The sequence below is a fragment of the Cucumis melo genome, chromosome 4 (assembly GCF_025177605.1).
Source record: "Cucumis melo cultivar AY chromosome 4, USDA_Cmelo_AY_1.0, whole genome shotgun sequence".
NCBI classification, from domain to species: Eukaryota; Viridiplantae; Streptophyta; class Magnoliopsida; order Cucurbitales; family Cucurbitaceae; genus Cucumis; species Cucumis melo.
Genome location: NC_066860.1, coordinates 14,345,745 through 14,417,833, shown reverse-complemented (window position 1 = coordinate 14,417,833; position 72,089 = coordinate 14,345,745). Strand labels below are relative to the sequence as shown.

The following is a 72,089-nucleotide window of genomic DNA, read 5'->3' as shown; positions in this document are numbered from 1 at the left end:
CGAAACGACTGTCGGATGCTGAATTTCAGGCTAGAAGGGAAAAGGGGTTGTTCTTTAAATGAGATGAGAAATATTATGTAGGGCATCGTTGTAAGGCGAAAGAACACAAGGAATTGAGAATGTTGGTAGTTTGAGAAGATGGAAGAGAGTTTGAGATAGTTGAGGAAGAAGGGGAAGGTGAAGCAGCTGAAGAAAACACCATTGAGGTAGGCATCGTGGAAAATTTAAACATTGAATTATCCATTAATTCAGTAGTGGGGTTGACAAACCCATGTACTATGAAGGTGAAGGGTAAAGTGAAAAATGAAGATGTGGTAGTATTGATAAACTGTGGGCCACCCACAATTTTATATCTGAGAAATTAGTTTCTGACCTAAATCTGCTGTTGAAATCTACGTTTAATTATGGAGTTATTTTGGGGTCAGGGGCAGCCATCAAAGGAAAGGGAATTTGTGGTAAGGTGGAAGTCTTGTTGGGAGACTGGAAGTTCGTGGACAGCTTCTTACCATTGGAGCTTGAGGGAGTTGATGTGATACTTGGAATGCATTGGCTACATTCCCTTGGGGTAACGGAGGTGGATTGGAAACATTTAATAATGACATTCCAACATGAGGGAAGAAAGGTGATAATTAGAGGGGATCCGAGCCTCACCAAGAAAGGGGTAAGTTTGAAGAGCATGATAAAATCATGGGCGGGTGAAGATCAAGGATTTTTGGTGGAATACGAGCAATTGAAAGGAATGTAGCAATGGAAGAGTTGTACAAGGAAGGGAGTGAGCTTACAGTTGACAATGTTATTTCCCCTATGTTGAGCAAGTTTAAAAATATATTTGAATGACCTGAGACCTTGGCTCCCAAAAGGGGAATTGAACACCATATACACTTAAAACAAGGGACTAATCCAGTCACCGTGAGACCTTACCGGTATGCACATCAACAAAAGGAGGAGATGGAAAGGTTAGTTGATGAGATTTTGGCTTCGGGAATAATTCGGCCCGGTATTGTTGGTAAGGAAGAAGACGGAAGTTGGAGGATTTGTGTTGATTATAGAGCACTTAACAATGTCATTATGCCAGACAAGTTTCCTATACTAGTCAGTGAAGAGCTATTTGATGAATTGAACGGTGCCAATATGTGTTCCAAGATCGACTTGAAGACAGGTTATCATCAAATCAGAATGAACCAAAAGGATGTGGAAAAGACAGCCTTTTGCACTCATGAAGGGCGTTACGAGTTCTTAGTCATGTCTTTTGGTTTGACTAATGCCTCCTCTACCTTCCAATCTTTGATGAATGCAGTTTTTAAACCATATATGAGAAGGTTCGTATTGGTTTTCTTTGATGACATCTTAGTTTACAGTAAGGGATTGGAGGAACATATGCAACATCTAGAATTGGTGCTGGAAATCTTGAGAGCAAATGAGTTGTATGCGAACCTAGCCAAATGTAGTTTTGCTCAGGAGAGGGTCGGTTACTTGGGACATATCATATCTGAAAAAGGAGTGGAGGTGAATCCCGAGAAGATTAGAGCCATTAAAGAATGGCCAACTTCTACCAACGTGCGATAGGTAAGGGGTTTCTTGGGTTTGACGGGGTATTACCGTCGGTTTGTGCAGAATTATGGAAGTACAACAGGCCCCCTTACCCAACTGTTGAAGAATAGAGCCTTCAAGTGGAATGAAGAAGCAAATGAATCGTTTGAGAAGTTGAAAACAGCCACGATGACTTTACCGGTGTTGGACATGCCTGATTTTAACTTATCATTTGAAATCGTAACAGATGCGTTTGGATTTGGAGGTCGGGTTGTTCTGACTCAAGCTAAGCGACCTATAGCATACTTTAGCCGAACTCTGAGCACAAGAGACAGGGCCAGACATCGAGGGTAGCTCGAAATCCTCTGACATGTCGTTTATCATCTCTAACAGTGTCTTTTGAGAGCTATCCAACTCTTGGACACGCTCCTCAATATGGGCAACAGAGCCCGTCGAACTGTCCCCACGCTCGTAGTTGACAGTCCTTCCGATGTTTATGTTTGTTTCCAGGATGTCGACCCTTGCCATCAACTCTTGTATCGAAAATCCTTCGACACGGCCAGCTACCACATCGATCGTATTAGTTTTCTCGGAAATTTCATCGAGACGAGACTCCAAGTATCTGCTCTTCTATCTCTACTAGTCGATCTCTTTGGGACTTGTCCGATGGATTAGCGGACGACATGTTTCGGTCTTGTCGTCGATTAGCCGATTTGGCTCTGATACCACTTGTCACAATCGTAACTTCTCAACACGATTGTGCGGCACTTGTTTAGCTCGATCAACAAGTCAGCCGTTCGAAATTCAGAATCCGTGGATAAACTCGCGGTATGATGTAGCCTCCCTCCTCGTTCTTGAGAAAATGTTTTTATAAAACGAGAGAGAGAAAGTAAATAGTTGAAAACATCATAAAGAAAGCATTGAAGACTGTCAATTGCAAAGAAAATAGTTTAACTTGCAAAGAGTGCGACAAGGCTTGGGCGGGGGTCGGACTAGTCATGTGCCCCCTATAGTACATATTGAGATTTTTGGCCTTGGCACGCTTGCATATGAAAAAGCCGAAATGTCACACTGTGGCTCGGCGACACGAAAACGAAAGAATTAACCTAAACTACTTTCAAGACATAAAGATAAAGCGATTTAGGAGAATTCGGGCATACGGCCATAGATAAATAATACCTTGGACAAGTATGCCCTTGACAAGGGGCAGCTCATAAGCACTAGCCCAATAAACCTCCTATTTCACGAGTAAGACCAGGTGAATAGCTAGAGACATAGGGTGCAAGATGGAATTCACTCCTACCCGCTTTAAAGTAATTAGTATATAGATTGTTCTCTTAAGGATTGAATTCAAGTCTTAAACAAGTGGCCCCACCCTCTCATTTTCCCAAGAGGGATTCGATTTATAGGTTGGATCTTAAACCAATTATTCAATTGTGGATCAAGGGGACTTAAGGATTAAGATGTAGTATCGAGGGCAAAATGGTACTTTGAGTCAGTCAAGGTTACGAACAACTTGTGAATGATTAATTTACTGATCATAGTTATATCAGATGGACACAAATATATCTATAGTAAGGGGAGTGCAACTACGAGACTTTAGTGGAATGACCCGTTAGTTAACGAATGTTGATTAGCTTGATCTAAAAGAGTTAAGTCAGTTAATCTTAGATCATTGGAGCCCATGATCTATAGGTCCATCAAGTTCCCTTGCTAGCTCATAAGGAATTAACTTATAACATTTTGTTGGAATAATTTGAATTGTTCTAATTTGGTAAAGAGAGATAAACCGACTCATATATGTAATATGGGCGTTTCTAAGTTTGAGATAGATCATTATGTTTAAATGTGATTTAAATATTAAAAATATGAATACGAATTTATATTCGAAAGCTCAGAATTGATGGAAATGGTCAAAGTTGTAAAAAGTCAAAATTTTGACTTTTGACTTTGTAGAGTCAAACTTTGACCAGCTTTGTATTCAAATATAATTTGAATTTTGAAAAAATAAATACGGATTCATGCTCGGGAGGTTGAAATTAGTCAAGACGAACAAAATGGTAAAAAGTCAAAATGATGACTTTTAACTTAAAAAAGTCAAAATGATGACTTTTAACTTGAAAAAGTCAAAGTTTGACTTTGATTTAAATGTCAAATTACCATATTGTCCTTAGACTAAGTTAGTAAAAAATTCCAACCTTTTTGTTAGATAATCTCACTAACACTTAGTGGGCAAGTGGCTACATGAGATGTAAACACCTAGTCCGCTAAGTTCCACTAATAGTTAGTGGAATTGGAAACCCGAGATTCTCTTTGAATTCTTTGCTACTGTCATATAATATAGGAAGTTGAATTTAAGTTATTGAAGAAAATGACAATGTTTTATGTTAACCATTTTTTATTTAAAAAAAAAAGAAAAAAGAAAAGAAATGAAAAAGAAAAAGAAGATGGAAATAACATTATATATTATTGTTATATATAATTGTTTTTTTTTCTAAAAGGGATTAAAGAAAAGAAAATGGGAAGGAAGGAGGGGAAATAAAAGTGTCATTTGGTTTTTTCTTTTTTTTTTCTCAATCTTCTTCTCCACCAACAAACCTTTCTTCTCCCATTTCTCATCTCTTTTGGGTTCTTTAACTTTAGAACTGTGTTAAAGGAGGATTTGAGAAGATTGGAAACAAAGATTTTGCAGTTTTGAGGTTGAAGAAGATAGGAAACAACAAGCTCAAGTCATTTCTCTTGACAAATTGAATTCACACAGACATCCTCTAGTTTTTTAGTTGGTTTGAACTTCTCAAGAAGAATTAAAAGGTGAGGTTTGTTTTTTTTTGTTTTGTTTTTTTTTTTTGGAAAGTTTATTCAATTTCTAACAAGTTTTATAAAGGAAGCATGAGCAAATTCTAACGTTAGATTAGTGTTTTTTGAAGAGGCATTCAGGTCATAAGTTTGGAGTAGGAATTCGTAAAGCCTCTGGTTTTTCAAGTTTTCTAAATTGTACAAAGTGAGTTAGAAATTCTATTAGATACGGTTGAAAATCTTATGAAATTTCCTACAAGCTTTATGAATAAATCATGAGCTAAAAATGACTGGAAGTAAGCTTAATTTCATAAGCAAGTCAGGAGTTAGCAAAAGACTTGATTTTGGACTACCTTTGTTTTAGGCCATTTCTGTAACAATATGTTGGAAATCTCTTTTTTTTTTTTTTTTGCCCCCTTTAGTAGAAGAACTCAAAAACAAAAAGTTTGATATAAAGTACATTAATTGTGGTGAAGTATTAAGAAAGTTATGAATGTTTGAAGTTAACTTGTTGAATCTAGAAAATTCAGAGAATTAGGTGAAATATTCTTTTATGTCTAAGTTTGGAATTGTTTAATGTCATATTTTGTGCGTCATCTTAAGTTAGTATAAAGTTCCAAGACAATATAAGGTTTTAACACTTGGTTTTGGTTTGTTTGACAGGCCAAGAGGAAATAAGCCCAGTCTACACACCAGAGAACTAACCTAAGGCTATGAGTGAAATAGATTTCAAAACTAATTTCTAAACTGTTATTTATGATTGTGTTTCTATGTTTGAATCTGATTTTATGAATAATACCTGATTTCTACGAATGGTTTCAAACATAGATTTTATGATGAAATTTATATATGAGCACATTATTATCGTTTTTCTGAAAAGTAGTTGAAACAATATCATTTTAAGCAAGTATTGTTTTTAGATTTTCAGTTTTCTACAAACAATCTAAGTAAGCTTGAGTTTTACGAAAGATAAAGATAGCAAGCAATTTTAATGTTTTCATATGACTTCCTGAGATTTCTTTTAACTAGATAACTAAGATATTGAGCCTGAGACTATATGGTACTGTGTGCACACAGGTTAGATTCTGTTGTTAATGTTGAGTGTACTTCGTAACAACGATGTTGTCATGAGTGCTGGGACGGCCCCACTAGGACAAAGATGATGAGAGTGTTGGGCAAGCCCCACTACATCGTAGAGCTAGTAAATGTTGGTTGTACTGAGCGTGCCCCATGCAACATAGATTTGTCATGATAGTTAGAATGTTTTGATGTACTTGATATGCCTTGCTAGATTTTAGTGGCGTGCATACTGAGTATTTGAGAAAATTGTTATTATTATACGTTTATATGTAACGTTTTGATTAAATAGATTTAATGTGTAAGGTTTTTTATGTGCTTTGATCTCTAGATTTATAGTTTTAAACTAAATATCATTGAACTTTATATCTTACTCTTTCAAATTGTTTTTCCCACTTTCCAAGTAAAGATCAAGCTCTCGGTGCCTAATAGATTGCCTTAATCTGTCAAAAGCTCCCATATCGATTGCCAGTATGTGGTTGGAGTTGTACATAGAGTATGTTTAATGATGTTATATATGTCTTTGTAAGATTTAGATACTCTACAGTTTGTGTAAGCTCTAGATGTTGAGGTTGTGTAAACCTTTGATGGATATGTTTTGGTTAGGGTGTCTCCAGCAGATTTACTTGCTAAATCAGTTAAGTAAATTAGTTATTTCAGGGTTGCACTTCATGTATGTCTATGATTGGTATAGGTTTTGTTGTATTGTGTTGCATGTAAAATAGTTTATATACAAGATTAACATGTTTATCAGGTTCAAGAGTTCAGTAGAGTCGACATGTATTATTAGAGGAGAGCGATGTCAATCGACTTCACTTTTCTTGATTTTCCAAAATTGTGAAGAAAATTTCACTTTTCTTTACGGAACAAGTTAAGGGCTTTAGTTAAAATTGCAAGAATTAAACTCATCTCCTATGGAAATCATCCTTTTTCTTGTCTTGATAAAAAAATTTCCAAGATCAAGCAAGTTGATTTTAAGAAGAATTTGGATCAAAAACCTCTCTTAATTAAGCATGATTCAATTCTTAATCATTTTTTATTCAATGATAAGGATAGGTTAATAGCCTAAGCTCATTCCTTACTTTTCTTATTGAGTTTCAATATTTAATTTCTTTTCCTTGTGAATTGACCTGCAATTTAAATTTTCAATTAATTCTTGGTCTACATTGATTTTCTCCAAATTATTTTCAATGCTTTTCTTTTCTTTTTGTTACTAATCTCATCTCTTTGAAGCTTTTATTCGCGAAATTTTACTTAACCTCACTCTCTTGGGTTCAACACTCGTGCTTGCACTTATCTACGATAAGAGTAAGGGTAATCTACAAATATTTTTTGTCAAAGCGAATCTAGGTAAGTACCCTTTTTCAACAATTTTAATTTCCGAATGTACTTGTGTTTAATAATGACGTTACCTATACTGTATAATTCTTTATGCATGTAAAATCACAGAAGAGTATGTTGGTTTAGAGGGAGCCTAAACCTTTGCCATCAAGAAAGGATTCTTGATCTTAGAGGGAGCCTAAAATCTTTAGGTAAAAAGAGATTATTAAATCCCAAAAGAAAGATATATCTTCGTGAGAGTGAGTCTCACAATTAATCACCAAGGAGGGGTCAAGGTGAAGACACTAATATCACCATACTTTATGGGGAGCTTGAGTTTACTTGAGAGGGAGTCTCACATCGAGGGGAGAGCCTAGGTGCTTATTTAGTTAAGCTCTACAGTAGTCGATATAGTGATTATTACAAATAACTACATTATAATTGGCTTAATTTTTGATATCAATAGATTATCTTTCTTAGGCATAGTGCTCTTATACGTAGGTTTTTACTGAACTAGGTTACCAAATTTTGTGATTTCCTTCTTTTCTTTTGCTTGTTGGTGATTTATCCTCACAATTATTGTCTGAGCTTTTTGTGTGACATCCGTGAGTGTCTGACTAGTCATCTATACCTTTTCATTATAAAAAAAAAAAAAAAGACCTCCCAATGACATTCTTTGACTTTTTATGAAGTATTGATACAGAATATTCAATTTTTATGAAGTATAGATACAGAATATCCTAAGTAATAAATATATAATGATAAACACAACCCAATATTTCAAACCCATTAAAAAAAATATTCCATCAATATCTAAGTAGATATTATTTTGAAAAATTGCACGTGACATAAATATTTAGTGAAGTAAGATTCATGTCACCACTTTTATTAATATTGCAAATATGGCAATAATAATTAAAAAATATTCAGCAGCTAAAATAAAGTTAATTAACAACATAAGCTTAGCTCAACTAGCACCAGTATTGAATATTTTCCAATACTTTATTACAATGCTTTTAAAAAAAAAGAAATAGTAAAGTTAATCAATTTTATTTAATTTCAAATTTACCCCTCAACTAAATTTAAGGTTCCCGTCTTCTTCACCTGCTCAATCCTCTCCCCCCTCCCCCAATGTCTTCTTAAACCCTAATCCCTCACTCTTCTCTTTTAACAACCGTTTACGAATCACTCGCTTCTAATTCGCCTCTGTTTTTTTTTTTTTTTTTGCATTGTGTGGTGCTCATTACAGCTTCTCACCGAGAAATTCTTCAATGTTTGCGTTGTTCATGAAGATGCCAAAAAGAATGGAAAAAAAAACATTTTCTATTTTGACTGTTCCCCTCGATATTTGTTGTCACTGCTTGTCCTCTCTCACAAACTCCTCCGGGTACAAATTTCAACCCCATGAAACCAAAACCCATTTCTAAGTCCTAATTCTAATTCAATTTATGATTGGTTTCGCTTCGCTTTTCAGATATGTGTATCATGATGTGATTTGATTGGATAATGCTACTAAGTTAATTGATCGTGCTTTTGTAAAATGAGTTTTTAAATTGGGTTTTGTATAAACAAAACAGGATAATTTTGTTGTTTTTTGAATTGGTTTTTTTTTTTTTTTTGAAAATTAAGTCATACACTTAGAATAGTGTGAAAGTGGTGTTTCTTTAAACAAATAATCTCGCACTAGAAATTTCATAGGCTCCTTCGACAACCTTTGCGCGCAGCACATGCAACAAAAGTCTTCAAGACCCTTATCTGTTTTGCTCTGGTTCTTGCAAGGCTTTCATGGAGAGTCGAATTCGAGGGGATGATAACATGCAAATGGAGGACGATGAATCCATTGGAGCAATGAACAACAAATCATTGGAGCAATCAGACTCATCTCCACAAAGAGAACAACTGTCACCCCAAAGAGAACAAAGTCAAACAGTGGCTGACGAGTCTGAAATGCATCCAATCACCAAGAATAAACATTTTAGATCAAAGAAGTCCAATGACAAAGAAGAACAAAGTCATTCAAAATCCTACAAGAAACTGAAGAAGGAAATAAAAGAAGTTCGTAAGGATTTATCCACACTGACTTCTATAGTCTGTAGGATGGATGACACAATCACAAAGCAGTCATTGGAGCTGTATGAAATGAAGCAGATGCTGGAGAGATTGGTTCAGGTAAAATTTGTTTTCATAATACATTAGTTACACGATCGTATAACTTTGATAGACGATCGTTTATCAAAGTTACTCGATCGTTTAACTTTGATAGACGATCGTTTATCAAAGTTACGCGATCGTTTACTTTTATATACACGATGGTTTAACAATACATTATTTTTTTAATTTTATGTTCGTTTTTATTTGTTTATTAGAATCAAACTGAAAATCAAGGGAATGATCATACTGATCAGAATGACAATGAGTATGTTGTTCAAAAACAACATACTGAACAACAACCTACTGAAGAACAACATACTGAACATCAAGAGGAAACCCAAAGGTTAACATTTCATTCATTGTTTACTAGTTTATAAATACCTAACAATTGTATTTTTTTTCTTATTCTCATGTTTTTTCTCATTTTGTTTAGGGAACATCAAGAGGAATGTGGTAGTGATATAAGCATAGACGGTAGGGATGCAGACTTGCTAATGACTATAAGAGATATATCGGATAGTCTAAGTCATCAAATTCAGAAAGAAACAGACCTGCCACAAATGATTACTACCCTTTCATTTGTGAGCCAACCTCTTGCACTTTGTGAATTGGCTCCATTGGATCAAACTGTACAAATTGTAAATGAAGAATCTCAACTGGTATGTATACGCAACAAATTTGTAGTCGTTTGAATGAATAGTTTGTTACTTGTTTAATACGATTACATTGCAGGAAACAACAAAAAAATAGGTTGAGATTAAAAAAAATGATGAAGCAGTTACTTTGGTTGAAAAAGAACCAGTAACTGTGCCTGATAAAGATGAACAAGAAAAACCAATAAAGAGAAGAAAGCTATGTTAAATAGCAAATAAAGAGGTGCAAGATGAAGATGAACAAGGTAATCCAACCACAACATTTGCTCAGATCATATCAGAATCTACAACACCTGTCCCAGATGTGGAAATCAGAGAAGTAGATACATATAATTCAATGTGGAAAGTGGATCCAAAATTATGGAAGGAATACTTACAATGGAAAAGATCAAGAAAAACAACCCATGAACAAAGGAAAGTAATCTCCACAACCAGAAAGAAAGACTTTTTCAGACAGCTTGAAGAAAACACATGGGTACATGGAGACGTAAGTACTCTTCCCAAACGATCACTTATATTAACTAAACGATCGCTTCTATTAACTAAACGATCGTTAAGTTAATATTACACGATCGCTTACTAAGTAAACGATCACATGTACATTTCTTAAGCGATCGCTTATACTCTCCTTTCATTCACTAAACGATCGTTTATTTTTTCTTTGTAGACATTGGATTTGCTATTATCCCACTTGCAGAATAAAATGTTGCATCTCAAGCACCATTGCAAGCGTTCTTTTAGAATATTACATTCCTCGTTTCTAGTAAGTTGTTATTCTTTAATTTTTTTTTGTATAGAAGTTAAACTGCATCATTATATTCTGACTACATTTTTTGACTTGTTCTTGAAGCTTGGAATCAATAAACCAGACTGCATTGTTTGGAACCATATTTTTGATACTCATCTGGTGACACCAGATAATACGAAAGCTGAATGGACAGACCCAACAGCACACCTAAGTATATGGACAGAAAAAGATGTGGAATACTATTTCAACACTGCTGTTAGTGATTACAACGACATACCAGGGTGGGGAGATGTCAACTACGTGATTACCTGCATCAACATAAAAGAACACTGGTTGGCTATTGCAGCTGATATGAGAAAATGCAGGATCTATGTGTTCGGCTCAATGCCAAATTATGTTGAGCAGAAACTTGTTGATGAAGCTCTTCAAATGCCTGCACGATGCATCCCCTCACTCGCGATTGCAATTGGAGTCAACCTCCATTCAGATCATTTCACATATGGCCCTTGGCCAATACGCAGATCGAAGGCCACATTACAGAAAGGGCGTTCATTGGATTGTGGAATTTTCTGTGCTAAATTTGTTGAATGCCTTGTAACTGCTAGTGACCTTGGTTGTCTAACTGTGCCAAACATGAAACTGTTTAGACAACAATATGTGCTGGAACTTTGGGCCAATAAATACTTTTGCTAAATAAAAAAATATATATTCGTTCTTGTACTTTTCAGTTAATATTTGTATTCATTTATATAATTTTTTTATGTAATTTTTATAGAGAGAATAACATATTATAATTTTAAACTTTGTTATAAAATAAATACTTTGTGATATTTTCAATTAAACGCGACCAAAATTGAGAAAGAATATTTGAGTTAATATTTGTATTTGTTTAGATACATATCACAAAATATTCGTGTAGAGAAATACTCATCGCGCACATATGTATAAACGATCTTCTTAATAAACGATGTCTAAACGATCTTCTTAATAAACGTCAAAATATTAAGCGATCGTTTAGTAAAGTCTAAACGATCGTTTGGTAAAGTCTAAACGATCTTCTTAATAAACGATGTCTAAACGATCTTCTTAATAAACGTCAAAATATGAAGCGATCGTTTAGTAAAGTCTAAACGATCGTTTGGTAAAGTCTAAACGATCTTCTTAAAATCATAAAAAAAATTAAGCGATCGTTTAGCTACAAGTAGTTTTGCAACATAGAGAATAATCGATACTACTAATTGAAATGTCAATTGATACTAATTGAAATGCAACATACACAATAATCGAACAGCCAATTGATACTTGTGATTTATGTTAATATTTCAATACATAGGAGTGTTGGTCCATAATTGAAATGCTAATTGTTTTCTAAAGTATGACATGTTTTCTTGACATAATGTATCTAAACCAACACCAGCAGCTATGTACTCAAAATACTTAATTGTGAATACGCCACAATCACTATTATTTCGTTGAAGTGGAATTGAGTCAACAATGACAACTGGCCAAGGTTCCTTGTATGTCGATGATCTACCTCTCCTATCAAAGAAGTCAGTACTATCTAACAACTTTGGCACCAACTGTCGAATGGGCAGTAATATGTTTGTCATCTCTTCGACAGTTGTAAGTGATGGAAGCGAATCCCATACCTTCACTTGACAACTTACCAAATCCAAGCATAATAGAACCCAATGGTTGCCATGGACATTGAATGGAGAGTAAACGTAATCAACACTTGCCCAAGGATCTTGGAAGTCCTCTTTTGACCAGACAACATAGTCAACCAACCTATACTCTTCGTCCCAGTCAAACGGGCGATTCTCTTTAATACATTCTTTGTATATTGTATAGGGGCCACTTCGAAACTAAAATGCGCTGCAAAGAAAAACATACAAACGCAAATATCAGACTGAAAGACAAATATCAAACGCAAATACATACATAAATTAACGCGACGATTCCAAACCATAAAGATTGTGTCTGCAGTTGTGAAGTTCTGAGAAGAAGGTATCCCGGCTGCCTTAATCTTCAAGCGAATGAAAAGAAAAAGTGCATCCAAATGCTAATAGAAACAAAAGTAAGCAGTAAATGTATAGAACCATAACAATGATAAAATTATAATTGCATAAATGATAAGATAATCCCATACCTCATCCGACAACCACCGGCGACACATAAACAAGTCTCTGAAAAAAGCCTTCGATTTTTTCCCATGAAAGGTTTCACGCAGCTCATCGTCTGTACGCTTGTCTGTAATCCAAGCTCGAAGTCTATCTAAATGGACATCAAGTATTTTGTGCATAGGATCATAAACAATTGCTTCATACTCAGAGGTGCTGGTGGTTGATGTCAGAGACCGTTTAGGTAGAGTTGTGAATGGGGTTGATAAGTAAACACTTGCACGCTTCCTACGGGCGGGCCGAATGTGTGGTCGTTGAGTGAGAAATGGTTCTATCTCTGTGACGTCCTCATCGTCAACGACATCTATTGGCTCCTCTAAACCAATATCAACCTTCTTCTCCAACACATCTTCGTCGCCCTATGGAAGCTCATAATGCATTAGTGTGGATAATGATAGAAATTAAACATCAATATTAGCAAGAACATGGAACCAAACCTTCTTTTTAACTTCAATGTGTTCATCCTCCTTTGGCATCCTCAACCAATTAGGGGTACCGCCTGTGTCAACATCTTCGGTCTTAGCATTATCCACATCTTTACTTTCTAATGTATGATCTACTAAGCCTTCGGACACCTTGTGGTCCCCTTCGTCACCCTATGGAACCTCAAAATGAATTAGCGAGAACATGCAACTTAACGTATGAGTAATTACCAAATATGAAACAACTAACGTCAATACACTTAACAGTTTCATTCCTAACCTTTCTTTGAAGTCCAATGTGCTTCAATATGGTTGACATCATGCCCTTCAATTCGTCAATATCTGATTTTATACTATTAAGTTGCCCTTCAACAACCACTACTCGATCTTGGAGATTTCGAATAGCCTTTTTCATCTTAATCTTGGACTTTTGTTTCTTACTCTTTTTGAAGTCATCTTCATCATTAACAACTTCTCTTACTCTTTTTGAACCACCATTCTTCGACTGAATAATGGTAGATGAGCGGAAGTTTTCAAAAAGTTCACCTGAAGCAATTTTCAACTGCTCCTCTTCAGGTGTCATCTTAATGACCGCCTTAATTATAAACTGCAAATAGAAAAAGGCAAATGTATTTAGGACAAAGAAATAAGCACAAAATCACACGATCCTTAAGTAAGTTACTATTGCTTGCTACTTACCATTGGCGAGTCAAACACCTGGCTTATAGTTTGGGACTTTGGTGATTGTTGGCACACCCACCTCAGCATTCGTGGTATGGCATGATCGTTTACTTTATCTACACCACATCCAATGATGGTTGGTATAGACTCATATGCCCAAACCTATTCGACATTTGACAAACAAGTTTAGGAAGTGCCACAAGATATATATAGATATATAAACAAGTGGTTATACAATCGTTTGAAAACAACTATACGATCATTTAACATAACTAAACGATAGTTAAAAAAACAACTATACGATCGTTTAACATAACTAAACAATCGTTAAAACAACAACTAAGCGATCGTTTAAAACAACTAAACGATCGTTTAAATAACTAAACTATCGTTTTAAAGTTTTGAAGTAAGAAGTAAGAAGTCACATACCTGTAATGCATGCGGAAATCCATTGATAGTATATTTTTTTGTCTGTGTTGATTTCTTCTTTCCCTTGGCATATTGCTTGTCCAAGGCTCTTTTCAAGGCACTTAGCGTGCGTACAAAAACAATCCGACCCCAATCATAATTATTAAATGTATTCCAATCATCAGCAATCTTGAAAAAACCAATGTCCACTTTGGTTCTCCTATCTTTTCCCAACAAAGATATCTCTATAAAGTAGACTAAAGCTAATTTCACAATATCATCGTCATCACCCTCGTATTCCAAAAATATATCCTCTAAGTCGCTAACATAAACACACTCCTTGTCTTTGAAAAACTTCTCCAACAGTCGACTATTCCCAACCAACTGAATATAGTCCTCTTTAGGACCCCATAGTCCAGTTATGATGTTAAACTCTCTCCTACCGAAAGTACAAACAACGCCCCCTAGTAAGAAACTTATAGAATCCTTTCCTTCATCTTCCACCTCCCTTAACAGTAAGTAGTGGATGAGTGGCCCATCAAAGACAATATTTAGGTCCAAAAAGTGCCCAAACTTTGTTTTCCTAAATAAGGCTAATTGATCGGGTTTGAGTTTGGCATTAATATTATGTGTTGTCTTTTCCAAATGAGACAAACAACTTACTAGGGAATAAAAATGATGGGAAGGATTAATCTTGTACAAGGGTCCGTCGGTCGATGTCGAAGTCGATGTCATGATTGAAGCCTGAAGAAAAAGGAACAAATTCCAGCAAATATATTGAAAATGGGTTACAGATAAAACTCATTGAAATAAGATAACACGCTCAAAGTTGATTCTTAGGTTCGAAAAGGAGAAGCGACGAAATGCACTAGAGGACCGACGACAGACGAACAGTCGGAGTATCTTCGAAGAGCAGAGCGGGAAATTTCAAAAGCCAACGAAAGGAGATGTTTTTTTTTTACTTCAGGTGTTCTATGCGAAAGAGAAGGGAAAGCGAACGTGGGTAGGCAAAAAATCAATAGAGAGCGATAGAAATTTAATGAAGGGCATTTTTGTCCATTCACACCCAAATTGTCCTAAAAGTCTTTCTTTTGAAAACTTGTCCCAAAATTCATTTAAATCTCTTTTTTTAACCTATTTTTGGCAATTTCCCACCAATAATCTTGGGATGTTAGGCTTTATGATCGTATAAGTTCCACTGTCTGTTATGAATTTTTTGTTTTGAATTAGAAATTGTTATAAAATTTAATCACATGGTAATAAAAAGTAAGGTCATCAAAGAGGGCTACCCAAATTTAAAACAACATATATGTATCAGAAAACTATTACATATATTATACGACTTTCACAAGGCTATCGAACGGATATAAAAAACTATTAGGCTACCTAAATTTAAAACAATATATATATATATATATATTGAAAAAGAATACTTTGGATCAACAGATGCACCTGAACATATACATATAAAACAACACATACGTATCAGAGGGCTTGATATATAATATAACTATCAGAGGTCTATTAGACAAATATAAAAAACTATCAATGGCTACCTAAATTTAAAACAACACATATGTATTAGAGGGCTATGACAATCTAATTTGATATATCATACGGCTATCAGAGGTCTATAAAAAAGATATCAAAAACTATCAGAGAACTACCCAAAATTTAAAACAGCACATGTGTATTCGATGATTATAACAAACTAATTTGATATATTGTACGGTTATCAGAGTTCTATCAGACAAATATAAAAAACTATCAAAGGGCTACTCATATTTAAAACGACACATATGTATCATAGGGATATCACAAAGTAATTAGCTATATTAGACGATTATCCAAATTAAGACGTAGAAGAATGAATTAGCGCACAATAAATTTGAAATGATGGTAGTTTCGTCTTTTCCTTTAAGGTCCATTGATGATTTTGACTGAGTTTTTAGAAGTTTTGCAATTTAGAAAAAGTAGTGACATTGACCTTGTTACCATAAATTTTTTTTGTTATTTTTGCAAGCATCCCCATTATTTTTAAACAATACCAATGGGTTTAGTTTACAAATTCATGAAAAACATGGCACTAGAGATTAGATAGGTATCTGGGGGGTAAAAATGGAAAGTACACACTCAATGGTGACAACAATACAAATTCGAATTTGGGTCTAACTGGGGTTTGACACTTCATTTGGGCTCATAACCTATGTATAGGCCTAATTTCTAAAATCTTTCTTTGCAATACTATAATAGCCCTTGTTTATGAAAAAACTTAAAAGAAAATAACCTACTTTTCAGCAATATTACAAAGCTATCCTATACTTTAATTATATTCCAAAACTAGATTTTTGCATAATTTTAGGACAATATTAACAATATTTGTATTTCTCAATTTTTTAAATGGTAAGGAATTGATGGGATATTATAAATTTTTGTTTTTTTATTTGATTTTTATGTAATATTGAGTCATTAAGTTATAGAAGAGGTCAATTTAAAACATTTTTGTAATTTGACCTATTTAATTTGATTAGTTACTATACATATTTTGAAGGGATTTTTGCAAAAATATAACAAAACGACAAAATGTGTAGAACGATTTTAAAAATGAAAAAAGCTCACGGCCTACGATAGTAAATACAAAAAATGCGCAAGTCAACACACGATTAATCGACCACACGCGTGCGTGTAATTCTTCTTATAAATGATCATGATAAGCGATTTAGTAGAAAATGATAAATGATCGTCTAAAAAATGATACATATTCGTGTAGTTCTTTTTAACGATGGGAAAAAGGATTCGTGTAATTCTTCTTTTAAACGATCATGATACGTGATCGTGTAGGAAATTATGATACACGATCGTGTAGTTCTTTTCAACGATGGAAAAAATGTTTCGTGTAATTTTTCTTCTAAACGGCCATGATACACGATCGTATAGGAAATGATACATGATCGTGTAGTTCTTTTTAACGATGGGAAAAATGTTTCGTTCTAAACGATCATGATACACGATCATGTTGAAAATGATACACGATTGTGTATGAAATGATACACGATCGTGTAGTTCTTTTTAACGACGGGAAAAATGCTTCAAATCTTGAACGTTTAGATTATATCAAATTGATATTTAAACGATCTTAATGTTCTTGGAGAGGAGCTATAAGAAGGAAAGAGAAAATTAAGAAAGAAAGAAAAAAAAAAGATGAATAAAAGTAGAAGAATTTTTTTTAGAAGAAATCTGTATTTTATTTACCTAACGGAAAATGAAAGGAGGAGCCGAAAAAATCTAGAATACAAATAGAAGAAAAAAGTGATGAAGAAATCTGAAACGGGAGATAAATAAATCGCAAAAAAGAAGAAAAGAAAAGTGATAAATCATCACAATATCAAAGATAAATCTAAAATTTATAAAATTTTCTAACGACTTTATGAGTTTTTTTATTTTGTTAGACCGTAAATATTTTACTTATATTCATGAAAATTAACCAATTTTAAATTATTATTTTTTACTATTTGAAAATAAAAGCAAGAGTGATAAGATACTCTACAACACCGAGAAAGTTAGTTTTTTTTTTCTTCCTTTAAAATAATATAGATTTATCAAACTACTTATTCATTTTTATCTTTTTCATTTTATTTTGATATCTTATTTAGATTCTCCATTCATCTTCAAGTTTTTACATAAACAATGCTAATAATAATATAACAATGTAAATTGCATAAACTAAATACTCTCTTCAAAATTTGATCAATTTTGTTCTTTTGATTTTGAAAGCTAAAATTTATTTCTTATGGTTCGACGATATGTCGTAAATATCCAAATTAAATCTAATTATAAATTCATTTCCTTGTTGATGTTTGTACAAAATTTTGAAAGAAAGGAAAAAGGCTGGTGATCTTTTAATTTAAGGGAGTACTTATAAATAGAAAAAATTAAAACTACTTACAAAATATAAAAAAAATATATCTGAATTGATTATCGAGAATTTGACCAATTTTATTATATATTATAAATAATTTTAATTTTTACTGTATTTAAAAATGTTCCTTTTTTTTTATATAATTTTGAAGAATTTGTGTGAAAAGAAAGTCCCAAGCTTGTACAAGTTGTTGTGATAAAAAATTCTGACAGTTTACTTTCTAAATCCCTTTGAGGTAATGTTTACCTTAACTATGTATCTTCTGTTCCTTCCTATAACTTTTTGTGGGATTAATTTATGGTTTTAATGAAGTTTAACTTCGAGAAAATTATATATTTTTTAAGCAATTGGAACTAAATTTTCTAAAATTAGTTGTTTTATGTTTTAAGTTCAAAAATTTATAAATGCATCAAACGTCTTTTAAAAGTGGAGTGGAAGAGTTTTCTAATAGAAGTGGAAATAGTAAAACCGTAGATAACAACTCCAAAATTGGCCAAACGGGTCTTATTTTTTTAATTATATTAAACCCGAATCTACTCTCTTATAGGATTTCCCAGAAACGAGGTATTTTGATAACAACCTAATTTCGGACTAAATCAACTGCCAAATATCTTTACCAGATTAATTTGTTAGATTTTAAACAATTTATTAATAATTATTATTAAATAATACATAATATTTATTTTTAATAACAATTTAAAATTATATTTTAGATTAGATTAAAATTATGTTTATTCATATTTTTCCATTCCTTTTTATTTAAAAAAAAATCTATTTTGATGGCATATACGAGGTATTTTGTATTTACATTTTTCATTTTTTAAATGATAAAATTTTATTAAATTCTTTAAAATTTACGTATGCTTAAACTTTCACTTTTGTCGATACATTGATTTTTTTTCCTTCTATTCAGTGTATTGAAATTTATTTTTCAATTCAACAAAAAAATTATTTATTAATTATATTTGAATTGTAAACCAATTTACATAATGGAATGATTTTTAGATGATAATGATTTTTTTTTTGTTAAATGAGTATTTGTATGTATTTTTATTTCAAAACCCTAAACCCTAAAAATACATACAAATACTCATTTCTAAAAGTATTTGAATGTATTTTCAAAAACCCTAAACCCTAAAAATACATACAAATACTCATTTCTAATAAATTACAATTTGATTAATAAAATTTAAAATTTAAAAAATATAACAAATTTCAAATCCCAACAACAATTTCAAATCCCAAAACCAACAAGACTCTTTGAAGTTGTTTCAATATTCTTCTTCATCTTCCTCATATTCGAGAATTAAGATTGTTTAAATATCATTCTAAATGATCAACACGATTATTTACTATGGTCAACACGATAGTTTGAACTTGAAGCATTTTTCTCATAGTTTAAAACGAACTACACAATCTTGTTGACATTATCTAAACAATTGTTTACCATAGTCAACACGATTGTTTGACATGATCAGCATATCATCTACCATAGTTAACACGATCATTAGATTTGAAGTTTTTAAGAATCATTTACATTGGATTACACGATCGTTTACCATAATCAATAGGATCATTTACCATGATCAACACGATCGTGTAAAGTATATTATTTCACTGAACGATTGTCTATCATTATAATATATCTTAAATGATCATGTAGTTATGGTAAACGATAGTATGACCGATCATGTATAGTAAAGTATATATATTATTTAAAATGAAATATATGATCATGTAACATGATCTAAACGATCGTAGATCTTTCATTAGACTATAGTACACAATCGTTTAGAAGAAGGTTACATGCATGTGTTGACTATAGGCTTTTTCTGTTTCCAAAATTGTTCTATATGGTGTAAATATTTTATCGTTTTGTTCTATTTTGAAAAAAAAAACCCTAAATTAAAGAGGTTTTTAAAAAATATAATAAAGCGCGAAAATACTACACCGTACAGAACAATTTTGGAAAAGGAAAAAGTTCACAAGCTCACAACGTAAAATAACAAAAATACCCCTTGGTCACACACACATGAAAAAAACGATTAAAAACGATTTTGTACCCCGTCTAAACAGTTTTTTATCTAATTTAAGCGATCTTGTACCTAGCCTAACCAATATTGTACCTAATCTAAGCGATCTTGTACCTAATCTAAGCGATCTTGTACCTAGTCTAAACAATCTTGTACCTATCTAAATGATTTTGTACCTATACCTACCTAAACGATCTTATACCTAGTTTAAACGATATTGTACCAAATTTAAATGATTTATTAGTGATAGTGGTCTATCTCTAACTATCTGGGATAAACAATTGATTGTCTAGATATTGATATTTATATCCTATACCAATGTCGTTTAGATCTTGTACCAAGACAGAAAAAAGAAGATGAAAAATGAAGAAGGAAGAAATTCTAGAAGAGGAAATGAAGAAATCATAGATAAGAAGTAATAATACGAATAAATTAATAATATGACGTGGAGAAGAATAAATTGCAAAGAAGAAAAAAAGAAATGAAGTACACAATCCTACAATATTAAAAAACAACAAAGGACAAATATGAAATTTATGAAAAATAACGATGACTTTTACGGGCTTTAATTTTTTTTGTTACAATTAACCATAAATATTTTTAGATTTGGTTATATTTACATAAATTAACTGAAATTAAATCTATTTTAATTTTGATTGAAAACGTTTAAAATCATTTAACCTTTCAATTTAAATCATATATGTAATTAATTAAAGTTTGAAAGAGCAAATTTGTCCAAAAATATTATTTTAGAATTCTGATTTTTTATACATTTACTTGGTCACAAGTAATTGAGGAATTTTAATATAGTTTGTAATGGTAGATTATGGATAATAGAATTTAAAAAATTAAATATTTTTACCTTGAAAAAAACTTTTTCTAACTGTATTTTCATCACTAGGGGTTTAGTTATGAGAATTATGAAAAATAAAAGCTGTTGATTAATTCTTTGAAAATTATATAAATCGAGTAAGGCTTTCATAAATAAATAAATGATTTGAAGAATCTGAAAACAAAATAATAATAATAATAAGAATAATAATAATAATAAGAATAATAATAATAATAATAATAATAATAATAATAATAATAATAATAATAATAAAATAAAAAAAGAAGAATGGGCAACCGAAGGAGCAGTCTGCTCGATTGAGGCTGTGGAGAAGAGGGTAAGGGAAGAATTACCGAAGCTCACGTTTCTTCTTCTGGGACTCTCATTTTCTTTTTTCTCAAATCCCAGTTCTTTATTCAAACCAACTCACAATTGAACTCTCAATCAACTTAATCCAACTTCCTTCAGCAGATTCATTCATTCATTCATTCTCTATAATTTCTTCTTCCCTTTCACGCAACCGCTTTGTTTTTCCCCCCTTTGATTTCCCCTCTGTTTCTATCGATTACCCTCGTTTCTTTGATACCCACCTTCTCTTTTCCCGATTTTAATCTTTCCCGATCATCCAAATAAGTAATCTCGACTTCGGTTTGTCTTATCTTCATCTACTTCACCCCCTTCATTCATGTTTTTTTGAAGGTAATCTCTTCTAAAAAAAACTCAGCTGCTTATTTTGCTTCCTTTTGATTTTTTTTTTTGTCATCATTTGTTTGTGTGTATTGTATGATATTCTTTATTTGAGTTTGAATGTTAGTGAATTGGATGGGTTTAGTCTCTCGAACTAACTTCTTTTGGAATTTGTAAACGACAACCGAGAATTTTGGACTCCAAATGAATGGTTTGAATGATTTTTTTTATTTTCTTGGGTTCATCCGCAAATTTTCGACCTTTGCTCTTTATCTCTCCCAATTTTTTTGTGGGTTTTATGTGTTTTTTGCTTACTGATTATGGTATATGATTTTTGTTCACGATCATTGGCTTCTTTTTCCCCTTCCATCTCTTTTTCAAAGTGTGTAATTGTCTAAATTCAGACTCTTCTAGTCTGCCGTCTTTCCTCTCGTTCCCTGGCTTGCTTTTTTGAAATTCTATCATTTAAATCTTCTCCTCAAGAAAATTACCTTCTCAATTTAAGGGATATCATACAAGTCGTGGTCTTCAGTTTGAAACCACCAGTTTTAGCTCTGAAATATTTAGGCCCGTTGAGTAACCATTTTGTTTTTTTTGTTTTTGGTTTTTGAAAATTTAGCCCATTTCCTCCCTATTTCTTATCATCTTGTACACTTGTTTGAATTCCTAGCCAAATTCTACAAACAGAAAAACAATTTTCTAAAAACTACAGTTTTCAAAAATTGGTTTGGTTTTTTTAACGTAGGTAAATAACAAAAGAAGGAATTTGAAGGTGGAAGTGTTGTCTACAGTCTTAATTTTCGAAAACAAAAACTAAAAGCCCAAATCGTTATCAAATGGGGCCTTAGCTCTTCAACTTCAGGTTTAATTAGATGGTGCGTTGTTACACAAATACCAGTGTGATGAATCATGATGAATAAAAGAAAGGGTGAACAAATGTTCTAAAATGAACCAAGAATCATTTATGTGTTATCAATGTTTATGTTGCTTTCTTCGAAGCAGGAGGTTACTGACCTCCTTCCTTGAAGTGTCCTTTTCATCCTCTAAATTTCCTGTACGTCCTTGAATCTCAATGACATATAGGACCAAATAGTTGTTCTGTTACTCATCCACCAAATATCCTGGAAACTTTCATTACTCTTTAGCAGCTTCGTGCTCCCAGCCTCTCTTTTTTTTCTTTTTCTTTTTTCAGTTCAAGAATACCCATTTTGTAACTGCAGGCAATACGTACTTAAATGTGTTGCTCGAGGCTTTCTTATATTTTTGCTTCTGCATATGAAATGTTGATTCCCGCTCAAAACCTGTTTGTTGCTTGTTCTGGAATACCATTATACAAAGAAACATCTTATTTTATGTAAGCCTTCTGTTTCGGACCTTCTTGAAATCAAATGGAGTCAGTTGTTAGAGGATGAGTTATGTAATTGGCTAAGGATTTAAGATTTGAGTTGTTTTGGAACTTCATCCAAAAAACCTTCTCCTGTTTTTCTTGAAGTGTTTCTACATTTTCAGACTGTTTAAACTGTAATTTGGTTGTTTGTTAAAGTGTTTTTTACTTAAATATTTTCTCTTGTATAAAATTATGTTAATGGCTATACTTGCCATTTGAAGTTAAATGCATAAGTTTGTCCATGATCCCTTTACTTAAGTCGGCGTCGACCACCAATACAACATGATAGTTGGCCTTTGATTTGTATTGCCTTTATAAACGGTTGCACCAGTTGATCCATTGGTCTCTTTGTTTGTACTCATAAAATATCTCTCTTGTACTTTGAGTTTTTTATTAATAAAGAGGTCCGTCTCCTCTTCAAAAACAATTATATTGCCTCTATAAACTCTCTCTCCACAAACCATCTTTCCATCATACATTAATATTTTGATATTAGTTGCTCAAATTTTTCTTATTGTTGTCTCTTTCAATTTCTTTCAGGGAATGGACTTGCTTTATCTGCCCACTGTCCACCTTTGTGAATGATGCTCAGTGGAACAGCGGGTGCAGATAATGTTGGAATTTTTAGATGGAAATCTCATGGTGAATCATCTTTAACATCTGCTTTGCTTAAGGATGTGCCACCAGAGATTGAACTATCTACCTTTGGAAGAGTGCCGAATCCTGGTAGTGAGAGCCCTACTGGGCTTCTTGATGGGGAGCGTTTGAATGTGGAACCAATAGCTGACTTGGACCTATTTTTTGAAAGACTTTATAGCTATTACTGTGACAAAGGGCTTTGGTGCATCATTACGAAGTGGATAGTAGAGCTTCTGAGTCTTGGCTTTACCATATGTTTCTCAGCATTTTTCTTACTATTCGTTGATTGGAATGGTCTCCGCAATGCCAAGTGTGGGATGGATGCAGTGGAATCTGGAACTAAACCATGTGATCTTGCCAAGGAAGCTCTTCACAAGCACCCCTTACACCATATGACAGTTTCAAAAGCTATCATCATTGGATATTTAGGCATATTTTCTGTTTATTGGATCTTTTGCTTTTTTAGGTTTTTTGCACAGCTGAAGGACATTTTAGGAATCCGTCGCTTTTATTACAACAGGTCCGTTGAAAAAATCTTATCAATTGATTTAATGCTTTTAAACAACCTTAGGAAGGTTTATGTTTTTGTTTCTAAGTTTGTTTACCAATTGATTTAATGATTTTTGTTTCTATGTTTTGCTGTTTTTTTTTTTGCTTTGTTTCTGTTTTCTTCTTGTATCCTTGCACAAGATTTGTTCTGTATGTTTGTACAACTTTGTCCTCGAGTTCTAAAAACATTGAGAGCATGCTTGGCCCAAGGATTTTGGAAATGAGAGTAGAATAAAGTTATGAACTCCACTTTTTGTTTGGCCCAAGGAGTTTGTGGTCCCACCGATAAAAAAGCATCAATTTTATACCTTATGCCCTTACACTATGGGCCCTAGGATTTACAACTCCCCAGAGTTTATAACTCCTTTCTCCTTACTATTTCATCCCTTACCCCAAACACCCCCATATAGCTTTTAAAATCTTTCTTTCTTCTGTTAATTACTTTATTATGAGCTACCGTTTACAAGTGATCTTAGATTCATAATAATACAGTCTCTTGTTTTTTTTTTTTGCTTCCTGTGAAGTCTTCACATATCTGACAATGAAATCAAAACTATGCCATGGGCGACAATTCTTGAGAAGGTTGTTGAGCTGCAAAGTACTTGTCAACTCTGTGTGGCTAAGGATCTTTCTGCTCATGATGTGGTCATGCGCTTGATGCGGAAAGAGAACTACCTGATTGGGATGCTTAACAAAGGAGTACTTGCTTTTCCAATTCCGAAGTGGGTCCCAGGTGCTGGCCCAGCTGTGAAATTTGACTCCTCTGGAAATCATTATCGATTAACATTGACAAAAAGTCTTGAATGGACCTTGAATTGGTGTATACTACAGAGCATGTTTGATCGGTATGTTTGTTGCTGTAATTATTCTCGCTATTATTTAGAAAATGGCTTCAGGTAGGTCTTAGACGGATCAAACATTAAGAAGGGATACATATTTTGTGGTAATTACCATGTGTATGTATGATATACTTGACAGAAAGTATAATATTATCCCATCTGTATATCTATTGTCTTATATCTCTCACCTTCGGCCCCGTTAAATGTAAGTATGTCTACTATATACAGCTTTTAAGATCTAAAGCTTGTATTAATGTAAGAATGCAACCCTTTGTATAAATAATACTAAAGGAAGGAAAAAGAAAACTGAACGGGGTTGTCTTAAATATCAAAGATTTAAAGTTTTTATGCTTGCTATGTAGAATATTGATAGACCACCAATCGTTTTGCAATATAGTAGAAAGAAGAAAAAGGGAGTAGCACATATTGATAAGGGAGGAAGTAGTGGGAGTGGAAACCACCTTGGTGGGGACCACAATTAGTTATGGAAGGAGGGAGTTAAAAGAAGTGGAAGGGGGAAAACGTAAGGGGAGAAGTTTTATTCTAGCAAAGTGGGCTGCTGTTTCCTGGAGAGCAGGGAACGCAGAGGATTTTGTGTTCAGTGTGGTTTAGTAATTTTATTTTCTGTCTTTGCTTAATTTCTGTGTTGTTTTGTGGTTTGTTCTTTGGATGTTTATTGTGAAAAGACTGGTTTGAATCACCTTGTATTCGTTTTGGAAATATATGAATATACAAGAACACATTTCCTAGTGTTCTTTCATTTTGGTATCAGAGCTAGGTTTTGAAAACGCATCCGCAATGGCGCAAAAGAGAATCAAAGGAAAGTTGGAGAATTTGATCAAGAGATATCAGGAATCTGTACTAAGTTACATGAATTACCTACAATTAAGGAAAATATGTCCTTAGCAAAGAGCATTGAATGGCTTGGTCTGCAAGCCGAAAAACAGCAACAGCAACAGCAACTTCTATTGAAACATATGGAAGGCATGCTTAAGGAGAAGATGATGAACGAAGCAGCAGAAGGGTCTTCAAGTACAGGGAAAATTGTTGGAAGTCTGATTGATCCGAGCAATTCAGCGGAGAATGAAGGAAAAACTGAAGACAAGATCATGAAGTTGGAAGGGGATGAATCTGCCAGTGATAGAAGTAAGTTCAAAAAAGTAGAAATTCCGGTTTTTATAGGAACTGATCCCGATTCTTGGTTATTCTGGGCTGAACTGTATTTTCAGATTCACAAACTGATTGAACTGGAGAAGATGATCGTAGCAGTGATTAGTTTTGACGGAGCAGCCTTGGATTGGTACCAATCACATGAAGATTGAGAGCTTTTTGCAAATTGGGAAGACTTGAAAAAGAAATTACTCGTTCGATTTCACTCGGTGCGAGAAGGTTCAATTTGTGGAAGATTCTAGCAATAAAGCAAGAGAAGCAACAGGGCATGTTCAATTTATCAAGGGTGCCTCCCTCTGTCCATCTCAATAATCTTACAGCTCCAGCATTGATAGACATAGCAGTGCTTAAAAGAGAAGTAGAGGAGGATGAACGATTGAAGACGATCATGGAGAGGCTGGAAAAAGGGGAGGAAGTACCCGCATGTTTTGCTATGCGACAGGGCATGTTGAGGTATAAAGATCGATTGGTGACATCAAAGAAATCAGCTTTATTACCCAACATACTGGATACCTATCATGACTCAGTTTTTGGGGGTCATTCAGGAGAACCTATAAACGTCTCACAGGGGAGCTGTATTGCGAAGATATGAAGACTGATGTCCAGAAGTATTGTGAGGAATGCCTAGTTTGTCGACGAAACAAGACATTAGCCTTATCACCAGCTTGTTTGTTAATGCCATTAGAAGTTCCAGACACTATTTGGAGCGAAATGTCAATGGATTTCATTGATGGCCTTCCTAAATCTGCAGGATATGAGGTAATCTTGGTTGTGGTTGATAGATTGAGTAAGTATGCTCATTTCTTACCGATGAAACATCCTTATACTGCTAAGTCTGTTGTGGAAATGCTTGTGAAAGAGATAGTTAGATTACATGGCAATCGTAAGACAGTTGTGTCGATCGTGATAAAATCTTTTTGAGTAACTTTTGGAAGGAAATGTTTAGATTGTCTGGAAATAAATTGAATAAGAGCTCTGCTTATCATCCACAATCAGATGGCCAAATTGAGGTAGTGAACAAGGGAGTTGAAGCATATTTAAGATGTTTTTGGGAAGAGAAGCCGCGGGAATGGACTAAGTGGTTGCATTGGGCTGAGTATTGGTACAATACTATGTATCCATGTTCAATTGGGATAACCCCTTTTCAGGCTGTTTATGGCCGGCTGCCACCTCCTCTTATTTACTATGGAGAAATGGATACTCCTAGGTAACATTAGATCAGCAGCCACAAGAGAGATGTGATTTTGGGAACATTGAATGATAGCTCAAGAAAAAATGAAGAAATATGCCGATCAGAAACGAAGGAATGTTGAGTTTCAAGAAGGGGAATTGGTCTTTCTAAAACTTACACTGTTTAGACAGATGTCCTTCAGAAAGAAGAGAAATGAAAAGTTATCTCCTAAATCTTTTTTGGTCCTTTTAGAGTGGTTGAACGCGTAGTACCGGTTGCATATAAACTGGAATTGCCTTCTACACCCGCAATCCACCCTGTATTTCATGTATCCCAGCTCAAGAAGGTGCTTGGAAATCCTACTGAGGTACACCAGGTACATCCGTTTTTGAATGAAAATTTTGAATGGATAACCAAGCCAGCTGAAATCTTTGGGTATTGGAAGAATAGCACTACCAAAAATTGGGAAGTACTGATTCGTTGGGAAGGATTACCACCACACGAGGCTACCTAGGAGAACTGTGATGATTTTTCACAACAGTTTCCTTATTTCCACCTTGAGGATGAGGTGAATCTGGAGAGGGAATGTAATGATAGACCAACTGTTTTGCAACATAGTAGAAAGAAGAAAAAGGGAGTAGCACATATGGATAAGGGAGAAAGTAGTGGGAGTGGAAACCACCTTGGTGGGGACCATAGTTAGTTATGGAAGGAGGGAGTTCAAAGAAGTGGAAGGGGGAAAACAGAAGGGGGGAAGTTTTATTCTGGTAAAGAGGGCTGCTGTTTCCTGGAGAGCAGGGAAGGAGGAATTTGTGTTCAGTGTGGTTTAGTAATTTTATTTTTTGTCTTTGCTTAATTTCTGTGTTGTTTTGTGGTTTGTTCTTTGGATGTTTATTGTGAAAAGACTGGTTTTAATTTCCTTGTAATTGTTTTGGAAATATATGAATATACAAGAACACATTTCCTAGTGTTCTATCAAATATCTGCTGACTGAAGCATATTCCTGTTGCAGTAATTACTGCGTCAGAAGGGAGTTCATATCCAATCCTAGTACATTGAAGAAAAGGCTTAGGGTAGTTGGAGTAGTGATGCTCCTGCTTTCTCCGTTTCTGGTCATATTCATGTTGGTCTACCTCTTTCTAAGGCATGCTGAACAGTTCTATAACCACCCAAGTACAGCATCATCTCGAAGGTGGTCAAATTTGTCGAAGTGGATATTTAGGGAATATAATGAGGTATAGTGACTCTTTGGGTTTAATGAAGTAAAATTTATCCCGCTTTATCCAAGTGCTCAATTATTCTATTTGCTAGCTGTTTGTAAAAAGTTGTGCCGAATAAATTTTGGCTGTAACTTGTGCCATATAATGATTCTGTCATAACAAAAAGGAGAGATTTAGGTTGTAATGTATCATGTGTGACAGATGATGTTTATGAAATAACATACTTTTCATTGTTCTTAAAAAATGTTTCATATAAAATTGTTATTGCTGTTATATGTTTTTGCAGGTTGAGCATTTGTTCAAGCACAGGATCAATAGCAGTGTGCTTCATGCTTCAGAATATCTCAAGCAATTTCCCTCTCCCATTATTTCAATAATTGCCAAGTTCATCTCATTTGTCTTTGGTGGCTTTGCTGCTATTCTGATTATCATTGCTTTTTTGGAAGAATCTTTACTGGAGGGCCATGTAATATAGATTTCATTTACTCTTAGCCCATTAACCTATTGTTCACTGTGTACTTTAATCTAAATACATTCTCTTACCATTCAGATTTTTGGCCGCAACCTCCTCTGGTATGCTGCTGTTTTTGGAACTATAACTGCTATTAGTCGGGCTGCAGTTACAGATGAGATCTTAGTTTTAGATCCTGAGGGGGCAATGTCCATGGTTGTTCAGCATACTCATTATATGCCAAAAAGATGGCGTGGCAAAGAAAATTCTGAGCTTGTTCGACTAGAATTTGAAAACCTTTTCCAGGTAAATTTGCTAGCATTTAATCTTATTCTTTGTGTGGCTGGTGTGTATTAAAGCTAATATTATTAATTATCAAAGAGAGTATGATTCAAGGAAGGTTAGAGCGCTCCTCCTTGTCTTTCAGACTCAACCACCTCAGTTCACAAAAGCACACCTGCTTTCTTACTCGTATTCTCTAAATTCCCCTTTTCTTAGAACTCGCTTAGTCATGTGACTTAGCCATCCAAGTGGGCTGCCCTTACTAATTCACAATCTAAGCTCCACTTCCTCTTAAAATCATTTATTTTCATATTTATTTATTCTTAGTAGGCTATCATCTTATGGATTTACTTCGAAAATGGTATGCCAATGAAACTGGATTTTCCTTTTGGATGTTGTTAGTCAATGAAAGAGGATGTTGTAATATAGCTTAAGGGTCCTAGTTATTGAAGTAGCAGGTTTTTAGTAGAATATTAGAATGGGTATTAGAAGGGACAAAATAGTAATTAGTTAAGAAGTTTGTTAGGGTTTTTTAGTTATAAATAGGAGTATGGGTTGGGAGTGAAGGAGTGAAGACTTTTGTGGTGATTTCCAAATTGGGGAATTTGGGAGAGGATTCTCAGCCCTTTTGAATGTGCTGAGGTATAAGTCATTAGTTTTCTTAATTTTTTTTGCTTTCATATATTTGAAATACGTAGTTCCTCTTCTTTTCTTTTCTTGTTTTTTGTTATTGTCATCAAGGTTGCAATCTTCTCCTTCTCTCTTATGGACCTTTTTCTCATGCAGTATACAGGAATGATGTTACTTGAGGAGATGGTCTCCATTTTTCTCACCCCATTCTTGCTTGTGTATGTTGTTCCAGAGGTTGGCAGCTTTTAGAGATTTCATCTCATCTCATTTTAGTATGGCCAATGTCTTTGAGTCACTGATAGTTTTATATATGCAGAGGGTGGATGACATTTTGCAGTTTATTGCAGACTTCACAGTGCATATTGAAGGTGTTGGTCATGTTTGCAGGTTATTATGTTTCTTCAAAATTATCACGATCTTTACTTTTTCCTTACACTTATCTGTTTCTGCATGAAAGAGTCAAATGAGATTCAAAAGAGTTCAGAGAAGTAAAGCCTGGGGGAAATTCAAAGAGTTCCCTCTCTTCCTAAACCAAACCACCAAAACGTAAGCATAAGTAAAGCATAAGTACCCCCACCCTCCTCTTAGGGCTTCCGTATTTAAGCAGCACAGACATTTTAGTTTGGCTAGCATGTCCGTATGTTGTTCTACGTCTCTTTGACACTTGTTGGACACGTATTAACCACTTGTTAGTGCAGCAAATGTGTTAGGTATGCACAGAGCACTCGTTGAGTAGACTGCAATGACACATAAATGAAAATAATAATAAAATTTGAATTTAGCGAACATGCATCAAGCCATGTACTTAGATTTTTTTTCTGGCATAAAAGTGGTATATATTTTTAAAAATGTATATTTTAATAAATGTGGCCTTGTCTATCGTTTCCTAGATTTTCCTTTTAATAATGGCATGTCGCCTGTGTTTCGTATTTGTATTTGTGCTTCTTAGCTCATCTAAATACACTTTGCCCGTCAGTTACTAACCCTGTTAAACTCTGCGTCTCATTCTCAGCATTAGTTATAGAATGCATTAGCCCTTTCCCCTGGCACTTATCCTATACTATAGTGATTGTTTGTCTATCAGAAACGTGATATGACTTCTGGTATGCATTTATTATTATTATTTCGGTTCAAAACCTTTTTTGGCTGTTTCCTTGTCTTTTGCAGTTTCAGTTCCTTTAACTTCCAAAAACATGGAAATAGCAGTTATGGGTCACCACATAATGCGCCAGGTGCAGAGAGAAGCTCCCAGGGGAAAATGGAGAAATCATTTTTGAGGTATGTATTATGGTCATCTGCTTTTCTGGACATTTATGTGGTCGTTGCTTGTTCTGATTGTTTCTTAGGCGAAATTTGATTCTTGGGAATATTTCTTCAACTCTTCTGATTTAAATACATACCTGAAAAAATGTCCACTGCATTTCCATGATGTTGTAGAGAAGGTAGTCTTGTATGGGCAGCCTTCCTTCACATTCTCAACTTTTGAATGGAGGCCAGCTTGAAATCTTCATTTGAGTTAATTAGGATAGCGAGATCATGCTGTAAACCTCTACTTATGTTACGTTATTGATTCTTGATGCAAGTGTTTCTGACACCCCGTTATTATTTTAGCACTTAGCAGCTTAGATAAATTTTGATGAAAAATATGTTAATGGTAAAATTAGAGCTTCTTTTGATATTTATTCTTTTGATATTAATATCTCTTGCACTTTCTTTGTTTCAATTGTTCAACTTGTTTTGATTCCGAGTGTCCAACAAAATAGAATGTGCTTTGGCTAAATATTAGCAAGGCATGTGGGGGCCCTTTGGTAACCTTTTAATTTTAGTGTTTGGAAATTAAGCTTTCAAAACACCTCTTCCACCTCTAAATATATTGTTTGTTATCTACTTTTTACCCATGTTTTCGATATCAAGCTGAATTTTGGATGGAAAAAAAAGTTTTAAAAACTTGTTTTTATTTTTAAAATTTGGCTAAGAATTCAAATCTTGTACCTAAGAAAGATACAAATCCTTGTAAAAATAAAAACAAAATGGTTACGAGATGAGGTGAGGCGTTTTGTGTTTTTATCCTGAAAATGTTACATCCATTATCCAAGTTGGTTTTCTCTGAAGGGTTTAGGGAATGAAGTTTCTTTTGCTGCTTCTGAATCCTCTCACATTAAGTTGTGTTTTCTTTTCAGTTTCTGTAGTAACTATCCTGGATGGGAACCAAATGCTCAAGGAAAGCAGTTCATGTCAAATCTACGGAATTTTAGGGAGAGAACGATGCAGCAACGGGGATGCATATATCAGCCACATGAAATGTCTCAAGCAAGTCGCAATTTGGTCGGACATCGGGACAGGAACGGCATTTTTCCGGGGGAATTACCCTGCCAAAATTCAGCAGCTGGTAATTGGATGGATTTTCTGTGGCTGGATGAACGCCAGAGAAACTTTCCATACCTGCTTGATCATTATTATACAAGCGGACCTCGAGATGTAGCCAATTACTCGAGAGACATTCCTGAAGAATCATCTGAATTAATGGAGCTGAACAGCGTTTACTGGATTCCACCCCACATCACTCAAAGAAAAGAAAGATATGAAGACTTCTGGAAGGAAGATCATCTCGAGGATCGATCACAAACTCATCTTGGGGCTTCCACATCAGCTACTCATCTTGGGGCTTCCACATCATCTCCTATCATTGGCAGAAGCATATTTCATCATCAAGAATCTACCGTTGCGAATTCTGGTGGTACTAAAACTCGGTGGTGGGATCGAAATATTGTATCTCATGAACAACCCCAAACAAGTTTCATGGATCCTCCTAATTTCAACAGGTACACTACTACCATGAAGAGTCAGTATGATAATGTCTCTGAACGAAGCTTGGAGGAGCAACAACACATGGAATGGAGTGATTTTGGAAAGTTATCTCGACCCACCTACCTAGAAGACATAGAGACTGGAGAGTTGGATCTTCATTTTGGAGATGTGTACAGCAGAACTCCAGAAACTCCTAAACCCGAACCTACAAGCTTTGAGTAATTGCTTGTACTTTTATGTGGAAGCTTTCACTTTACAACTAGGGATGGATGTTGATTTTCTGGGTTCTTTTATGTTTTCTGTCAAATTTATAGATCCTTAAATTCTTTTTCTGTACATAAATTCATCAAACAAAAATATTCTTCATAGGCTTCTGTTTGGTTTGAAGCCTATTGAAAACCGTGGGAAGGTGTAAGTAATGGCACATTCAAGTTATTAATGACACCCAAATTCATTCTTCCATCATATCCTAAGCTTCTGTTTAGAGATGGAAGCACCATTTTTCTTCTTTTAAGAAAATAAATTTCATTTATGCTAGCTATGTAAGTGTGAATTTTTTATATAAAGAAGCAATCTTGATTTTTTTTTTATAATAAATAGGTGGGGTTCTACTTGATTTTGACTTTCTTCCCTTTAACTCAAAGCAATATATACCTTTTGGATTCTTTTTGAATTTTGATTCATTATGTTGTTTATGTTGATTCCAATCATGAAATTCAGGCAACACAAATCTTCTGGCATGCCATTATTCTAATCAATGGAGTTCCCAACAATCAATTATATTTACTTGCTAAAGCTAATTTTAAACCCTTTTTAGTGCCTAGCTTCTTAGTTCAAGTTTAAGTGATTAAAGCAATGGCATTCAGTGTTGCACAAATCATTCTTACTAATAGGAGGTTGAAAATGTCAACTGGTCAATAGTTGTTTGTAATAGGTATCTATTCGTGGAATCCGAACATTTAATTGTGCCTGAATAATTGAGCATGCAGCACATCGTATTCAATATAATAAATCATGCAACACCTGAGTTTTGGAGAGGTACATGAACGAATCAAGATCACATCTGGATGAGAGTGGTCTCGGGAATATGAAATCATGGTTGAGAGAATTTTCTGACATGCCATTACTCTAATGAATGGATTTGTGTTGATTTGTGAAGAGATAATCTTCACTCAATTTGTAGTTAATGTAGGAAATGTCAACATGAGTTCAACTCAACTGACTCGTATGCTTCCGAAGACAATAGGTCTCGAGTTCAAATCCCCACTACAAGTTGTACTCAAAAAGACCTTTTAAAAAAATGATGTTCTTAAAGACAAGAGGTTCCGGTTCAAATCCTCCCACCCCAAATTGTCAGGGTTATCAAGGAGCCGTTCGTTTGGGTCCACATTTCACTGTGTTCCATTCATAACCAAGATCCAAAAGAAAGAAGACAAGCAATGATTCTCACTGATGATGACTTAGAAAAGAAAGAGAGACTAAGCAACGGTTAGTGGTTTAAGCAATGATTTGCCGTAGCATGCCAAAGTTTCAACAAGCTCCATTTTTCCATCTCTTTTCCATGATGAGTGAAGTTTCATAACAAGAACTTACAAGTAAACAACATCTGTTTTGTGTGTAATACCTGATTCACCTATAAACTTTTTCACTGACTTCTAAAATCAAAAGCAAACAGAGAGTAAATCTGAATAAATGAATCAATCCTTACAATATTTACATATCAGATTCAAGTGGAAGAATTGCATTTTTGCATCCACGGCCCGACCGGAATGGGAAGAAAGATCTTCGGTTTCTGCTGTCACTCTCTGCACTACTACTACTACTACTACTAGACTCGGTGATTTGTCTACCTTGATGGATTATCATTTGAACAGTTAAGTAAAGCTGCTGGTCAGCTGCAGAATCCATGGAAAAGGATCTTCTGATAGGTTGAGTGAAAAATTGATCATCTTTTTCTCTAACATCGATACCCTCGTCTCCCATGATCGAGACATGGTGACATTTTCGAGTTTTGGGTTTCCCGATCTTGTTCTCGGTCTTTTTCGGAGTCTGTTGAACTGGTACATCTCTTGAAGCATTACCCTCTTGTTGACCTTCTGAGAAAACTACTTCATCTTCACTACCAAGTTCAATAACTACAAAATCTTCATCACTTCCCATTAAGCTGTTGGAGAGAAGTTGTGAGTTTTGAGGAGAAGAACTTGGAGCTACAATTTGATGAATTGGAGGCTTTGTTATACCTGAAATGCTTGTTCTACAAAGAGGGCAATTAGAGTTGCTTTGCAGCCAGATATCAATGCAGTCCAAATGAAATGTGTGGCTGCATTTAGGCAAAGCCCTTAGCATTTCATTCTCTTGAAACTCGCTTAAACAAACAACACAGCCATAGATACCGCTATGTTCTCCATCTCTTTCAAATCGAAAAGCCGGGATTTGGCGAATCATAGACTCTTCAAGGCCGCGATTCCACATTGTTGTTGGGGAGAGAGCTATGAAAGGATCTTCATGTTGTTGAGGGGTATGAAAACTTGAAAACCTTCTCAGGAAACTAAATTGATGGCAGTTATAGCAGCATTTGGTGATGAAAATGTAGTAACCCAAAAGCAAGAAAGCTGTTCCCATCACACTTAGAATTACAACACCTAAAATAGGAGAAGCAGAATCAGAAACAGTAGAAAAAGAAGAATGATAAGTTGTAATCTGTTGATTTTTTATGGGTAGAAAAGCTTGAAACTCAAAGCTATGAAGGGTTGTCTGAGTTGATTCCATAAGAAAATGTGGAAAGATTTAGGTAGAACTCCTGAAAAGAAAGCTGAGAAGTAGGAAATTGTTGGTAGTTTGATGACAAAATCTTCATACAAGAGAGTGATAAAAAAAAAAAAAACCAATATCCATAAAATTACTTTGAGAAAGTCAGAAACAAACAGATAGTGGATTAAAATAATAAGATGAAGATCCACTAGATCTTTTTAATTTCTTTTTTGTTTCTAAAGAATTTTAATAGGATGGAGTGTGGAAACTAGAGGAACAGCACATGCACATGCACATGTAGTATACATACATGGGTTTTAGGGAAAAATGAAATCTATAAATTCATCTTGTGTGTGTATTTAAAACACTTGTTGACTTCCATACCCACCGGTTTCCTTTGAAATTCATCTAGAAATAAAGAAGTGGGGTAAGTAAGGACATTATTTAAAAAAGGGATGAAACTACATAATCAATAAGGCCACTACAACGTGGTTGCTTTGTAATAACAATTGGATGTGAATTTAAAAATTTACATGTTTTCTCTAAATATAAATTTGAGGTACTTCTCTTTCAAACATCCAAGGATAACAAAATTATTAAATCACATTTTGATAACTTCGTTGAATACTGCTCCATCAAATAGTACGTCAATTTAGGCACATGCTTTAGAACCAAAGGATTTTCCGTGCATATTTCTTCAACATTCAATTACATTTTGTATACAACTTTTTAGATGGTATAGTGAGCAAATGGTAGAGGAGGTCAGAAAACCCGATGACCCAAAAACCCCCCATCAACTCAACCTTAATTGTGCAGATTAGGTTGAGTTGAGTTTAGATAAATACAAAACTTATGGGTTTGGTACATGAATTCATCTAAAATAATCTAAACAAACCCAAACTTATTAGTAGTTTTAAATTGTTTGTCTTGGCTATGATACAATTATATATATATATATATATATATTAAATTCATGATTTTGTTTGATAATGTATTCTCCAACAACTTCTAAAAACAACATTTTGACATTTTGAAAAGAAAATTTAAAATTGAAATTTAATTCAACCATAATCCAATTTAGAAAAGTAACTTTTAGTTAATTATTGAGACTATCTCTTTTTTAATTACTAGACTAACCTAGGGTAGTCCCTACTTAAAATTAATTTCCTACGAGTAGTCACATACTTAGGAATTAGGTATGCAACCACGGACACTTATGGATATCAAAAAATACATATACACAAAACATATCTAAATAAAATTTTTATATATTAACATTTTACTATTTTTTTTAGAAATTTAAATAAGTGACGAATATTCTAAACCAATCTAATCCAAATGTTTCATGCTTGGATTGGGTTAAGTTCATTAATTAATTTGAACTAAGTTGAAGAAACTTACGACCCAAACAATTGAGTTGAACTTAAAATGTATTTCAACTAAACCCAACCCACAAACTTTAAAATGTATTTCAACTCATCCTAATCCGTAATCTCAATCAATTTGTTCTTGTCATTTTTTTTCTGTACATTTCTTTTCAGTTGCCCAAGCCAAATACACTTGATCTCTGTATTGTCCGAGGAAACCTTTGGACAATAAAGGATGAAAAATGGAAATAGTTTGAACTGATTTTGACTCAAGGTTCGGACGTTTTTCCTCACTAACTTAATGATTTGTAAGAGCCGTAAACATACTCCCGGTGCACTAGATAAAAATGGCAGACTATCATTTAACCACTAGTCTTCTACAGGTCAGAACAAATGATAAAGCCTATACAGATCCTGGAAATCAGGTGGAGGAAAAAAGATAAAGCTGTTTAATGTCTTTGTTTAAAGATTTCAAATTTTAAGTGTCTGAACATGTATTTCGGTCATCGTCGTATTGACAAGTACATGATATATGCTCGTGTAATATTTACACCCTGATTTCGATTTCAGCAAGGAACCAGTCAAACTTCCAGTCTATCTAAACTATTATCATCATCATTCTCCACACTTTCTCCTCCTGAGATCATTTTCATAATGGTTCGTGTAGCTTTGCCAACGGCATGAGAAGTCTTCTTTGCTGCTCCAGCAACAACGGGTTGTAAAGAAATAATTGGCAGGCTTGCTCTCTCTTGAATCATTGCTGTATCATGAAGACAACAAAATGTAAGCTGTTAAACTCTGGTGATTATTTATAAGAACGTCTAGAATAAGTTATCTTAGACTTCGTTTGAGTCAAACATACACATAGTTTGTTGGTGGGCTAGTGCACCGATCTGGCGAATTCCAGCTTCGGCTGCTTGGACAGCCTGAGCAGATTTGTTTACCCCATCAGCTATTTCCTGGCTGGGATCAAACAAAATAGAGAGTCGAGACAGATTGCTCAGAAGAGTTGGAAATGGAATGATGGTCGCACACAGAAAAGTTGAAGACGATGGTATAAGAAACAGGCAATATAAGTCATATCCATGATGCAAATCTCTAGAATTGCTTGGAAACTTCTTTTATTAAGAAAAAGGAGAGAAGAATCAAAAGAGAGTCATGCAAAAAAACACTAGCCAACGCAACCAAGCAATGGAAACACCAGAAAAGAAAATTACGATATGTCACTCTGACCACTATGATAAAAAGACAAAGGGTTGTCACAAAATGTGAATACAAAGGGAAGCATTAAGGTGTACTATTACAGTGAGCTACATCCAAAACTTAATTTCAGGTTTCCTCAGTACTCTTAGAAGTCCTCTATACTAAAGACTTACAGAAAGAAGATAATGTGCATCTCAAAACAAATGTCCAATATATTCTTAACCATTGAACTCTCAGTAAGGAGAGATGGTCTAGATAAGGATTTTTTCTCACCTTAGATCACTTAGTTCAAGAGTCAGATCACTGATCTCCATGCCAGAAAGTCTAATGGCAGCCATTGTACCAGGAAGTTCTTCACGAGCCGTGTCAGCTAGCTTTGAAAGTGATATGGCTGCTCTGCGCATTGCCTACATAGAATTTATAGAAGATTTAGACTTTCAGTTCATGACTTATAATAAACATTGTGGAGTAGTGTCATGGTCCGAATTGTCTTCTTAAACGTACATGTACTTTCTTGATTAATACGTGGATTTGGATAAAGAGACAAAAATGCATGGATAAAAGCGAGAAAGTGTAAAAATGCGTCAGAATTCTAATTTCAGCTTAAAACAGTTATCAATGCACTTACATTAAGCGTTGGGACAGCTGCAATGACAAGGCTTGTAAATGCCACAGAAGTCTGCACCAATTAACCCAATAAGTGTTTAAATAAATGCACTATAACTAAATAACTCGAAAGAAGTATGCGAAAGTTAGTATTCATGATTTACTCCCAATGTAAGCAAAGGTCAGCTCCTACCAAAAGCACAACTCAGAAACGAAAAACATAATTTTTATTTATTATTTATTTATTTCTTTCTTTTTCCATGACTGGGTGAGCTTAGCTCCCCTATACTCAGGGCGAAACAGCCAACTTAAGAGAAAAAGTATCAAATAACTAACTCTATTACCCAGATGAGTTATGGGAACAAACATACTAAGCCCATGTTTGATTTTGGGGTTGTTTGGGAAGATGGAATGGAATGGGTTTGTCATAAGTTTTGATTCCAATCCTTTGTTAGGATTGAGCGCTTTGGGCCCAATTTGTAAAACCAAAGTCATTCCTTTTCCACAGTTTTCAACCTAACCCTCTTTCTGACACTTCACAATCCCATTTATGTTTTGTCCTCGATTCCTCAGCATTCCAACGCCATACAGATTTCCAGTAATCCTAGTTACATTCCAAACTCCCAACCAACCCTGAAATAATTTTTCAATCTAGAGCTAAACACAATAAAAGATAACATAGAAGTTCATCCATGGAACATAAAACCACATCGAGACTGAGCAACTTGAACTTCAACAATATACACATGACACCTAAGGTCTAAGGATTATCATCTCTCTTTCTCTCACCCAAAGTAATTTTTCAATCTAGAGCTGAACAAAATAAAAGACAGCATAGAGATTCATCTATGGAGCTTAAAACCACATTGAGACTGAGTGACTCGAACTTCAACGATATACACATACGAGACCTAAGGATTGACATCTCTCTTTCTCTCTTTTTTCTTTTTTTGAAATCAAAACGAGGCTAATGAAATGAGTCTAATGGTCAAAGTACAAAAGAAATATAAAAAGCGCTAGAATCCCTAACGGGTAAAGAATCCAGAATCCAAATACACGGACAAACAAATCTGGGCCCAAGAGCTTTACAAACTCCAAACAAGGCAGAAAACAACCAAACAGCAACTAAGAATATTCAACACAAATGAAGTGCTGGGAAAGGAAACAAAAGTGAGCCAAAAAACCATAACTATGAAGAAGTAATCTTTGAAAAACTTGAAGAATATGCATCTCAAGGGGACAAAACGAAAGAGCTGATATCTCAAAACCAACCAAAGAACATCTGTTTCATGAAATATTCATTAACCGCACGGGCTGCCAACTGCTACCATGACTTCTAATGCACAACTGAGGTACCAATCTTGAGGAGAGTACTTCTAAGCCTCGGTTGAAGGAGCAGGCCATTTGACGGAGCATCTTTTGATGATAAAAACTTCAAAAAGAAAATCACGTTCAAGGATGTTTAGCGGAATGGCTTCTTCTTGTTGAAAAACCCCTAAAGCACACCTTCTTCTAACTCTTCACGGCTTATACTCATGCAGAAAGTCCATGAAGTCTTTGGTGGGTGCAAAATCTGCTGGGAACGATCAACTGAACACAAGTCCGCAATCAACTACAATCAATTTCAAATGATCTGAAATTCTGATGGGCTGAAATGATGATGGGCAAACCAAAAATTTTTCATCAACTTTCAATTCATCTTCCAACTCTTCATCAATCTGAAACAGAGAATTAAGATTTGTTGCTAAGGGCTTCATTTGCAATGGAGACTCGAAAGTTGTCTCACACTTCTTTTTGGATGCAATGACTGGAGAATGGCTGGGAGTACCTCTCAGCAATATCACCTTTGATTTAGGCATTGAGAAACTAGAGTATTCAAAGTGTTGAAGACGAGAGGATTGAGAATGGTGTAATACCAAATGATCTGAAATTCTTGCCTCTCAATGGGAGAGGAGGTGCTTATTTACTGAGAAAAAGCAATACAAGTAGGTTACTTTGTAACTAACTAAGTAGTTTTAACAAACTATAACAGTGAGCTAAAACAGTAAATTAGCAAACAGTAGGTATTGATTTACATCATTCCACCCCCTTAGCATCAAACTCATCTTAATTTTGTCATGAAAGCTGAAATCCATCAAGTACATGGTGTACGACCAAACCAACCTCCTACATTTTGAACAAGAATATTATGTTGTATGTCTTGTGTAGGTTTATGCAATGTCCTCTCCCTTGAACAACTGGGAAGTTTGTTTGCCACAATATCACCCTTCACATTTCAATAAGATAAATTGCCAATTTCTATATAGTTTTCATTAGTATTGAACTTATGAATATTTCTATTATCAAGTATTGTACCACAAATGTTGTCTTCAAAAGCATCAGTATCAATCCTGCTTGGTCCCTGAGATTTACTCTCTGAACTTAAGTTTCCCAATTGAAATCCTTTACTCTGTCTGAAAGAATTTTCAGCAACTTCAGCAAGTGTATTTGGCAGATTCTTTGTTGTATGGAATTCTCTTACTTCATTGGCATCATCCAGCAGTTGATCAAGATCAGAGATGGCTATTGATCTTCTTTGTATTGACTCCTTCATTTTTCTTGATAAGGGGCATTAGGACAATCTTCTTGTTCATCCATTGGAATTCGTAGGTATTCTCCTTTCCTCTATGGATTGCTTGAACATCATATTGCCAAGACCTTCCAAGCAAGATATGGCAAACATCCATATCTAAAATGTCACACACAGTTTGATCTTTATAAGTTCCTCAAATTGACAAAGGAACCGAGCAAATCTCACTAATCTTGGCGTCTCCACCTTTCTTGATCCATCCTATCTTGTAGGGATTAGAATGAGGCTCTGTTTTCAACTTAAGTGCAGTAACCAGCTTGGAATCAAAATTCTCATTGCTGCCACAGTCAATAATCATGTTGCACGCCTTGCTTTGGATGGTACAACGAGTCTTGAAGAGACTGTGCCTGTGCTGATGGGAAATGTCATTTTTTGGAGCAATTAGTACTCTTTCTCCTTCATTAGGTTCTAAAATCTCTTCATCTTGATCAAAATCTCCTTCTTACTCTTCGATAAGGTCTTCATCTTCCTCTAGGATGGCTACGTCTTTCTTTTTGAGCAAGAATTGGAGAGATGTCCGGTTTGTCCTCAACTGAAGCATTTGCTCAAATTAGGTCTTTGATATACATTTTCTGATTGTTTCTTGGGAAGTAATTCAGTCTTATTCCCATTTGGATCACTAGTCTTGTCCTTCTCTGGCTCTTTATTGGACTGAGTAAGATAAGATTGTGCAGCAGTAGCCTTATTGCTGGAGTTGACATTCCACGGACCTCTTCTTGTATTTTTTTCTTGAATTCAAATCATTAATTTCTTCCACAGATTCTGCATAAGTGATGGCATCAGAAAGATTTAGAAAAGGCTGTAGTCTTACCTTTTCCTTGATATTAAACCTCAATCCTCCAACAAACCGAGCAATGAGGTGTTGTTCATTCTCCATCAAATTAGTTCTTGCTCCCAATCGGTGGAATTCTTCTATGTAATCAGCAAAAGTTTGGGTTCCTTGCCGGCAATTTTGGTTATAGAGGGTGTTTGTAGTTGGGTGGAAGAAATCGAGTCTTTATTGATTTCTTCATTTTCTCCCAAGAAGCAATAGGTCTTTTCCCATTTCTCCTCCTATTGACTTCCATTTGCTCCCACCAAGCTGAAGCTCCAGCCTTCAATTTTCAAGCCACTAGATGTACTTTCTTCGTCTCGTGTGTTCATGTAATTAAAAAAAAAAATCAGTATTCTTTAGCCAATTAAGGAAATTTTCTATGTTTCTTTTACCGTAACTAGGAAAATCTATCTTCATTTTATATTTTGCTGGCTCCCTTCTTCTACCATCAACATGTGGCAGGAATCTTCTTTTATGATCCTTTCTTGCACTTGCAGTTCATCATTAGAGCTCCAATCTTGAGGTTCTTGGTAGTAATCTTGAATTCTTGGTAATCTTAGACTCCTCTCCCCCTATCTTGAACTTCAAACCTTCCTTCTTGATGATTTCGCCCAGCTCTATGTATTCCAGCCCCACAAATGCCTCGCTGCCCCCAATCTTGGACAAATTCCTGACGTTCTTGATGCATTAATTGAGGAGGTGCCAAGTTTTCAAGTCGTTGCAAGACTTCTTGAAGTGTAGCTTCAATTCTCTCCATAGAAGCTTCCATGGACAGCAAGCATCGCGAGGAGGTTCTTGGAGAGAGGACGAGAGTTTCATTCGCCTCTTGGTTTCGAGCAGGTTGCTCTGCCGCTGTCAGTTGGTTTCGCCGGACAGCCATAGGTCCCGAGACTTATGGTGCTTTGATACCAATTGATTTTTTGAATGAATGAATATCTTGCCTCTCAATGGGAGAGGAGGTGCTTATTTAATGAAAAAACGTAATACAAGTTAGGTTACTTGTAACTAAGTAGTTTTGTCAAACTATAATAGTGAGCTAAAATAGTAAACTAGAAAACAGTAGGTAACGATTTACATCAGAGAATCTGCCCTATTAGCTTGAGAGGGAGCTTGAATTTTAGAACAATTATTTTCTAATACATAAGGATTCTGCACAGGGAACAACTTCTCCTTGATGAGTCACATTTTAGTTACTTCCTTCGGTCTCTTTCTTCTAAAAAATGCTTTGGTAATGGCTTGAAAGAGACAAAATACTTCGGTTTCTTTCTCTGTCCCTTCTTGTTTTTATAGGAAACCACAAAGAGTGAAAGACAACCTATGGGCTGGGTTAGGAGGGCTCTGCTTCCCAAAAAGAGCTACTTACAAAAATACCTTCCAATTGAGAAGTCAATCTTTCCATCTGAAACCACATGTAAGGGGAAACCCAGGTAGAAATGATCAGCGAAGGTGCCATGATTTCACATGTTTGTTGTATTGCTTATTTTTATATGACAGCATTACACTTAAAAAAAAAGAAAAAAAAAAACGAACCTCTCAATAATTCCTTTTGGTCTTTTTTAGCTCAACACCCTTATAGTCATAGATTGATCTGTTAAATAACATTAGTCTTTTTTAGCTAGAAAGGATCGCTGTTACGAACTACTCATAATCAATAACAAAGGAAACGAAAAGCTGGCGCACGTCCACCAATAATTCTCAAAACTCAAAGAAATATAATGGGTTAAATGATCAGGAGCATTCTTCAAGGCACAATGAATAACTACCAAAACTCAGAGAAATTCACACAACACACAACAAATGTCAAAAACCCAATTATTCAAATTCAAGCTTCTACTTAAATTTACCGTTAGGGCAATGAATGTCAAGAGAAGAAAAGCCTTGTCGCTCAAGCTCAATTTGGGGAGCAGCTGAAATCCAACACTAGGGGTACCCAGTTCTACATTCCATCGATTTCGCTCTACATTCTCCTCCACCAAAGTCACATTCGAATCTTCGACCCCAATAGACTGTTCATCCCGTACAGATCTCTCGGAATCCCCATAACAAAATACAACCAGCCGGTCCGGTTTAGCTCGCAAATTGAAGAAAGCGGGTTTGAATTTACAGGGCGCGACAAAAAGAATGGATTTCCTGGATGTCGAACAGGTGAAGCCACGAACGGGAAACAAGAAGTAGGCGGAATGAAGAAATGTCGACGTTCTCATTGGGGCCAGCTCGGAAAAAGTAGGTTGAGGTGAAGGAAGATGGTGGACGGTGGCTCCGCCTGGAAATCGAGCGGTTGATTAAGCTTAATCGGCGGCCATTCTAGCTCCTCGGAGAATTGAATCGCCCATCTGTGTTGAAGATAAGAAATCACCCAAACGCCACTTTTTCTTTCGTTAAAATAGAAGTGCTTTCTAACCAAAATTTAGTGAACCAACTAAAATTTTATTCTGATTTTTGTAAACAACTTTTTCACGATCTACTCATAATTATATTTTTCATAAAATTTTACTTCATTTAGAGTTACATTTTCATCCCTTTTTAAATTCTATTTAGAATTAATATTTTATTATCAGTTATAATCGATGATAGATACGTTTCAAAATTAATTTTATAAAATAATTAATACAAATTCTTATTTTTTTCCGTTAATCTCTCCGTTTAGTTATGAATATATTTAATTTATCTTTTATAAAAATTAATATTATATCTCTGAATTATAGAATAATTTTGAATTATATTCTATAATTGAAGATTACCGAAAAAAGTAGAAGTTATAAAGAAAAAGAAGAAAAAGAGAGTTAAGTAATATATAGAAACATGATAGCAATAACGGTTAGGGAATTGACGTAGAAAACATACCTATAGATAAAATGTTAGGTCTTGATGAGATTAAATAGTTAATTTATTATCTTTTTACTATTTTAGAATTTGAATGTTTGTAACAAATATTCATAAGTCATCCAAAGTAGCTACAATATACAAATCATATAATATTTTTAAACTAAAAATTTGAAAATGTGTATTTGAAATTATTGATTTGAATTTATTTCCACCATATTTCTGATTCCAACTCTTTTGGTTTTGTCCTTTACGTCTAAATATTTAATTTTTTATCATCTAAAATGATACTTATTTTTAAATTTAAAAACACAATCTCAAAAAAAATTATTGAAATTTTAGAATGTTGATATAGAAAAGCATAACAAAGAGATATACTAATTTAAGATAAAAGACATAAGAAAAAAAAATCTTATATTATTTTACTTTCTCATCTTAGCTAGAAAAATAAAAGGGGAAATATGATAAAAGAAGAATATGGAAGAAAAAATTTCATTATACTCATCTATATAACTAAAAAATAACAAAAAGAAAAATAGTTTCAAAGAAATAGAAAAGAAGAAAATATTTACAAAGAAATAAAAGAAGATATTTGTATAGATCTCCAACACCAAATAAATAAATATTTGTCTTCTTGCATTTTCCTCTCCTCCTGATTGTTGATGCGATTTTCTAAATTCACTATTTATCTTATTTTCTCATTTTTATTTTGTCCTTGACTTTCCTCTTCGCTTGGTAATGATATGTAAGCAAGCGGAATTTATATTGAATAAATTGGTAGAAAGTGTGGGTAAGAGAACTTTAAAATGCTTCCTTGAATTTATTACCATACCTATAAAAATTCTTCCACTACCCATGAAGTTAATTAGGTAATAAATATTTTTATCAAATATTGAAATGGTTAAAGAACAGAGAGGAAGAGTTAAAATTCAGCCACTATCCATGCATTGAAGTTAAATGAAAAAAATTAAGAATACTTATAATTAAAAGGGTAAAATGGACTAAAAAAAATTCTCTGTATATGAGTTTTTATATATACTATAAATATAGATGATTCCATTTTTAGTTTCATTAATGCAATATGATATATAATTAAATTTAGGAGCACTTGCGAAGAGATAATTGTTAAGTGTATAGAACACAAAATTTTTACTTACAAAAATGGCAAAAACAAAGCTCAATCCACGTATACAAGAGGTGAAAATCACAAATGTCCTCATTATTATATACATTTAATAAATCTAATACCTCTTAATACACCTGATACTTCTTGATACACTAAATGCATCAATATTCTTTGATACACTTGATACCATTTCATACACCTAAAACACTTTGATACACTTAATACTTCTTGTTACACTTAATTCTTCTTGATACATTCGATACACTTAATATGCTCTTGATAAACACTTGATACACTTGATACCCTTGAAATGTAACATGTGTACTTTTACTCCAAAATAAATTATTGATTGAATGTTGATTGTTGTAAGTTGTTTTAAGATATTGTTGATGCATTTGAAATTTTGATTATTGTTATATATAATTGTTAATATTTTCATATATTGGCAATGTAGTTGAAATGTTACTTCAAATATTTATTAATTGATATATGATACACTCGAGTATTTAAAACGTTTATTATGTTTATTGTTTGATGTATGATAATTTGTTGATGTATTTAAAATACATTCACTCTAATTTTGGGGCTTCTAACACATTTATCATAATATGTTTAATAAATTAGGTTTATAGCACACATCTTTTGGTTTTGTAAAAATGTCAAAACCCAAATCCAACCTAGATTTGAAAATGGAAAATTACAAACTTGCCCTCATGTTATGTTTCACCAATACACTTGATTAGTTGATAAGTTTGATACGCTTGATGCACTACTAATAAACTTGATATACTTCACTAGTACACTCAATGAATTTGATATGCTTGATACATGTGATATGTTTGATACGATGTACTGCATATACACTTGGTATTATTCACTAACACACTCAAAAGGTTATCAGAAGGCTATCCGTTTTTAAATTGGTTATTTTTGTAATTTAAAAAATGTAGTGACATGGGTTCTATTATCATAAAAAAAAAATTTATCCCAAATAAAAAACTCATCTTCATATGAGTTTCAAACGACTTGACAAACAATTCACTAATGAAGACAAACTTATCGATTTCAGAAACCAATTAAAATCTATCGATGGAGAAGAATGAGGAAGAACGAATTGCAGAGAACGTAAGAGAAATGATGACCAAGGCTTAAAAAAAGTGGGAGAAGAAATACGTTGAATGGTAGTTTGGGAATAATAACATATTTAAGATGAAAAATATCTTCAAGAATGTGAATTTTGTCATATTTTCAAAACTCTAAAATTGTGTGCCATATTTGCTATATACTATTCTAAAAAAACTACTCAATGCAATTCCCCGTTAAAAAGTTGGAGATGAAATACATTATTGAAGGCTAGTTTGAAAATAATAAAAAATTTAAGATGGAAAATAATTTAAAAGTAAAAATTTTGCCATATTTGCAAAATTCTAAAACCATATGCCATATTTGCTCTATATTATTCTCGAAAAGCTACCCACTACGATTTCCCTTAAATTTACCTAAACTTATTATCTTAGGTTTTTAAGCCAATAAGTAATTTTAGACGGTATTCGTGATGGTTTAGAGAATCCTATCTTCAAGTCATCCACAAGTGAGGAAAGTGTTAGATAATATATAATTAATTCGTTCCTACACAAAGCTCGTGATTGCACAGAATGATGGCCATGCATATCATAATCCTTATTTTTTAAGTTAGGAATACACAATAGATAATGTATAAAAAGCGATAGTGAGCTTTGCATTAGGGATATAATGTGTATCACAATCCTTACTTTTCAAGTTAGTGATATACAATACATTGTCTCCTAGACAATTTTATTCACACTAGCCTTAAGTTTTATGAGTAATTGTCTCTCCGGATATGACAAATTAACTTTCTTATGAAAGCAACACTTTTGTTCACAAAATCTAACAAACCATACTTTGTGAAAATATGCCAAACTTGAACAACTTTATAAAAGGTAAAAAAGTTTTATGAGAGAAAAGTGCTAATGAAAAAGTTGTTCTCTAATGTAAATAGTGTTGAAAATTATGTCTTAAAATTCGTAATTTTTAATTTAAATCTTATTTTATTTAATAAAGTGGTTATTGATGACATTATTAGTGAAATTGCATATTATAATCTTGAATCCTATAAACTAAGATCCTGAGGCTATCTTGATTAAACTTGAACTTTTGGACCGAGAGATATTTATGGAATCTTTAATATCTGATCCACTGTCTGCATCATTAAAAGCACATATGCAAAAAAAATTGGATGACTTTGTTTATGCATAAAAAAAAAAAAGGTAAACAAGGGAGAGAATCTAGCTTCAAAGTGTGATAAAATCAAAGATGGGAGAACTCTGATGAGGTACTACAAGGAAACAAATAAAATTCAGTAACTAAACTATAAGTGAATACTGAGAGATTGGAATAAGAATATGTAAAAAAAAAAGGTAAGGCAACATACGAATAAATAAATAAACAGATTGAAAGGATTAAAGAAGATGGATTACCCCATCATCTTCACCACGGTTTATAGTATTCTATATTTGTATCGCACACCTTTCCTACCCCCATCTATGAGATATATCAGTTCTGGATCACTTTCATTTAAACATGTTGTAGTGAGCTTTCACTTGAACACAAATATTAAAATGTTGGCTTGTCTTCGAGTCAATATTTGGGTCAGGAAAAATCCATAACTTCTTAAATGTTTAGCTAGCATTGTTATACACCTTGGATAGCCATTACACCTTTCTATGAACTCTGCACCTCCTTTCTTACTCTTGGATTTCTTTGGGAATCATTGTAAGCACTTAAAAGAGTAGCTCAACCGTTAATTATTTGGTCATTGGATGGCATGCCTCAACTCTTGGCTTAGGCAGTGTAATTGAATATCTTTGAACTCAAATGGTACTTTTAGGTGGTGATGATAAGTAGAATACAAGCAATGAGTTTCTAGATAGCACAAGAACTTCAATGTAATATCCTAATCTAGGAGCAACAACAAAGTAATAAACATCAAATGGTCAAGAAAACCTTGGGTATCTACTATATTTTTGTTGATAGAACTATAACAATATGAGCATGATAAAAGACAAATAATATATGATCGGCAGAACATTAGAGGTTGTAAAATAAGAGCTTGTATAAAAATTGCTTCATTACATGAATAAATTATGTCGTACAAACTAACACAGACATACCTAAACCACCCCTAATCATTGAAAGATAATGTTTGGCCCTGACAAAGTTGAGTTTATATTAATTGAAATAAATACTCAACTTAATATTTGCCCTACCAACTTGTGAAATTGGGGTAAAATAAATCAACTCTACCAATAAACCCAAAAATCAATTTGAACTAAAAAAATCCAAGGAAAGAAAAATCACCACAGCTTGCAACAAGTTCAATCAAAAGAGCACATGATGTTTTAGCAATCTTAAAAACTAAAAAGTTGTGAAGAAAAAGGCAATGTAGAAGAATAAGTACCTATGGCTTCGATCTTAGGGCAAACATTAGACAAGTTGGATGTAACACCTTTGTTCGTTATAGGGGCGGCAGTAGCACCAGAAGAGACGGGGCAGGTGACGAGGACGGCAGTGGCATGGTGGCACGAGTGGCTGTGGTACGTTTTCGAGGGCGGTATTCTCCTTCACGACTTCTTCTCTCAAAAAATTCTTTCCCTTTTCAAATCTATAACATAGATCTAGGATTTTTAAAAGGAAACTCTTGACGCATCCTGATTGGCATCTTCTTCCCTATAAATTCCGATGCCACCAGTAAGGCATCACGAGTTCCCTTATATCTCCCGACGAGTACATGCACAACATTAAAAAAGACAAACTAAAGACTGACACATGTTTTATACGTTGATAGATGTGGTATCACCTAATGCCTAAACGATAGTGTCGAGAGATACCATATCTCCTAATGCCTGTTCTCTCGAAAGCTTAAACCTATGTCGGGAGAGTCTAAATTTCTTATAGTGGTATATGAATATGGTTGTTCACACCTTATTCTAGAGATACTATAGATGTGACTCGTTTTGTAGTTAGTACAAACGATGTGATCCTATATCATTCATGTGGAGACATGAAAGTGAAGGCATCCTATATAAAGAGTTTACATAAGAATGAACCATGAAATAGTCACTTTTACATTATAACATCGTTTGCTATATAAAACTGATTATTTCGTTTATTAATGACCTAGCTAACTTAATCTTAATCATAAGCTAACTATGAACTTCTGTTCACACACGATTATCCTTAGATCTGCATAGATGAGAGTAGTTCATTAGCGTTGACCCAATATACCTTTCATTTTAGGGGTAAGATCGGGTGGATGGCTGAACATAGGGTGCAAGACGAAATTCACTCATACTCGTTATAGGGTTAGTAGATAGATTGTTCCTTTAAGTACTAAATCCAGTACTTGAACAAGGGGCCCCAACCCTCTCATTAGCCCAAGAGGGATTTGGATTATAGGTTGGACCTTAAACCAATTCATTAGAGGATCAGTGGGACTTAAGGAATAAGATGTAATCTCAAGGATAAAACGATATTTTGATCCAATCGAGATTACGAACAAATTGTGAAGAATAAATTTACTAATCATGATCATATCAAATAAACACAAATATATCTATAGTGAGGGGAGTGCAATTACAGGACTTTGGTAGAATTACCTGTTATGTAACGACCCAACTCCTTATACTAAGCTAAGGTCATTACTACTAAAGTAAATAACAATTTTTTAGTTGAAAGAAAAGGAGAAAACTAAATCCTTAATAAATAAATTCTAAATACTCGATCATAAATCATAGTTTGGTAAAACAAAAATAAATGCTTGTAAACGTAGTCTTAGTTTGAGCCTTATCTAGCTTTTAAAGAAAATAACATAAAAATAATTAATGAGTTTTGATAAATTTCAATAAAAATACTAAAATCAAATACTGAGACATGAAAGGTGAAAGCAACATAATTTTCCTAAGGAAAATCACGGACCCTTCTTATCATTTGCCAACTTTCCTGTACCTTTGCCTTTGCTTGAAAAAAATTAAACATAGACTTAATAAGGGACCAACTTCTAGTCCAGCTAGATGTCTATTAACTTTTTATTATGATTCCATGGGGAGTATCCAGAAACATACGCAATCTAGTGATCCTGAAGGAACACTCTCATTTATCGGTGAATCCGAAGGAACATCTATGATATCGGGCTATAACTGATCCCATCGAACCACACTCATAAACATGGCATGATAGATTGATGGTCTCTTCGAACACACACAGTCATAAATTTGTAAAAAAAAGTGGTGATCTTAAGGGACACCGAACATGTAGGTACAACCCTAATGGCCAAAGTTACAGAACACCATAGTCCATAGCATGTAGCAACATCATAAACATCATAAACATGACATGAATATCAATCGTAAAGTCCTTAATCATGTGCTTAATATATCAAGCATCATAAACATATTAGTCATCACCTACAACAACATTATACATCTTAGGTACATCAAATAACAGAAAATATATGCAAACTCTTAATCCCATCTTCATTCGAGGTCCAATAATAGAATCTCTTACCTCGAGATGTGCTAACAGTTTATTCCCTAGCAGTCACAGTTTTCCAACGAACCAATCCTAAACAATAAAGGAATCAATAAATTAATTGATAAAATTAACATTTGGCTTTTGACCAAAAAAATCTTTTAAATTAACTTACCCAAACTTGAGGTTGAATCCTTGAAGGAAAAAAATGCATAGATAACTATTCCAAAAATTTAGCCAATTGAAGCTTAAAAGGAAAAATTCCAATTTACATCCAAAAATTAATTTATTTTGAGTTCAAAATTAACGTTTGATGAGCATACCTAAAACTCAATCAAATACTCACCAAAAACACCAAAATGGCTTAACTGGCCTAAAAGAGGGACAGTCGCTCGACTTAGCTAGGAAAAGAGCTCGACTCACGTGGCTAAGAAAGGAAAAGAACTAGCTCGAGTACAGAGGCAGATCGGCTTGGATTGAGATAGATGGCTTCGCTAAGGGAAAGACGACTCAGGCTAGCTGCGTTTGAGGGGAGGGGCTCAAGATGGAGACAGATTGACTTGGACTTTAAGAGAGATGATGACACTACGCAAAGGAGACGGCGACGTTGCATGGAGGAGACGACAAAGCTTAGCAGCAGACGGAGAGGCAAAACGAAAAACCGAATTAGAGGAAAGGCTTCATGACAATGATCTTCATATGGCTAGCATTCTTCGATGAATGGTGACTTGTCAGCGCGGTGGACATGAAGAAGACGGGTGACGATGGAGAATGGTGGTGACGAACGGTGGGTCACAACGACGGCGACAAAGTTAGGGTTTTGAGAGAGAGAAGAAGATGAATAGTTGAATATGTGATTGCACGTTTCACGATGGAACCCTATTTAATAATAATAATGTTGATGATGATGATGATTATTATTATCATTATTATTATAAATTTTATTACTTTCCTTTTCTCCTCCTTCACCTTTTAAAATAAATCAAAGAAAACTTCTTCCCTCTCCTCATTAACACCCAATCAATCACTTTAATTATCTCCAATTGTATCACTTTTCTCTTCCTACAATATAATTATATTTTCCTTAATAATTATATTTTTATTAACTATTTCACAATTTATTTAATTATATATATACATATATAATTTACCAAAATTCCTTAAATCCATAACTTAATTTAATTCTATAAAACAATAAATTCGAATTCAAATATCTCAAAGTAACACCCAATAATTCCAACATAATTAAATAAAATTAAGATAATTAAATTTAAAATTACCTTAACTTTTGGGGAATTACATATTAGTTAACGAATGTTGATTAGCTCGGTCTAAAAGAGTTTAACCAGTTAATCTTGGATCATTTGAGCCCATGGTCTGTAGGTCTGTTAGCTTCCACTTCAAGCTCATTTTGAATAAACTTATAATAGTATGATGGAATAATTCAAATTGTTCGAATTAGGAAAGGAAAGAGAAACCATCAAGGATATGTGATATAGTCATTAGTTACCAGTTTAGAGATAGAGGTTTATGTTCAAATATAATTTAAATATACAAAATACGACGCGGGTTCATATTTGAAAGCTCAGAATTGATGGAATTGTCAAAGTTGTAAAAGTCAAAGGCTTGACTTTCGACTTTAAAGAGTCAAACTTTGATCTATAATATATTCAAATATAATTTGAATTTTGAGAAAATGAATGTGGATTCATGCTCGGGAGGTCAAAAATTAGTCAAGACAAACAAAATGGTAAAAAGTTGAATAACATTGTTGGCATCACAATCGGTGGGTTTTGAACAGGTGGAGCTATGTGTGACCAACCATATTCATGTCCATCACACTGTGAGCTGAAAGCATGATGTGCATTGTGATGCCAAGATGCATTCCTATCGTCATCCAAGTCACACGACACATTGTCATTGTACAATGGAGACATAGACAAAATGGTTGGGACCATCCGTATATAGGGAGTACCATGTGACGTTTGATTGTACTCCTCATACCTATAATTTGTATCAACCATATCAATTCATTTAGCTATCATTAATATGTATAACAACATTCTAGATGTTTCGCTGCCTTTTAAAAAAATTGAGATCTTCATCATTAGTTATATGGATTTGAGGGTTTGGAACATTCAACTCATAGCAGCACTTGATATATATATCGAACATATCCAAATTAAATTTTTAGTCTTTGATGCAAATAACTCACAAGTTCAGAATAGGTAATACTATTCCTAACTTTCAATTCTTTCGTCTGACCCACAAATTTTTGGAAGGACCGATCTCATTTTCCACCAAATTATACAAATATTCGGAGCATGTCCATTAAATTGTACAATCTTTGAACATAATATTGAATGATCAAGAGTAGGGGTAACATGGTAGGTCAAAAAATCGACACGACAGAACCAAAGTTGGTTGGTTAGAGGAAGGTGTAGCATTGGCCAGTATCGATTTTTATAAATATAAAACCGATTAAATATTGATCGAAAGGAATAAAACAAACGGAACCTGACCGACCGCCCGACTTCTACATTATTTTCGTTTATTTATGTTTATTAATATATATATATATATATATATATAAGTAATTTTACGATTTTTTAGTTTTAAAACTCTTGGAGTCCAGTCACATCTCTTCTCTCATTCCCATTTCCAACTCATTTGGTATCGGGCCTCATTCAATTTCACGATCTCCATCAGATGTCTAGCATTTAGCCACCGTCGAAGTGGCATTCAGATTTGGACAACCCCTCTTCCTTTGATGTCATTCACTTCTCCAACCGGCATCGTTCCACTTCCATCTGGCAGCCGATGATTGGCATCGTTCAGTTCTCCAACCGAAGACATCTCTTGGCCTCAACTATCCCTATTCCTTTCCATTTATGACATTTGGCATTTTTAGGTACTTATTCTCTAGCATAAATACATACACCCCATGATTAAATATTAATGTTTTATGTCTTCAATATCATGTAAATTAATAAAAATGTAAATGAATAGTAATTTGTGATCGGGATTTCATTAAATTAAATTAAAATTAATGAGATTTTTCATAATGAAATTTTTTTCAGAATTGAAGATCCGAAGTGGGCCATTACAGAGAGAAGAGAGTTGAGATTCAATCCTTCACATAAAATCCATAGCTTCTCCTTCTTGAATCGACCTTGAAAATTTTGATTTTTAATTGTGAAAATAGATTGAGTAGAGTAGTAAATAGACCTTCATTGGCCATTGCTTTGTAGGATTCTTACATAGTTAAATGGATTCAACAAATATGAAGTTTGATGGAAGTGAAACTTCAAAAATTGTACAAAATGAAGATACAAATGCCAATACAACAAAAGTATAACCATTGATGTTGATTTAGATGGGACAAAAGATGTTCTAAATCCCCCGTAAAGAAGAAAAAATGTCAAAACAATCCATGGTTTGAGATCACTTTGAGAGGCTTAAAGGTGATGCTAAAGACCCTTACACTAAATGTAAATACTATGAAGTTGTCTATACATGTCATTCTAAACGTAATGGTACTGAAACAATGAAGAATAATTTGAAAAATTGCAAAAAGTACTCTTACCAAACAAAAAGATCCAACCCAAATGACATTAGCCTTCAAATCTAAAGACAATATTAGGGGTAATTCTTCACAACTTGTATGTGAGTCATTTAGTTTAGAGGATTATCAGGAAGCTTTGGTTGAAATGATAATAGTAGATGAATTTTTGTTTAAATTTGTGGAGGGTAAGGGACTTAAGAAATTTATGGATAGATTAACATGTGCAAATCAACCTAGATTTGTTATTCTGTCTCAGTTTACTGTGGCTAGAGATGTGCTTAAGTTGTATGTTAATGAGAAGAATTGTTTGAAAGACGTGTTTGTAAAAAATAAGTATAGAATTTCTCTCACCATTGATTGCTAGAAATCAGGACAAAATATAAATTACATGGTCCTAACTGCCCATTTCATAGATTCTGATTGAAAATTACATATGAAAATACTTAGTTTTTGTCCGATTAAGAATCATAAATGCGATACTATAGGTAAAATCATTGAAAAGAATTAAAGGATTAAGGTATTAAGAGGGTAATAACTTTGATAGTTAATAATGCAAGTTCGAATGAAACTGTGATTGCATATCTTTTAAAGAGATTCAATAACGGATTATTGTTTGGTGAGAAATTTATGTATGTTCGTTGCTGTGCCCATATATTGAATCTTATGGAATTAGTAAATCATAAGCACAAAAGGAGGTTTATATAGAGGATATGAGGAGTAAATATGCAAATAAATGACTCAACCAAGAAAAGGCAGGGAATCTCTAGAAAAGCAGGCTAAAAGATAAGTCAAACAACAGTCAAAAGTAGATATTGGAAGTTATTCTGCAGCCAAGTACACATGAAAAGATAAGTCAAACAATTGAAGGGACAAAACAGAAATGAAGACAAAAATAATTTAGTATAGGCTGTATTTCTTAAAAAGAGTAATGAAACAGAAGTACTCTACCATGCTTGGGTAACAACAAGCAACAACGTAAACCAAACTAAACCAAAAAACGTAACTGAAACAAAGTAAACGAATAACACAAAATGGAAGGCCAACATACATTTTTTAACAAAAAAACTAAACCAGCAAGACAGAATGCAATCCCAACATATACATCAGCATAGACAAATTAAAGCAGAATAGAATCAACAAATCGGGCTATATAAATATATGGAAAACAAAAAGTGTAACAAAATCAGTTTGTATAAATTATGAAACTCATCATCAACTTTAAAATTGGATTTAAAAGAGTCTAATACCTCCCTACCAAGCTCGATCGACAACCATTGGCAGACAACGGTGGTGTGAAAGTTTCAGTCTTATCAGTGAAGGAATGACGCAAAGGCAAGTGAAACACCCAGTCGCAACAATGGAACCTCAAGCGACAAGGATTTTCTTTTAGGATCGCCTTCAACAAAACGTGTTTGGAGGCAAAACCCTACATTCCAAAAGGTTTTCGTGTTTGGAGCCAACACCGTGGAAGGGTCGACTTCAACAAACACGACACAACCTTTCGAGAGTGAGAGAGACGGATGAGATAGATGTAGATAGAGATTCGACTACACGAAATCTTCCCCAATCGGTGAAACACAACGAAAAATCTATTTGCATGAAGACGGATTGAGGAATAACAGAGAATGAAATAAGAAGTAAAAAAAACATGTTTGATGAGGGAGAACACAGGTTCGTTAGACGAATTTCATGGAAATGGACTTGATAAGGGAGAACAAACAACGAAAGAACACAAATCGATTTTGCATGAAGATGGATTGAGGGAGAACACACAACGAAACAACGATAAATCGATTTCTTGAGGGAGAACACACAACGAAAGAGGGAGAATTTAGGGGATTTGATGAGAGAGAACACAGAATGAAGGGGAAATCGATTTCGCATCAACACGGATTAAGGGGGAAGACGTAAACGGGTTAAAGACGAAAAGGCGGAGGAAGTTTCAATGAATTGAGGGGAGAATGAAATCGTGTTAAGGAAACCACGGGTTTCGTTAATCTTGGGCCCAAACAGGGGTTAGGGTTGAGCTAACCTAAGCCCACAGTAGTAACCCTAACCCCAAACGCTCCCTGAATGTTTGATAATACAAAATGCAATGAGATTGAAGAAGGCACTCTTAATAGTTATACTAGCTGTGTTTTCTTATATGCAATCAAAAGAAAAAATAGAAGGTCGTTTAGGACAAGAAAATATTAAAAGTTAGGTTACCCTTACTTAAAGTTAAAAGTTAAATCATAAAATTTAATTTCTTGCATTCAACTTAAATTGTATTACAAATTTACAATAGTAATTTTTAACAAAATCTAGCGAGTTAGCAATTATGTATAGCAATTAAATATTTTTGGTTTACTCATACTTTTAGTTACTTTTTTAAAAAATACTGAAAAATCTTCATTTCGGGAAAAATCGTTAAATAGAGAGGGGCACCAATAAGAGAAGATAAGGTTTTTTTGTTTTTTTTTTTTTTTGCAAAAGGCAAAAAGCGAGAGGAACAAAAAGGAAATAAATAAAATAAAAAATAGAAAAGGAAAATGGAAAATCGAGAAAATCGATCGATCGAACTCGATCAGCCAATTTTGTTGCGAATGTCGATTGGGAACAGTTTTGTCATTTCCATCCTTGACTTGTGGTTGGTCAGAGTTAGTTTGTCAAGAAAAGCGACTTCGACCGACTGTTGATCACTTCTAATCAAGAGTAATTCATACTAAAGTAAAGACTAAACAATCTTTCACATCTTCTTATACGATTGTTTAACATTATATAAGTAATCGTTTGGATTTTGTATGAAAATATAAACGATCATTTAGTTTTTGTCACGTGATTGTGTATGAAGAACTAAACAAGTCTTTGTTACACAATCTTGTATAAATAACTAATGGATCATTTGGGCTATAATGCACGATCATGTATGATTGCATAAATAATCATGGAAAGAAATGATAATAATAATAATAATAATAATAAAAACAATTGTTAGCACTTACAGTCTAATCGTTTATTTTTTAAGATGGATCTGAGCAAATATTATGAAAGCGATAGAGAAATCGAACTTTCACCTTCAAATATTTTGAGAGAGTTCCATTAGAGAAGAATTTTTCAGTGAAGAGTATAAAATGAGAATTAATGTCTGATAGTGAATTTTCTTGTCCTATTGTTATCATTCAATGTTTATTGATAAATGATGGCTGAGAATAAATATTCTGATGTAGTTGGTGAAAGATGCAAAAGTTGAATGTAGAGAGAGAAAGAAAGGAAGCTTAAAGCGTGATTTGAGATGCATGTGGATGAAGAGCGATGGGTACATGTCTCAATTATGGGTACTCTATCTATCTTTAACTCTTAACACTATTAGTGTCTGTTTGGCCAAGGATTACCTAGGAGTGGAGTGAGCTATAATAACCCACTACATTTGGGCCACAAACTTACCTAATTCATAGGCTGCAACAAGAAAAGTAGCAAATTTTAAATTTTTATTGAGGAATTGCATCAAATGACAATTTTTTTTAGAAAAAAACAGCTAATAGCACATCTTTTTTGCATATTGTGAATATGACAAATAGGACAAATAATTAATGATATCAGATGACTATCAGACGACTATTGGAGAGTTAGCAAAGGGTTATCCGCTTTTAAATCTACTACTTTTACAATTTTTTTTGCTATTTTTGCAAATGCTTCATATTAATTTTTAAAGTAACAAAAAAGATTTAAAATTAGAAAAATAACAAAATTATTATTATTATTATTATTAGGGGTCTTTTTACAAATAGAACAAAACGACAAAATATTTACACTTCTTGAATAAGATATTTTGGAACAAATCACAAATTGTCACATCATTTACTAAAATAATTGTATTTGAGATTAACTAAAAATTGGTATGTGTCCCAAATTAAATTTAGAGGCAAATTGGACAATTCTAACAATGTCACGTGTCTTTGTTATTGCAATTGGATGAAATTAATTATTTTGGTTCAATTAAATATTATTTATTTGAACTAAAATTCAATTGAGCCCAAAAATAAGGTTAATTTAGTCTAAAATTAATATGACCAAATCCATGTGATTGAGTGCATGGAGACCAACCCAAGTCTATAAAAGCGCACCAGGAACTTTATAAATAGAGGAGTTATCTTCATTTGCAAGGGTTGGAAATATTTGACTCTAGAAGGTAGAGAATTCTCCCGGCCTTCTCCCAAGAGATAAAAGTCTCCTCAACTTCTGAAGTCGAAGGTATAAAATGCCTCTTCAACTCCTGAAGTCGAACACAACATCAACTCCACGAATCAAATTTCTTCAGAAATCTTGTGTGAACAACACTGTATAGAACAATTTCGAAAACGAAAAAACCCACCCCGTCAACAACGTGCCTAATATATTTGGTACAAAATGTGCACGTAATATATTTGGTTGGTATAGGATCGTTTAGATTTGACTATTGTTGGTACACAATCGTTTAGATTTGGTCAATTATTTTTTTAATTCTATCAATTTAATTTGGTTACGTTGGTTATTTGATCGTTTAGATTTGGGTAGGAAAATCGTTTTTCTTTTTCATAACAAATTTTGAACTTTGATATCAATTTTTAATAGAATCAATCAAAACACAAATAGTCTTGCATTCGAAACTTTGACCGTGAATAAAATTCTATTGCTTATTAAAAATTCCGAAACTTTCAAAATTTGAACTTGATATTTACCTAAGAAAAATCTACCTAACAAAATAATCTCACAAATACAATGTAGTTAAAAAGACATTTAAAACAATTTGACATCAATTTTAATATGATCAACCAAAATACAAATGGTAAACGTACTTGGTAAACTAAAAAGAAAAGAAATGGCAGATGGGTCTGGGTCGAGAGCACCCGGTTGGATCGGCTGAAGAGAAGACGATTTAGGGGAAAGACTCGGATTCCATCACCTTCCTTCTTCTAATTCTTCTTTTCGTTTTGCTTCAAAAAATTACATCAGATTCCTCTTCGTCTAAGCGACGTGGCGGAGATGGCCGGTGGCAAATCGCCGTCCGTTGTAAACCGTGGGCTCCTTCTTCAGCGGATTAAGTCTTGTCGTCACAAATGTTCCACCGTCGACGACATCGTCGATCATCTCCAGTCCACTTACAGGGACTACCGAGCCCTCAAGAAATCACCCTTCACTTCAATTGTCCAACAAACCCTCAACAAAACCCCTAAATCCATTCCCTCTTCGCCCAACAAAATCAAGCGCCAACTACAAGATTCTAAAAACGAGGATGCCGATTGCAGTACCATTGGAAAGAAGCGCGCTAAGAGAGGCGATTTAGGTGAACAGAGGTTGCAGAATACGGAGAATATGCACCTCAAGAGGATACAGCACAACAATCAGGATGGTTCCTCTTCGTCTTTATCTTCATCTTCTTCGTCAGATTTTGGTAATAGTGGCGATGGAGCGGTGTCAACGTCCGAGGATGCTATATATGGGGAAAAAGTTGAGCCAAAGTTCGATTTAATGAAGTCGATGCTTCGAACATCTTATGCGGAGTCAAAGAAATTGAAGAATGAGCATTTGGAGAAGAGTATGGAGTTGGAAGTTGCTATAGATGATAAGGTTGCTGAAAAAATTATTATGGGGAATGAAGGGAATGCAAACAAGGAGATATTGAGGAAAGAAAAGCAGAGTTCTCTTAATGGGGAAGAAATAGAAGGGCCTTGGTTTAAGGATTTGGGAGGGATGAAAAGCGTGCTAGACGAATTAAAGATGGAGGTGATTGTACCACTTTACCATCCTCAGCTCCCATTGTGGTTGGGGGTTCGGCCGATGGCTGGAATTTTGCTTCATGGACCCCCTGGTTGTGGGAAGACTAAATTGGCACATGCCATTGCCAATGAAACTAGGGTGCCTTTTTATAAGATTTCTGCTACAGAAATCGTGTCGGGTGTATCAGGTACGTTTTCATCTTGCACAAATAGTAGAAATTATGTGTTTGAATGGTGAAACTATGTGGTTAAATTCATGTAGAGACTTAGAACTTTGGTTATGAGATAGTGTATATATGCTTGCAATATGTCATGTTATTGGGTTAAGCGTTTCATTTTGGAAAACAAAGTTTGGGATGCATCCTTTTGAGTATTATTATCAATAGTATAGTTGGTGAATTGTTAGTAACTCTGCAGCTCTAATGAAATTGGTATTCTATATTGTTTAATCTTCATTTTTTGATAGTTCCAATCCAAAACTAGATATATTTTTCTTAGTGATACTCAAACGGTTAAACTTGCAATTTTGAATTTGTGGTATTTATTTGTAATATATATACAAATATAATGGGTTTATTAAGTTGATGAAAAGTTCTCTCTAAAACTTCAATCATAGCAACTTTGGACAATTTACTACTGTTTTCAAGTTCAACTTTCAATGCTGCTTGAACATTTTTCTTTGCTCAGACGTTTTTTTAATGCTGAATATATTATTTTCTATGCCTGATTATTAAAAGTAATTGTATTCTTTATTTATCTTTTATTTTTATTTCTGAAACTTTTAGGTGCGTCCGAAGAAAATATTAGAGAGCTCTTTTCCAAAGCCTATAGGACTGCACCATCGATTGTTTTTATTGATGAGATTGATGCAATTGCATCAAAGAGAGAAAATCTACAAAGAGAAATGGAGAGACGGATTGTAACACAATTAATGACTTGCATGGATGGGTTCCACAAGCTTGTAGATTCTAAGGATGCAAGTTCGAAGAATGATAACTCCGATGTTAGACCAGGCTATGTTCTTGTAATTGGTGCTACCAATAGGCCTGATGCTGTTGATCCTGCATTAAGGAGGCCTGGTCGTTTTGATCGTGAGATTGTATTAGGTGTTCCAGATGAAAATGCAAGGGCTGAAATTCTCACTGTTCTTACCAGCAACTTGAGACTTGAAGGTTCGTTTGATCTTTTGAAAATAGCTAGGGCAACTGCAGGGTTTGTTGGAGCTGATTTAACAGCATTGGCTAATAAGGCTGGTAATCTTGCCATGAAGAGAATAATTGATCAAAGAAAATGCGAGTTATCTACTGATTTTGCTGATAATGAACATATAGAAGACTGGTGGAGGCAACCTTGGTTGCCCGAAGAGATGGAAAAATTAGCGATAACCATGACTGACTTTGAGGTGAGCAAATATATATGTTTTTTTTGGTGATGTTTTGGACCCTTGCGCGATTTAATTTCTCTTTTTGGACGTGAATATTATTAATAATTATTTGCTAGGTCTTATTTTTTGCTTGGACCCCTGGTTCCTAGAATGTTGCCTTTTTTGGTTTGACTTTTTTTTTGAAAAAAATTCCCTTGTATTCTTTATTTTTCCTCATTGACAGTCTCCAGTAGTTTCTTTTTATTTCTTTAGTTTAATAATAATAATAATAATAATAATAATCATAATAATAATAATAATAATAATAATAATAATAATTATTATTATTATTATTATTATTATTATTATTATTATATATTTTTTCAATGATGCTTATTTCATGTAAGTTCTTGATTTATTTTTCATATGAATGATATTGACTAGATTTGTCATTATCTTCTATTCTTTGATATTCTACAGGAAGCAATTCAAATGGTACAACCATCATTGAGAAGAGAAGGGTTTTCTGCAATTCCGAGTGTAAAGTGGGAGGATGTTGGTGGCTTAGAACAACTAAGAGCAGAGTTTGATCGCTATGTAGTTAGACGTGTAAAGTATCCAGAGGATTATGAGGTATTTATTTTTGATTTTTCTGTACATTCAGAAAATAATTACTTTTGTTCCTCATTCCCACTTGCTCTTTTTGTAATTGTATAATTGTCTTTTTGTAATTGTATAATTGTGTTCCTAACGGTCAATCAAATTATCCTTCCTTGTTTGTTGATAAAATTTTGGTTCCTTATTTAAAAAAATTCGCTTGGATACTAGAATTAGAGAATAATTCTATTGAAATGCTTTGGTTTAGGACTTTAGGTTCTCCAAGATCAAATCAAATTACAGAAGAAAAATTATTCTTCAGTTTTGGTTTTTCAAGCTTAATGGTCCTTAGTTTTGTAAATTTCATTTCATCAATAAAATCTTAGGTTTTGATTGGTATGGAATTTGAATTCTGCTCTAGGGTTTTAAGATTCACAAAATCAAACAGACTCAGTGAACATTTGTTTTGGATTGTGTGATTGAAATAGTTGAAATTCTGAATACATCATTTACGTTGTATTCAAATTTTGAAATGCAGTCTGCACTACATTGAAATAGCAAAAAAAAACTTTGATAAACATATCGTTTTATGTTGTAAGCTCGTGTAATTGTTCAATTTAAATATTTCTAATATATCATATTATTAATTATATGACATTGTATGATAATAATTATTAAAAACATTTAACATTTACCATAAAACATGTCCCCAAATGAATTAATATTAGTTGAGTTTTAATCTTATATTTAGTTGGTAATTAGAACCGTTTTTATGGTTTATAACTGTGTTTGTGTGTGTATATATGTGATAAGGAACAAAAAACCTTCTATTCCAAGAGATCAAGAACAGCCTAACGGGCCAAGGGACAAGTAGTCCCTCCCCCTACTATCTTACAAAAAAAGATCACCTTCTAGTTTAAATCAACGAGGAAGGTGGATTAATAATGATTCGTAATTTTATATTATCAAACATCTTCTAGTCGATTGTTTAAATTGGAAATCAGTTTCTAATCTGCTACCAAACACAAATGAGACATTGAAAACATGAAATGCAACTATGTTTTTCATGGAACCTGTTATTTCAAATTTCTGGTTGCCAAACATTATCCAAATGTACCCTTAATTTTTGTCTATAAAATATAGTTTTTTTATGCCTCTTTTCAACATGGTTTAGAATTTCTGGTGGTTTGCTTGTTCTTACAGCATTTTGTCAAATTTTTTAACCCGAATTCAATTACTCTTAATTGTTCTAGGGCTTTGGTGTAGATCTAGAGACTGGATTTTTGTTATATGGTCCTCCAGGATGTGGTAAAACACTAATTGCTAAGGCCGTTGCAAATGAGGCTGGAGCTAATTTCATTCACATTAAGGTTTGGTATTGAAATGACTTAAAACTTAAAGCAGTTGTTTATCTTATAACATAGTTTGGATTATCTTATTACCTTTACACACACACACACACATTTTAACCATTTCTTGCACAGGGGCCCGAGTTACTAAATAAATATGTTGGAGAAAGTGAACTTGCTGTACGGACACTATTTAGTCGGGCAAGGGCGTGCTCACCATGCATTCTATTTTTTGATGAAGTATGTGACTCATGCATTACTATTTGCTAGTTATTATTGTTGATAATCATTTCTGTATTTATGACATAGGGTTTTATACAAGGAATAGTATATATCTTAGGTAGTGACTACATCAGTATATATTTAGTTTACCCATGAAGCCGAACAAAACCCAACATTTTAAGAAGGTTCTAAACTTTATGCTATCAAAATATTTACTTTTAAGTTGTATCTAATAACGTCTCTGTTCTCTATTTCAAACTTCTTTTGCAAGTATTCTTTTCTTTTTGAAGAAAGCAAACAAAGGGATTTTGTCAATTGCAAAGAATCAAGTCCAAAATAGGAACGCAGGGGATCATAAATTTTTTTCAATCCACATTGATAAACAAAAAATCATAGTTACAACGAAATTTACTATGGCTACCCCAAAAAAGAGCTCTAAAATGGATGATCACCTAAACCTTCCCTTTTCTCTAGAATGGTTATGGATGTATGTTGATTGACAGAAGAAAGATCTAAACGTATATATGATTACATTTTTAATATATTTTTGGTTTGTTTTCAATTGTTTATAGGTGGATGCCTTAACAACAAAACGTGGTAAAGAAGGGGGATGGGTAGTGGAGCGATTATTGAACCAGGTTTGTTGAAGTGCCATGCAAGAAATTGTTTACAATTTTCTTGTGCTTAGGGTCTTTCTTCTTCTTCTTGAGTTTTCCTTTTCTGTCCTTGTTTTTTTAGACTCGTTGGTTCACTGTGTTAAAATGAATCCACTTCATTTTTCTAGCTACTCATAGAGTTGGATGGAGCAGAACAACGACGAGGTGTCTTTGTTATTGGTGCTACAAATAGGTATATCTTTTTTATTCTTATGCTTTGTTGAGCTTCATTTTGATCTTAATACTCATAATAATTTTATTTTGGTAGGCCTGAGGTCATAGATCCTGCGATACTGCGACCAGGTAGATTTGGAAAACTTCTTTACGTTCCTCTCCCTAATCCAACTGAGCGTGGGCTTGTCTTAAAAGCTCTTGGAAGGAAGAAGCCTATTGATGTTAGTGTAGATCTACTTGCAATTGGACAAATGGAGGCTTGTGAAAATTTTAGTGGAGCCGATCTTGCTGCCTTGGTTAGTTTCTATCTTTTTTGTGTTTACAATATTTATGTTGTAGGATTACGGTAGCACCCTAATATATTGAATTATAAAAAATAACAGAATTACAAAATAACCCAAGTGTTCAAGGTACTTGGACCCTCCTAATATCGAGAATATGTTAGACTACTAGTCATACATGCTTATGTTAGGAGGGTAGAATGGGAAATTCACCTTCAACTGAATAGTTTGACTTTTGTGTAATCTTTTGAGTTTGTGTGAGATGCTATATACTGTATTTTGTTGTGATGTTTTGTGATAACTTGGTTGTGGGTTATTTTGTTGTGTGGTGAGTACCATCCTCTTGAAAGGTAGAAAAGTATTGTATTTTTGGACTCCTGTGACTGATCTGCTTAATCCAGTACATACTGTTCCCTCGAGTAAGTCTTACATTTGGTATCTTTGGAAGCAATGGTGGAACTTCTCTTAATATAGGTGTAGCCTAGGCATCTCTAATTCGGGAACCATTAAAGTGAAAGGAAGAATCAAAGATGAAGAGGTGGTCATATTATTGGATTGTGGCAATCAACAATTTTATTGCATTTTTTTCTTCATCTTCACAAGAATTTTCCCTTTTCCATTCTTTCTTCTTTGTCCATGGTAGTGCCCCCCTCTGTAATTATCAGCACAAAAAACCCCAATCTCCCACTGCCTTCCCATCTTTGACTTTGCTATCCAAGCCAATCATTCGCCAATGTTCTCTCCATCATGGCCAACCATGTTCTCTCCATCGTGGCCAACCATCCTCTGCAACTTGGATCATTAGCATTTTTTACGTTCTGCTGATGACCATCAGCAAATCTTATCTTTGTCAATTTTGCGCCTGCTCTCCTCTTGGCTTTTCTGACCATGTCTTAGCTGACAAGTTCTCATTCCTCCATTTCCTCTTTCGGTTGTCGTCTTGTTTTCCCTTTTTCATCAACTGAAACTTATTCTATGTAGTTTGCGAAAGTCGATTCTCCATATCGCGATAAACTTTCCACCATTATTCAGTTTCCTCCACCCCTAATGTATGCTGGTAATCCCTTCCATTGTTTTTCGTTCGACTGCCACTTTGCCCTTTCAATGGTAATATTTGTCTCCTCTCGAATGCTTCTCCCCCCTTCGAGTTGTGTTTCCACGTCCAACAAGGTCTTGTCTCTGACCATCTCATCCTTCGTCGTGGATGATGAACAAAACTGATCAGGTTTCTCCTCTTCTTTGATTTCTCCCTCTTCAAGTCAACATTCATTTTCTTGTTCTCCTATGTTGTGAGCCCGCTATCATCCCCTTTCTTCTCTTTTATTTTCATCAACGAAATCTCCTTGTTGTTTCCAAGGGTTCCGTTGGATTCTCCTTCTACTTTGTCTATCTCTAGTGTAGATTTCCTCTCAACGAAGCTTGTTGGAACAAAACCCATCCCTTCTTCCTCCATGCTTTTTGACGTTTAGAAGGCTCCTTCCGCAAATGAACTCTCCAATGGAAGCTCACCACAAATTTCATATTCAATTCCTGTCTCAAGTGTCTCTTGTTTTTCAAACCCTTTTTCAGATTCTTCCTCTTTCTCTTAAGTTCCATCCAAGTACCCTATGAAATTCCCGACTCTTCAATCTGACGGCTCAAAGTACTCTCTTGCACTTCTTCCGTAACATTTTCAATACCTTCGCAGAGATCCAATATCATTTCCTTCAACCCCAAAATTGCCTTCTCGTTGGTCTCTATTTGTTCCTTAAGTTGTTTCTGGGCCATAGCTCTTGTTTGCTACAAGATTGTTTTGGCTCTAATGCCAATTTGTTTGGATTCCATTGGTCTAAGAACTCCGTGTCCTTTTCTTTTGGGTTCCGTCGTAATGACAAATAGGGAAATGATGGAGGTGACCTCTCTTCTTTTCTTGCTTGAGGGTTGTTTTAGAGAGGGGAGAAGGGATGTTTGTGTCTGGAACCCTAATCCTATTAAATCTTTGTTTAGCCTGTTGTTGGATCCTCCACCCCCTGGACTAAGGTTCCCAAGAAAGTTAGGTCTTGATTTGGCAAGTCTTGCTTGGTCGGGTTAATACCGTTGATAGGTTTGTTAGGAAGAGGACTTCGCTTGTTGGGCCTTTTTGTTACTTGCTTTGTAGGAAGGCGGAGGAAGATCTTGATCACCTCTTTTGGGACTGCCAGTTTTCTCGTGCTATGTGGAGTTGTTTCCTTTAGGAGTTTGGTGTTGGCTTTACTGGTTTGCAGAGTGTTAGAGTTATTCGAGGAGTTACTCCTCCATCCACCCTTCAGAGATAAAAGGGGGTTTTCTTTGGCTTGTCGAGGTGTGTGGAGTTGTGTGGCACACTTGGGGAGGGAACGATTGTGTGTTTTGGGATAGGGATAGGGAGAGGACGCATAGTGAGATTTGGTCTTTGGTTAGATTTCATGTATCTCTTTGGACTTCGATTTTGAAAAGCTTTTGTAATTATTCTATAGGAAAGATTTTACTTAGTCAGTCCCCTTTTTCTCGATGCAAGTGTGGTTTTTCATTAAAAGAAATTGTTAGGATTCCACCTAACAAGAATTATCTCGAGAGCAAAGACTAATGAACTCAAGAACAGTTAAAGAACAATCAAATATATTACAATCATATATGAAATATATGCTAGAATAAGAATACCACAAGAACTAGAAGAAGTAACAAAGTAACTCCTAGCCTTTAAAGAGGGCTAGACTCTCCCAAATTCTCTTACAAGGAATTCTTGCTATAAAATTCTTCCTCCCTCTTCTACTATTTATAACAAGAAAGCCCTATCCAACTTACTATCCAATTACTAAAATGCCAGTTATTAGTACCTTACAAATACTACATTAATAACTCTTTATAGCTCTAACTACGTCCCTTGCATATTATTAATTATATCGCCGCAATGACTATTTGTCTCATTGTATTTTAACACTAGTCTATTTACTAACACATTTTTATAGTATCCCAATTAACATACACATATTAATCATGGTTGTCTTTAGCATTTTACTTGGGTAAAGGTTGAAGGGAGAATGATTGAAGGTCAAACTCATGATTTTTATCTGTGACAGATGAATGAAGCTGCAATGGCTGCTTTGGAAGAGAAATTGACATCAGACAACAGTAATATTGAATCAGCTTCATGTACAATCAAGATGATCCATTTTGAGCGTGGGCTAACTAAAATTTCTCCATCTGTGTCAGAAAAGGTTTATTTTCCTTTTATCATATTCAAAACTAAGTATTTGTGATGCATTATTTTTCTGACTCATTTTTTTCTCTTATTCTTCCGTGACAGCAAAAGCATTTTTATGAGATTTTGTCGAAAAGCTTAAAACCTGCTTAATGAACACAAGACAGGGTACAGTTGCAGTTTAATTTGGACTGTGAAAAGGCAGCAAAAAGAGTTGGCACAAAATGAGAAGCATTATGGACTGACGGGAAGTTTTGTTTGAAAAATTATTGTAAAGCAAAATTATGGAAAATATTTACAAAATATAACGAAATTAAATTTTGCTACATTTTTGTTATATTTTAAAATGTTCCATTTTTGTCTAATATGAATTCAGTTTTGAGGAAAAGTGTGCTTCTAGTTGTTAAGGTTTTAATAAATGATTTATTTAGGTTTTAAGATGGCAAAAACACATTTTCACTTGTGAAGCAACATTGGACAAAATGATGAGTAAGGCGACCCAGAATTCTCGTGCGCTATAGTGTGCTTATGTGACTTTATTTATACGGAACTACATCACAATTCACATTAAAAAATAATAAAAAATATAACATGCCTAAAAAAATAATGACGTGTTTTAGTCCTAAAGAAAAATACAGAAATGTGACATCAAGAAAATGGTCCCTAAAAAGTTAGGGAAAGCAAATTAACATAATTAAAACCAAAACAAAATGAAAAAAAAAACAAAAAAGAAAGATAAAAGGAAAAAGAAGAGGTAAAGGTGATACTGATCAGAATCAATTATAGAAAAACAGAAAGTTTGATTAAATCTGCTTGTGTAGATAAAAAAGAACTACAAACATATTAAAATTTATATTAAATAATTACTAAGGATGCAATAACAAAGTTAACAAATAAAACTTTTAAAAAAGTGAAAAACAAAAGGAATTGTGAGGGTGGTGGATTGATAATTTTTTTTTTGGAAAATTGATAAAAGTAGCACACTTTTAGTTTTATATTTCAAAAGTAGCACACTTATGGAAAACTTATAATTTTGTTTTTTCTCGGTCAATCTTGGTCAATCATGATAACGAGATTCTTCACAAATTTTTAAAAATCTTTCAACTTAATTTTTCGATCCATCCCGACCGTGTTTGGCATCATGATTGTGTGTTTTTCTTTAAATTTGAAAATAAATGGTTTTATCAAATGACCATAATATCCTTGGAAGTCTGACTGTTATTCTCACAAAATACTAAACTTTAAACATTGTGCTCATTTCGGTGGAGAACTAAACGAGTTTGCTCGCAAAATTGAACAAATTTAGCTGATTTTTGCTCTGCAAAATTTGAAGAAGTCATCATTGAACATCCATAGTTTAGAGTTTAGTTTTTAGTTTATGATAGATTGTTTTCTGTGAAATCTGAAGCGGATGGACACTTTTATAATTGTTGTTATGATGTAGTTGGATGTAGAACATTATTTTAAGTTAATGCATGTGGTTTCCTTCAATGAATCTTGACAATTTCATCAATTTGGACTCGTGCAGATGAGAAATCTCGACCGAGGTCTATGAAATTGCCTCGTGACTCATTGAAGGAGTCTCGAGATTGTTTCGTTTCACATGCATTTTATCGGGTAATCTCGCAAACAATTTTGCCTGAGATTGGATCGAGATTCATCACAGGTTGCACATAAAACCTTTATATTGTTGCATCCCGCTGCAATGTTGCTCGAGTTCAATTAGCAATTCATGTTGTTGTTGGCTGAGATTGCTCGAGAGTGCCCTGATTTTTAGGACAAAAGAATTATTTTTTTTCTTTAATGTGTTTATTCTATTTTAAGATGACTCTTGTCACCAAAATCCGCAGTTCCAACTTCTTTCTTGCAAAATTGACGCGCTGTTCGCATCTATCGAAAATCGTGTCAAGTATAAAAAATAAGTTAACACCCATACAACTTTATATGTTTAGGGAAACTGTCTTTGGCCACTTATTCACTAGTAGAAAAATGACCTACGATGACAGTTAAATGTTGTCATTAAAATCTTTCGTGACAGTTTTTTGCAGTCATGGAAAGTATTTTATGACAGTTCCCCAAAACTGTCACGAAATGTGATTTTTCATGACATAGAATAAATGTCACGAATTCAATATCTTATGACAGAGTATAACTGTCATTATTTATTTTCGATGACAGTTAATAACTATCATTGTTTATATTTTATGACATCAGATAACTGTCATTGTTTACATTTTATGACAGCGAATAACTGTCATTGTTTACATTTTATGACAACGAATAACTGTTATTGTTAATATTATATGACAGATATTAAATGTCATTATTTATCTTTTATGACACTTATTAACTATCATCATTTCACTTTCCATGACATTAATTAACTATCTAAAACTTTTTCGATGACAGTTTTTTTTACATTTAAATGTCTTAATTTTGTTTTTAGTCACTATTTGTCTTGCACTATTTTTTATTGAATCATTTTTTCATGTTGTCTGCCATTACACATACCATTACACAGACCAATACAATCACATATGGAAAAAAACGGTGAACGCTTTAATATAAACCTACATACATTTTATAATATCGCTTTAAGTGTTGGTACATATATGGTTTGTTACGAACAAGCTATTTAAATAACTACATTTAAACCATAAATTTTCCTACCAAACCTACAAAAATGTCTATACATCAATGAATTCTATACATCAATGAATTGTTGTAAATATGGCTTCACTGCTCCAATGGATTTTGGCAAAACCTAGTAAGAAAATAAAAGGAAACAAAATTGATTCAACAATACATCACACAAACTCAGCTAAATGAATTATAAAACTTCACACAAAGTCCAAAACAAAACATATTAGAGGCAACACAAATACAAAACTCCTACAGAAAACACAAGCATGATCCATAAACACCTACTATCCATAAACAAGCATGATCCATCAACACTTCATTTCTAAAATGAAGCACTAGAAAAAACTCCAAATACTTCCAAGAAACTTAATAAAAAGTTTTAAACTACCAGAAAAAGAAAAAATGTTGAAATAAAATTGATACCTCCGAAGATATAGCACGATGAATGAGACGTGCATTGCTATGAAGAAAGTTTAAAGACTCTGCTAGTTGAAGCAAACCATGTTTTATTTCCAGTAAACCCATTTCCTGTAAAATGTCAATGAAGAACAAGCCGATGAGAATAGAGAAGCTTTTATGAAAACTACAAGCATCACATGATTAGTGATCCAAACAAAAAAAAGTCATAAGTATGACACATATGAGAAGTATATATATGTCAGAATTCATTTTCTAAATTAACGAATGAAAAGGTCTATAAACAGAATTTCCCAACAAACTTATTAGAAATACTAAAATTGTTTTCATCTAAAACACTTCCACAAAACATTTACATTTACAAATGACAACCCTACAACCAGGCTAACAGTTATAGATGCAATGAATTTATCAAGGTAATTTGAAAAAAGCTATC

At 34.0% G+C, this 72,089-nt stretch overlaps 4 protein-coding genes across 5 annotated transcripts; 2 read left to right on the top strand and 2 right to left on the bottom strand.

Annotated features, from left to right (window-relative positions):
* Positions 1 to 21,044: 21,044 nt before the first annotated feature.
* Positions 21,045 to 33,048, top strand: LOC103489887 (autophagy-related protein 9). Of its 2 annotated transcripts, XM_051084316.1 has the most exons (11): positions 21,045 to 21,449; positions 23,365 to 23,983; positions 24,537 to 24,857; positions 28,205 to 28,427; positions 28,699 to 28,878; positions 28,963 to 29,169; positions 29,932 to 29,993; positions 30,092 to 30,143; positions 30,233 to 30,321; positions 30,943 to 31,053; positions 31,956 to 33,048. In XM_051084316.1, exons 2-11 carry the CDS (start codon positions 23,406 to 23,408, stop codon positions 32,803 to 32,805), a joined length of 2,673 nt encoding a protein of 890 aa, XP_050940273.1. In that variant the 5' UTR covers positions 21,045 to 21,449; positions 23,365 to 23,405; the 3' UTR covers positions 32,806 to 33,048. The 2 variants fall into 2 exon arrangements, with proteins under 2 accessions (XP_050940273.1, XP_008447441.2); XM_008449219.3 differs by lacking the exon at positions 30,233 to 30,321 and having other exon boundaries at positions 29,932 to 30,009; positions 30,092 to 30,162.
* Positions 33,049 to 33,992: 944 nt separating this feature from the next.
* On the bottom strand, positions 33,993 to 35,457 carry LOC103489886 (RING-H2 finger protein ATL16-like). Its single transcript, XM_008449217.3, has one exon. The coding sequence runs from the start codon at positions 35,350 to 35,352 to the stop codon at positions 34,297 to 34,299; it is 1,056 nt and encodes a 351-aa protein (XP_008447439.3). The 5' UTR covers positions 35,353 to 35,457; the 3' UTR covers positions 33,993 to 34,296.
* Positions 35,458 to 37,127: 1,670 nt separating this feature from the next.
* Positions 37,128 to 44,393, bottom strand: LOC103489884 (uncharacterized). The gene is made up of 5 exons (XM_008449216.3): positions 43,798 to 44,393; positions 38,533 to 38,583; positions 38,178 to 38,311; positions 37,564 to 37,664; positions 37,128 to 37,461 (listed from the first exon to the last, which is right to left on the bottom strand). Exons 1-5 carry the CDS (start codon positions 44,155 to 44,157, stop codon positions 37,283 to 37,285), a joined length of 825 nt encoding a protein of 274 aa, XP_008447438.2. The 5' UTR covers positions 44,158 to 44,393; the 3' UTR covers positions 37,128 to 37,282.
* Positions 44,394 to 59,814: 15,421 nt separating this feature from the next.
* Positions 59,815 to 68,932, top strand: LOC103489883 (cell division control protein 48 homolog C-like). Its single transcript, XM_008449214.3, has 10 exons — positions 59,815 to 60,940; positions 61,538 to 62,154; positions 62,596 to 62,748; positions 63,966 to 64,082; positions 64,197 to 64,301; positions 64,856 to 64,921; positions 65,068 to 65,132; positions 65,208 to 65,409; positions 68,472 to 68,609; positions 68,699 to 68,932. Exons 1-10 carry the CDS (start codon positions 60,019 to 60,021, stop codon positions 68,744 to 68,746), a joined length of 2,433 nt encoding a protein of 810 aa, XP_008447436.2. The 5' UTR covers positions 59,815 to 60,018; the 3' UTR covers positions 68,747 to 68,932.
* Positions 68,933 to 72,089: the final 3,157 nt, after the last annotated feature.

What these genes read in the sequence shown, in the direction of transcription:
- LOC103489887 (XM_051084316.1), top strand. Translation starts at nt 23,406, where the DNA reads ATGATGCTCAGTGGAACAGCGGGTGCAGATAATGTTGGAATTTTTAGA. An exon ending in CGTCGCTTTTATTACAACAG is followed by an intron (nt 23,984 to 24,536) that starts GTCCGTTGAAAA and finishes CTTCCTGTGAAG; the next exon opens with TCTTCACATATCTGACAATG. An exon ending in ATGGAGAAATCATTTTTGAG is followed by an intron (nt 31,054 to 31,955) that starts GTATGTATTATG and finishes TTTTCTTTTCAG; the next exon opens with TTTCTGTAGTAACTATCCTG.
- LOC103489886 (XM_008449217.3), bottom strand. Translation starts at nt 35,352, where the DNA reads ATGGAATCAACTCAGACAACCCTTCATAGCTTTGAGTTTCAAGCTTTT.
- LOC103489884 (XM_008449216.3), bottom strand. Translation starts at nt 44,157, where the DNA reads ATGAGAACGTCGACATTTCTTCATTCCGCCTACTTCTTGTTTCCCGTT. An exon ending in CAGCTGTCCCAACGCTTAAT is followed by an intron (nt 38,312 to 38,532) that starts GTAAGTGCATTG and finishes AATTCTATGTAG; the next exon opens with GCAATGCGCAGAGCAGCCAT. An exon ending in CTTGAACTAAGTGATCTAAG is followed by an intron (nt 37,665 to 38,177) that starts GTGAGAAAAAAT and finishes GTTTGATCCCAG; the next exon opens with CCAGGAAATAGCTGATGGGG.
- LOC103489883 (XM_008449214.3), top strand. Translation starts at nt 60,019, where the DNA reads ATGGCCGGTGGCAAATCGCCGTCCGTTGTAAACCGTGGGCTCCTTCTT. An exon ending in GTTATTGGTGCTACAAATAG is followed by an intron (nt 65,133 to 65,207) that starts GTATATCTTTTT and finishes TTATTTTGGTAG; the next exon opens with GCCTGAGGTCATAGATCCTG. An exon ending in CTCCATCTGTGTCAGAAAAG is followed by an intron (nt 68,610 to 68,698) that starts GTTTATTTTCCT and finishes CTTCCGTGACAG; the next exon opens with CAAAAGCATTTTTATGAGAT.